This window comes from Diceros bicornis, chromosome 1, assembly GCF_020826845.1.
Source record: "Diceros bicornis minor isolate mBicDic1 chromosome 1, mDicBic1.mat.cur, whole genome shotgun sequence".
NCBI lineage: Eukaryota > Metazoa > Chordata > Mammalia > Perissodactyla > Rhinocerotidae > Diceros > Diceros bicornis.
This window is the reverse complement of record NC_080740.1, coordinates 51,523,305-51,584,252: the sequence shown is the minus strand read 5'-3', so window position 1 is coordinate 51,584,252 and position 60,948 is coordinate 51,523,305. Positions and strand designations below refer to the sequence as shown.

At 46.8% G+C, this 60,948-nt stretch overlaps 1 protein-coding gene across 11 annotated transcripts; it reads left to right on the top strand.

Annotated features, from left to right (window-relative positions):
* The first annotated feature begins 17,918 nt into the window (after window positions 1-17,918).
* Window positions 17,919-51,304, top strand: P4HA2 (prolyl 4-hydroxylase subunit alpha 2). 11 transcript variants are annotated; one of them, XM_058540091.1, is made up of 16 exons: window positions 17,967-18,265; window positions 25,099-25,187; window positions 26,407-26,506; window positions 27,181-27,277; window positions 27,674-27,825; window positions 30,642-30,779; window positions 34,340-34,579; window positions 36,126-36,319; window positions 37,109-37,285; window positions 40,865-40,935; window positions 41,199-41,298; window positions 45,252-45,305; window positions 45,864-45,929; window positions 47,719-47,787; window positions 48,188-48,284; window positions 50,053-51,304. In XM_058540091.1, exons 3-16 carry the CDS (start codon window positions 26,425-26,427, stop codon window positions 50,121-50,123), a joined length of 1,608 nt encoding a protein of 535 aa, XP_058396074.1. In that variant the 5' UTR covers window positions 17,967-18,265; window positions 25,099-25,187; window positions 26,407-26,424; the 3' UTR covers window positions 50,124-51,304. The 11 variants fall into 11 exon arrangements, with proteins under 11 accessions (XP_058396108.1, XP_058396074.1, XP_058396053.1 ...); XM_058540070.1 differs by having other exon boundaries at window positions 17,968-18,265; window positions 26,389-26,506; XM_058540152.1 differs by lacking the exon at window positions 25,099-25,187 and adding an exon at window positions 45,755-45,814 and having other exon boundaries at window positions 18,167-18,265; window positions 26,389-26,506.
* Window positions 51,305-60,948: the final 9,644 nt, after the last annotated feature.

The following is a 60,948-nucleotide window of genomic DNA, read 5'->3' as shown; positions in this document are numbered from 1 at the left end:
TGCTGGCAATAGTATTTTGGGACATTTACATTTTCTAGGTTATGTTTTTCTACAGTGTTTTAATTTTATATAAATAAATTTGTATTGTATTCATAACTAGAAAAATGAAGATAATAAAATGGAAAATAAAGTCAGGAAGAGAAGGATAAATACAGCTTCTTATATAATGTAAGAACCTTACAATAACATACTTCCATTTACCCCTCCCTTCCTTTGTGCTGGTGTTGTCATGCATTTACTTCTAGAAATGTCATAAACTCCAAAACAATAGTCATTATTTTTGCTTTAAACAGTCAGTTGTCTTTTAAGTAATTTAAGAAACACGAGGGGCCAGCCCGATGGTGCAGCGGTTAAGTGCTCGCGCTCCGCTGCGGTGGCCCTGGGCTCTGTAGGTTCGGATCTCACCGACGTACCGCTTGTCAAGCCATGCTGTGGAGGCATCCCATATAAAGTGGAGGAAGATGGGCACGGATGTTAACCCAGGGCCAATCTTCCTCGGCAAAAAGAGGAAGGTTGGCATCGGATGTTACCTCAGGACTGATCCTCCTCACACACACAAAAAAAAAGAAACAAGAAAATATATTTTATATTTACTTATTATATTTACTGATAGTCTTTCTTCCTTTGTTTAGAGCCGAATTTCCATCAGGTATCATTTCCCTTCAGCCTTAAGAACTTCCTTTAACATTTCCTGTAGCACAGGTCCACTGGTGATGAATTCGCTCAGCTTTTTTTTATAATACCAAAATATTTTTGTTTCTCATTCCCTTCCTGAAAAGCAATTTCTCGGGGGGGGGGGCGGTGGCCCTGTGGCTTGGCGCTCCGCTACTGGTGGCCCCGGTTCGGATCCCGGGCGCACACTGACACACCACTTGTCCGGCCATGCTGAGGCGGCGTCCCACATACAGCAACTAGAAGGATGTGCAACTATGACATACAACTATCTGCTGGGGCTTTGGGGAGAAAAAGAGAAAAAGAAGAGGAGGACTGGCAATAGATGTTAGCTCAGGGCCAGTCTTCCTCAGCAAAAAGAGGAGGATTGGCATGGATGTTAGCTCAGGGCTGATCTTCCTCACAAAAAAAAAAAAAGTAATTTCTCTGGATATAGAATTCTAGGTTGATATTTTTTCTCATAGCATATTTAATATTTAATATATCATTCCATGTTTCCATGTTTTCTGGGTTACATTACTTCTGATGAGAGGTAAATGGTAATTCTTGTCATTGTTCCTCTTAATGTAACATATTTGTGTTCTTTCCTTGTTTTTAAGATGTTCTCTTTGGTTTTAAAATATTTGATTATGATGTGCCTGGATGTGGTTTCCTTTGTATTTATCCTACTTGGGGTTTTATAATCCTAGGCTTCTTGGGATGGTGAGTTAATAATTTTAAAAATCAAATTTAGAATTTCAGTCTATCTCTTTTTTTTGGTGAGGAAGATTAGCCCTGAGCTAACATCTGTTGCCAATCCTCCTCTTTTTGCTGCAGAAGATTGGCCCTGAGCTAACATCTGTGCCCATCCTCCTCTATTTTATGTGGGATGCCTGCCACAGCATGGCTTGACAAGCGGTGCACAGGTTCGTGCCCGGGATCCACACCTGCGAACCCCGGGCCGCTGAAGTGGAATGTGCAAACTTAACCACTACACCACTGGGACAGCTCCAGCCTCTATTTTTTTAAAAAAATTTTGCCTCAAGCTCTTTTTCTCCCTTCCTTCTCCCTTATGTATATTAGATTGCCTGATATTGTTTCAAGGTCACTTCACTGAGACTCTGTTCATTTTTTTTTTGTGTGAGGAAGATTGGCTCTGAGTTAACATCTGTTGCCAATCCTTCTCTTTTTGCTGAGGAAGATTGGCCCTGGGCTAACATTTGTGCCCATCCTTCTCTACTTTATATGTGGGATGCCTGCCACAGCATGGCTTGATAAGTGGTGTGTAGGTCTGTGCCCAGGATGCAAACCTGTGAACTCTGGGCCGCACATGAACTTAACCACTATGCCACCAGGTTGGCCCCAATTTGTTTTTTTTTCAGTTCTTTTTCTATGTTTCCATTTATTTATTTTATTGTTATTTTTTTTGTGTGTGAGGAAGATCAGTCCTGAGCTAACATCCGATGCCAATCCTCTTCTTTTTCGTTGAGGAAGACTGGCCCTGGGCTAACATCCGTGCCCATCTTCCTCCACTTTATATGGGACGCTGCTGCAGCACGGCTTAACAAGTCGTGCATCAGTGTGCGCCCGGGATCTGAACCGGTGAACCCCGGGCTGCCAAAGTGGAGCGTGCGCACTTAACTGCTGCACCACTGGGCCAGCCCCTCTATGTTTCCACTTAGATAGCTTCTATTGACTTGACTTAAAGTTCTTGAATTTTTTCTTCTGCAGTGTCCACTTTGCTGTTAGGTCCACCTACTAACATTTTCATTTGGTATATTATATTTTTCGGTTCTAGAATTCCCATTTAGTTCTTCTTTATAGTTCTCATTTCTTGGCTGAGATGGCTCATCTGTTCATTTATTATGTCCATCTTACCATTAAAATTCTTGAACATACTTATAATAGCTGTTTTAAAGTCCTCATCTGCTAATTCCAGTATCTGTGTCATCTCTGAATCTATTTCTACTCAGTACTTTTTCTCTTGGTTGTGGCTAATGTTTTCCTGCTTCTTCATATGTCTGGTAATATTTGATTGTATGTTAGGAATTGTGGATGGCACATTGTTGAGAGTTTGGATTATGCTGTCTCCTTTACAGAGTGTTGAGTTTGTTTCGTTAGGCAATAAATTTACTAGAGGCTTAATCTGATCCTGTTGAGGCTTGATTTTAGGCTTTGTTAGGGCAGATGTAAAGTAGAGCACACTATAGAGCTAGAGGAGCCCTATTCCTCAAGTATGAACTTTTTAGATTTTAATTAAATCTTCAGGGTGCTCAGCAAGGTCTTTCCACTTTGCCTAGCTAGGACAGGTCTCAGCACTGTGTGACCTCTGGAATCCTCATTTAGTTCACAAGCCTCATGGATTCTTGCCCTGCACATGTGCAGCTCAGACAAAACCTCAGGGGACCTCTGTGTAGATTTCTAGAGCTCCTTCTCCATGCAGCTCCCTGCTCTTTGATACTCTGCCCCACAAATTCAGCCACCTCAACATCCTCTATCTCTAATCTCTGTTTCCTCCACCCAGTGAGACCACTGCTCTGTTTGGGCTCCACTTCCCTCTGTCTTAGTTTGGAAAGTGCCCCAAGCAAAGAACTTTAGTGGTTATGGAATTCACTTTGTGTGTTTCCCTTCTATCAAGGATGAAGGCTATTGGATGTCCAATGCCTGTAATCAGTTGCTATAAATGTTTTACCATTGTTTACGGTGGGGAAGTAAGTGTATTACCAATTACTTAGTCATGGTTGGAATCCAATAAAAGTTTAAAAGAAGAAATGAAAGGAAAATAGGGAGCCTTAATTCAGGATGTGGATCTAATGCCATAGGCATCTAAGAATCTAAGCTTTAGCTGAAAACATCTGGGCCAGTGGGGCTCACCCCTCTCTAGTTCTTTTTAATATGGCATCAGAATTGGACTGAATAAAATATCCAGTTCTGTATCACAATAATCCTTCTGCCGAAAACAACTATAAAAATTGGATGAATATATAAAACAAATATTTGAGGGTATTGAAGAACAACCAATACAGGTAAGAATGAAAGAATTATGATCCTTGAGAAAAGTGAATATGTAATGAAAGCAAGAGAAAAGTAATATGTAGTGAGTTCCACATTTACCCTGGCTTTTTCCCTGGGGGCATTTCCCATGTTGTTCACGGGGGAATAAGAACCAAGCAGAAAGCAACAGTCTTGCCAGATTGAAGATACAGAGGTTGGAGTTCAGGGTTGCCAAAGAAGCTGGAACTTGGAGGGAGGATGGATTATAGAAAGGAGGAAACTAAGAAAGAACCCAATGATTTCATACAAATTCCTCTGAATTTATTGGCCTAGTTCTAAACGGCAGCTTGGAGGCTAAAGAACTGAGCAGAAATTTTATCAGCTACAAAGCGCTGGGGACACAAATTGGAATTCAAGTCCTGTTGAGGTGGAGAGACCTTGGTAAACACCCAGGTTTTCAGCTGAGTCCCAAAAGAGTCACACCTTAGGAGAGAAGGCCACATCCTAGGAATAAGAGTTGTGTCCTAGGACAAAAAAAGTGAACTACACTAGCCAAAACACAGTACAAAACCAAGCCTTTACAGGAGTAAGAGGATCTATCAGTATCCTGCTTGGCAGAAGTCAACCTAATCCTCTTTTTCTAGATGAATATATGACCCAGAGCCTTTCCAATTTTCATATTTTCATCAAAACAAATTTCATCCGATATAAAATTATGAGACATGCTAAAAAAATAGGACCAAATGACTGAAAATCAAGAGAAAAAGCAAACAATGGAAATAGACCCACAGGTGTTTCAGAAATGAGGGACTTCAAATAATTATGATTAAAGTATTCAAGAAAACAGAGGAAAAGGCTGAAACAGGTTAAAAGTTGGAGAACTTAAAAATAAATTGCAATATATAAAAAAGAATCAAATGGACATATAGAGCTGAGAAAAATATAATATCTGAAATTAAGAACTCATAGTATAGGTTTAATAGTACATTGGACGTAACAGAAGATAAGATAAGTGAACCATAAAATATCCAAACTGAAGCACACAGATGAAAACAAAAGAAAAGAAAAAACAGAGGAGAGAATATGACACATGTGGGACATTGTCAAACATACTAATGTATGTATAATTGGCATCCCAGAAAGAGATGATGCAAAGAAACAGGGCAATATTAGAAGAGGTAATAGCGAAGAATTTTCCAAAACCAATAAAAGATATCAACTCACAGATTCAAAAGGCTAAATGAAAATAAAATAAAATGAATCCCAAGTAGGATAAATACAAAGAGAACCACATGTAGGCACATCATAGTCAAACTTTTGAAAAACAAAGAAAAAAGCTTAAAAGTATTTAGAGGAGGATAAATAGGCATATTACCTTCTATGGAATCAGCATAAGACTGTCAATGCTCTTTTCAGCAGAAATGATGGAATTTGTGGACAGTGGAATGACATCTTTAAATTGTAGAAAGAAAAAACCTATCAACATAGAATTCTTTACCCAGTGAAAATATCCTTCAAAATGAAGACAAAATAAAGACATTTCTGACAAACCAAGGCTGAATTTGTCACCAGCAGAACTTCACTATAAGAAATACTAGGGGCCGGCCCCATGGCGTAGTGGTTAAGTGCGCACGCTCCGCTGCTGGCGGCTGGGGTTCGGATCCCAGACGTGCACCGAGACACCACTTGTCAGGCCATGCTGTGGCGGTGTCCCATATAAAGCGGAGGAAGATAGGCACAGATGTTAGCCCAGGGCCAGTCTTCCTCAGCAAAAAGAGGAGGATTCGCATGGATATTAGCTCAGGGCTGATCTTCCTCACACACACACAAAAAAGAAATACTAAAGGAAAATAATCCCATATAGAAACATGGAATTACAGGAAGGAATGAATAACATCAGAAAGGGTAACTATGTGGGTAAAATAAATGAATATTGACTGTATAAAATGACAATGTATCGTTTTACAATAATACATTGAGGAGTTTATGACATGTAGAATTAAAATATATGATGACAATAGCACAAAAGGTAGAAGAGGGTTAAATGGAGTAAATCTGTGGAAAGTTTCTTGCATTGTTCAGGCAATTATGAAAGTTCTAATTTAACATAGACTGTAGTAAATGAAGTTTACATATTGAGATCTCTAGGGAAACTTCTAAATGAATTGAAAAGAATGCATGAATAAAAAAGTTAATAGAGGGTAAAATGACAGAACAAACTCATGGATATCCAGTCCCCTTAAAACAAAGGCACCACTACATTTCAGTGAGGTAAGGATGGTCTTTCTAATAAATAGTTCTGGGTCAATCGGGTATCCATTTTAACTTTGATTCCTCATTACACCACACACAAAAATTAATTCAAGATGGATCATAACCCTAACTATGAAAGCTAAAACAATCAAAATTCTAAAAGAAACCATGTGAGCATATTTTTATGACCTTTGAATAGGCAAAGATTTCTTAAATGGGACATAGAAAGCACTAACCAAAAAACAAAAGATTGATAAATCAGATTTACAAAAATCTAGAACTGTTGTTCATCAAAAGACACTATTGAGGGAATGAAAAATCTAATTACAAACTGAGAGGGAATAATTGCAATATATATATCCAACAAAGGACTCATATCCAGAATATATGTAGAGTCCTACAAATCAGTAAGAAAAATGCAGAAAACCCAATGTAAATTGGACAAAGACTTGAACAGACATGTCATAAGAAATAACCAATAAACATATGAAAAGGTGCTCAATATAATTAGTCACTGAGGAAATATTATTTAAAATTACAATGAGCTATCTCTACACACCCACCAGAATGACTAAAACTGAAAGGGCTAACAATACCGAATATTGGTAAAGATGTGGAAAAACTGGAACTGTCATACATTGCTGCTGGGAGTGTAATTTTGTGCAACCATCTAGAAAAATGGTTGGAAGTAATTACTATAGCTAAATATAAGTCACATCCTGTGACTTAGCAATTCCACTCCTGGATTTATACTCTACATAAATGAGTGTTTATTTCCACTAAAAGACACGTGCAAATATAGATAAGGCAGTTTTCTTTAAAATAACTCAAAACTGGGAATAACCTAAATGTCCACCAACAATAGGATGGATAAATTGTGGTATATTCAAACCGTGGAATACTACACAGCAATAAAATAGAATGATGTACTATCACAAACAGCAAGATGGATGGCTATCACCACCACCATGCTGACTGTAAGACGCAGGTACAAAAGTATATGCTGTATAATTCCACTTTTACAAAGTTCAAAATCTGACAAAAATAAAGATGATGAAAGAAGACGATAAAAGATGAAAGAAGAAAGAATAGTGGTCAATTTGGGGAGGGTTTATTGACTATGATGGGGCACAAGGGAGCCTTCTGGTATTGTGGAAATAGTCTATATCTTGATCTAGGTGGTAGTTGCATGAATTTATATGTATGCAAAACACATTGAGCAATATGTTAGGATATGTATAGTTTACTGTATGCTAATTATATCTTAAGAAGTAAATTTTTAAACAAAAGTTTAAAATGGCACTGGTTCCTCATGCCATTCCACCCCTGCTAGTGGGAGTCTGTGAAGCTCAAGCAGGAGATACGGGCTTTCTAGCGGGTGGAATGAGGTCTTGCTTGGCCACCACAGGCCTCCATGTGAATTAGTCATCCCTTCACTCCAGACTTTGCCACTTCTGTCTCCCAGACCCCCAACCCTGCCCTGGCTGACTACTGGGGGAGGCCCACACCCCATCCCCCTCACCTGACCATTCAGCAAGTGAGATGTCCCTTCTGCAGAATCCCAGCCCCTGGGATTCACTGTCAGTTTCCTCACTTGTGTCCCTGCTCCCCCTTCTCTCCCTCAAAAAACCAAAACCCATAAGCTCCATGGGGGCAGGGCTTTTGTCAGACTCATCTCTGTATCTTTGTCCCTGGGCACCCAGGACTGGGCACAGAGTGGGTGTCAGCGAATGTTTATTGACTGAATATGGGCAAGTGAGAGTGTAGAGGGCTTCTAAGGCCTCAGGCTGAGTGATCTAGTGTGGAGGCCCTTCTAGAGCAGATGCGCACGGCTGCCTCTCAGCATGGCCAGGGCAGCTGGAAGACAGTACTGAGGCTAGATAGGTCACTGACCCAGGCCATCAAGTGTTGGCTGCAGGCAACTTCCTCAAAGTCCATTTCCTCCCTCTGGCCAATTTTTCTTGGTACTTCCCGTTGGTTGAATACAATCAGAAGTCACAGGGCAGGAAAACCTGTTGATGTCGTCCATACAGGTCAGCAGCCAGGAGAACAGAGCGGGGGGAATGGGGAGTGAGTGGAGGAGATCTGAAGGAGCAAGCAAAAAGCATCCAATACAGATGATGTCTGTCAAGTGTTAGGCTACACTTGGTACAAGGACAGTGCTCCATGCATCAGCTGCCCAATCACAGAAGCAGCTCAGAGCATCAGAGGAACCCAGATGAAAAATGCCCATTCCTGCTCCTCTGGCCCCTCTTCTCAAGGGGCTCACCTCAACAGGAGCCAGGACATCTAAGTATTTAACCAACTCCTAAAGTCCTGTCAATGCACTGCACTTCTCGAGCTTGTTTTTTCTTTAGGACTTCTGGCTTCTATGGCTTGAGGCTCGCTCAAGGCTACAAGTCAACTTAACAAGCTATGAAGTGTCCTGGTCACCCATGCCTGAGTAAAGGGTTTGGGACCCTCTCAACATCCTCCCTGTCCTCTCCACCACTAGAGGTGCCAGCATTGGAGTCATTCCCTGTGACCCGGAAAACATCTCTGTCCGTCCCAGTTGCTCATGCTTATGCAGCTCTAGGCAAAGGTCTCACCTAAACCTTGGCAGGTTGGAGGGGCAGGGCACGGTTTCAGGCCCTGAGAGGCTTTTTGAGCAAGACTGCGACTGTTCCTTTAACTGGTGTCCTGTGGCGGGCTCCATGCACCCTCTGCTGGCGATCCTCATTTTTGCCGACGCAGCTCTCTGGGCTGGACAGGAGCAGCAGGAGAATTCCTCCAAACCGTTCTGAGGCCCCATACGCCTTTGCCCAGGGACACAGATAGTTGCTGGTGTCCCAGGATGGAGTGCAGAGAAAATCCCTGGTCTTGATGAGGGCAGAGGGTCAGCCTGGCCTAGAGCTATTGAGTGACTGTTGGGTAAGAGAGCACTCCAAGATGGCTGACGCACGATAGCAACTGATGGCCCAGCCACTGTGGGAAAGCCATCTCTCCACCTTCACCACCTGGATTATTCACTCTTTAGCCAGGGAGACGCCCTGTTCAAGCTATCCTTGTTCCTCTTGGGGCTCCTATTCCTGCGGATGGTGGTGGTGGACATCTTCCTGATTCTAAGCCTCAACTGGCTGGTTCAGGGTCAGTCAGGGATAAAGTCAGATTCTGGTTCAAAGTCAACATCAGGTTCTGAGTCAGAGACAAGGTTAAGGGCAGAGCCAGAGTACAGACCACAGAACCTCCTCCTCCTCATGTAAGAAGCCAAGTCTCACAAGCTTATGCATGCACTCGCATCCCTGTGTGCATGTATGTGTGTGTGTCTGTGTGTCGAGTGGCTAAGGACCCTCCCACCAAAGGCTATGGCCAAGCCGTTCTGTCTTTCAGGCACTAGAGGCACAGGGATCATCAAGTTCCTCACAGGTTCATGCAAATGTAGAAAACTACAACAAAGAAAATATAAATACTAAACGCTAGCAAATGTAACATTATATCAGGGAAACTAGTCAAGTGCAACTCAGGCATGTTCTTACTGGGCAAGTATAAAATGTACTTATGTGGGATGTAGGTGTATTGGAATATGTTTGATGTGGTGTGAGGTAGTCAGGGCCTCCAGAAGAATGAGTGCCCTGGCCTCCCCTGGTGGGTCAGAGTCCTGGGCAGAGTCCCACAGGGGCAGAGGACAGGGCTTACTAGCAAGTTTGGATGATGGTGTCTACTCAAGAGACTGGAGGAGAGTCAGAACCAAAAACCAGAGCTGATACAGGGAGTATCGTTCAGGGCAGGGGAGAGCCCACAGGAGGGGTTCGGGTCCTTGAGGCAGGTAGAAGCAGGCCTCAGCCACATGGGTGACTCAGGCTCCTGTGATTACGTGGAGGTAGATGTATAAAATCATATGGTGATTTTGTACAAATTCGCAAAGGATGCCGCTTTTCCATCTTACTTTATTTCCACCCACTGGAAAGTTGTTGTAATGAATATGCAAATCTGCAATGTCTGTGATGTGAATGGAACCCCAGGCTTGTGCAATACAGAATTTGCACAACTTGATTGGGCTAGGGCTACTTACTGATGGGTTGACTGACACCCATCTTACTCCAAAAAGGACATAAGGTGCCTTACAATCATGTGTCATTATCACAAGATGAACTGCATTCATTTAAAAATAGGAGGGGGAAATGAGGCACAGGGAGAGGAAGGGTGGTGTTAGTGAGTTAGTGCTGAAACCATCATTAAATGGGTGGTTACCTTACAGCGGAAGGAGTTTTGTGATTGAGGAAACCAGACGCTATAATTAGGATTCCACATCCCAAAGGATGCTGATGTGTTCTCTGGGGGTAACCAACTCGCCCCCCATTCTTGCGTTGTCTGAGGGCTGCCACTGATTTCCTTTAGCAATGCCGCCCTGGGGCAACAGGCTGAGGGAGCCAAGGGTGAAAAGATCCATTCTGGATGAGAAAAGTAGGGCCTCATCCTGAAGAGGGAGCTCAGAATGGGGAGCAGAGCATTCAACAAATATTTTTTGAATAAATGAATGAATAAGTAAACATAGCCCTTTCTATTTTACCTCTTTATTAATTCTTAAATTTATCCACTTCTTTCTATATGCATTGCCATTCCCCAGTTCAGGTCACCATCAGCTGTCATCTAGACTCTGCACCAGCCCCATCCCCAGTCACCTCCAGGCTCTGCTCCCCACTACCCACCCCCCACCCCCACCCCCAGTAGAAAGACACGGTCCTTTACCTAAATCCCAAATCGGATCCTGCTCCTCCCTGGCCTTCACTCAGTGGTGGCTGCTCCCTACTTTCAGTATCATACCCAAACCCTTTTTTGTGGCCCATGAGGTCTCAGGTGATCTGCTCCCAGGACCTCTGCAGCCTCACCTCTCATTTCTCCCCTACCCTCTGCTCTACTGGCTTCCTGACATTTTGACAAGGCCTGAAAAAAAATACTAAAACCACCGAACTTTCAACCTTTTAAACAGTAGCTAAGTCAGACGTCCAATAGCTATCCCCAACCCTCACCTCATCCTCACCCATCCCTAATCCCCATCCAGCCCCAATTTGGGCTCAAGATTGGGGGATGGGGGGCTTCTGTGTTGTAATAATTTTAAGAAGTGTAGTTTGCACTGTATATATCAAAATATCAAGATTTGTAAGCACCACACCTAGCTAACTCCTTGCCCTCTGGCTATTTGCACCAGTCTGGAAGCTTCTTGCCCAGGATGGAAGGGGGCAGGGTGCAGTGAGGAGGGAAGCCAAAGTCTAAGCCTGCTGTCTCTACAATCAGGGCCTGCCCTGGACCTGCTGGGTAATTACAGCTCCTGAAGGCCCTGGGTTGCCTATCTCCACCCTGTAATGACAGCCTAGCTTGTGCTGGCTCTGCTGTCTTGGGTTGCAGAGTTCCATGGGGGAGGCCGCTAGAGGGAACTTCTGCTGGAGGGAACTTGTAGCTGTTCTATGGGGCGAGCCTCATCTTTTGCATGCACTGAATGGATTCAGGGATTTTGGGGGGTCACTCTCTGCGGATCCACTTGGCCCTGTCTAGATTTGGCCCTGTCTAGATTTGGCCCTGCAGCCTCCTGGGGATTCTGCCAGATTCTCTTTCCCTTCCCCAGGGTTCTGCACCAGACTGTAAGACCAGACTACCTGGGAGACCCTATTTCTGAAGCAATAGGGCCACCACTAGATGGCCCCACTCAAGCTGCACCTCTTGCCTTCTGTCACTGGCCCTGAGTCAATGCGCTGGTCAACCGGGACACACTTAGTCTATCCTCAGTTCCTAAAGGAAGGAACCTGGAGAGGAGAGTTGGTCCCAGAGTCCAGTGGACCACTTTATGCTGAATGTGCTGACGGGTACAGATGTGTGTTAACATATACGATGCCCTTGGTGCAGTATTGGTTGATCTCAGGGGCCCCACTCTGGGGAATTCCATGGAGCCACCAGGTGCTCTGGCCAGGCCTCCAGCTGCTGCAGTGGTTGCCAGGGCCTGCAAGAGTCATCAGCAGTTAGGAAGGCCTCAGCGCCAAGCAGTGTAGCCCGCCCCTCCCCTTCCCCAGGGCAGGGATTACAGGGGAGCGGGGGATGGCAGGGGCAGGGCAGGCTGAGGTGGCCTCTGTTTAGAGGGAAGGGCTGCACTCCACCTACCTTTCCATTTATCCAGTTATCTGTCCACCCAGCACAGATATTTTTGCCATTCCTTCTGGAGAGACATCGGATCCTTCCCTTGGGATGCAAGTGGTGAGCAGACAAATCTAGCCTGCTTTGAGGAGCCATAGGCCAGGGATGTCACTTGGGAACAGCATGGAGGTGGGGCCTCATTTGACAATGTGCCTGGCCATGCTGGAGTCAAAGGTGGCAGTCATTACCTGATCTTGAGCCTGAGGAGGGTGTCTAAGACTGGGACTGGGCAGGCAGCACCTCCTATCAGAAGCATTCACCAGCTGGAAAGGGCTGGGCCTTTCCTTTCCTGGACAAATTTGCTGTGTGGGCCTCTGTTTACCTGCTAGTTTTCCCCACTAGACAGAGCCACTTGGATGTTCATGGTCCCTGAATCCCCAGCCAGGGCCTCAACTGGTGCCCAGCAAATGTTTGTGGAGTGAATGCATGAATGAACTCAATAGTGACATTACCAGAAGGCAGGTGTGGTTTTGTTTACACAATGGATTTGGGGAAAAAGAGTGTGATACGGCTGTTCAAGATGGCTGTTGATTCATTAAGTGACACACAATGGGTGTGCTTAATGAGGTCTTCTGGAGGCCATGATAGTGGAGGGCTGTCCATTCATTCACTCATTCATTCGTTTATTCTTGCATTTTTGTGCCCCACTCTCTGTCCAGGTCCTGGGTACCAGGCCCTATGCTAAAGCTGATGAACAGGACAGAGGCAGCCCCCATCCTTGAGAAGGCAAAGTGATGAAGAAAGTAGACATGAATGATATCAGGTAGCATGCATGACATTCATCCATGAGGAAACATGGGGTCTATGCAGGGACCTTTCTCAGGCTGAGCCCAGAGCAGGCTTTTGGAGGGAACAACCTTTTGGCAGAGGAGTGTTTTAGGCTGGAAGAATGACATAGTCAAAGGCCAGGGAACTGAAAAATGCCTGGGGTGCTAGAGCATCAATTTTGATGCTGAACATGATAAGAGAGGCCATCAGGGCTGGATAAAGGGGATTGGTAGTATTGGTGAGATCTGTGTCTATCCTTGGGACAGGGACAAGTTTGAGGGGTTCTATATATGGAAATCACATGATCAGAATCATTGTTAAAATAGCACTCTGCCTGTGGAGTGGAGTAAGGATAGAGAGAGCTGAGTGGAAGTTGTGGGCAAGGATGGATTGTCCAGGTGAGAGATGGTGGTGTCCTGAATTTGGGCTGTGAGTGTAGGAATGGAGAGCAGTAAATGGATTGAGAGATCCACCAAGTAAGATACACAATGGGGGAATGTGGTGGGGAAGCAAATGGAAATAACTGAGAGATGTTGATTTCACTTCTTGAGATATGGGAAATGCTGGAGCAGAAGCAGTTTGGGTGGTGTGGGGTAGGGTATGGGGAGATAATGAGTTCAACTATCAAGTGGCCACAAAGAAAAGGCTATGTAGGTCTGCAGTGGGTCTGGGCTGGAGATTCAGAACAGAGAGTCATGGATTTACATGGGCCCAGTAGCTCCTGGAGTGCATGAAGGAATGTCAGGTATAGTGGGTTGAATGGTGGCCCCTAAAAAGAAACATCCATGTTCTAATACCTGGACTCTGTGAATGTGACCTTATTTGGAAAAAAAGACTTTGCAGATATAATTGAGTTAAAGATCATGAGATGAGTCATCTTGATTACCCTGGTGGGCTCTAAATCCAATGACAAGAATCTTTATAAGAGACAGAAGAGGAGAAGATGCAGACCCTGAGGAATGAGTGGGGTCCAGGACTCTGAGGCTCTGTGGAAGCCTTAGTCAGACCTTTGGCTACTGCTGTGTGGAGCAAGACATTAGGGAGACACCCATCCCTTCATGTAGTCAGCAGATATTTATTAAACCCAGTTCTGTGGTAGGTGCTGAAGATATGATGATGGACAAAAACACACATAGTTTATGTACTCCTGGAGTTCCCAAGCCAGTGGGGGGACAGACATTAATCAAACAATCATTCAACTACAGGCATGTGTCACTTAATGACAAGGATACATTCTGAGAAGGCGATTTTGTCACTGTGCAAACATCATAGAGTGTATTTACACAAATCTAGATGGTTTAACCTACTACACACCTAGGCTATATGGTGCTAATCTCATGGAACCACTGTCATATATGCGGTCCATCATTGACCAAAACATTGTTATGCAGCGCATGACTGTATATCAACTGTGGCATGTGTTACAAAGCACGTAGGTCATAAGAGGCTGTTATGGTAGGTTTTGACCTGGTCAGGGAAGTGAGGAAAATCCTTCTGAGGGGATCTGAAGGATTTAATTGGGAGGAGAGAAAATTTTCTAGACAGAAAGGACAGCATGTGCAAAGGCCTAGGAGTGGGGCGGGGAGGGAGAATGGCCAGTGAGAGGGACTAGAGGAAGATTAGTGTGGCTGGAGAAGTGAGCAGGGGCCAAACCATGTGGGGCATTACAGACTATTTTTAGGATTTTTCCTAAGAACAATGCACTTTACTAAGCTGAGAGCGATGGGTTCAGATCTGCATTTTTGAGGAGATCCCTGTGGCTGCAGCGTGGAGGAGAGATGGGAGGGAACAAGAACAGAGGAGGGCAGCCAGCGGGGAAACTGTTGTAATCATTCAAGTGCAAGAGGATGGAGAGAAACAGATGGATTAGAGATATTTAGGTAGTAGAATTAAACGGACGTGGGACATGGAAGGATAGGGTCTGAGGGTGAGGCTGAGGGAGGTATGGTTCCCAGACTTCTGGTTAGATAACTGATGGGGGGTGGCTCCTTCAATGAAGCTGGGAGTAAGGGAGGTGTGGAGGTAGGCAGCAGAGGGAGCATGAACTCAGTGTTGGACATGTTGTGATTGAGGTGCTTGCGGACACTCAAGCGGAGATGTAGACTCAGCAGTCAGTTATGTGAGTCTGGAGCCCAGAGTCAGGGCAGAGTAGAGAGAGAAATTTGTGAGTCATCTGTGTATAGGTAGAAATTATAGAAAGAGAAGAGGAAAGTAGAGCGCCTAGGCCTGCTTTGAGGAAATCCCTACCTTTACTGAGTTACATGGAGAGGGAGAGAGGAGGATGTGCCGCAGGGGCCTGGGCAGAGGTGGCCAGAGAGAATGGTGGAAACCAAGAGAAATGAGTGTTCCAGCGAGGCAGTGGTCACACGATGCTGGGGTGTCAACTGTTGCTGGGGCCTTCGGCAGACGAGGACTGAAGAGTGGCTGTTAAAGTGAGGCTTGGAGGTTATGGAGAGTTTATTGAGATCTAGTTTGGTGTTGTGAGGGGGCCAGAAGGCCCACTGCAGGGGCCTGAGTGGTGGGAGGGAGATGAGGACAAGGAGACAGACGCTTCTTTCAGGGAATTTTGCTGTGGTTGAGCAGGAGAGATACACTGCAGTTGTTGGTGGGGTTGAAGGAGGTTTTGTTTCCATAGTAGAGGCTGGAACATATTTATATAGTAGTCCCCCCTTCGCAAGGGGATACCTTCCAAGACCCCCAGTGGATGTCTGAAATCTCGGATACTACTGAACCCCATATATACTACATATATGCTTTTTTCCTATACGTATATACATATGATAAAGTTTAATTTATAAATTAGGCACAGTAGAAATTAACAACAATAACTAATAATAAAATAGAACAATTATAACAATATACTGTAATTAAAGTTACCATAGATCTTAGCAATCTCAGCATACATTCTTTTTTTTTCTTTCCTTATTAAGTGAAAACTTTCACCTTCTCACTTAAAGGAAGCACTTTATGGCTTCTCTTTGGCATATGCAAATTGCCAGCATCACTACTCTTAAGTTTTGAGGCCATTATTAAGTAAAATAAGGGTTACTTGAACACAAGCACTATGATACTTCTACAGTCCATCTGATAACTGAGATGGCTACTAAGTGACTAATGGGTTGTACTAATGGGCAGGTAGCCGATAGAGTGTGGATACACTAGACAAAGGGATGATATACTTCCGTGGTGGAATGGAGCCGGACAGCGAGAAATTTCATTCATGCTACTCAGAATGGCGTACAATTTAAAACTTATGAATTGTTTTATTTCTGGAATTTTCCATTTAATATTTTCGGACCGTGGTTGACCGCAAGTAACAGAAATCTCAGAAAGCAAAACCTCGGATAAGGGAGACTACTGTAGTTCAAGGGAAGGATCCAGTTGAGAAAGGGAGGTTGAACATTCAGGAAAGAGAAAGGATGATCCACAGGTCAAGCTCTTGAGAAGGGAGAGAGGATGGGAGGATCTGGGCAGAGGGAGGCTCCTGTGGCATAGCAGGATGTAGCAGATGCAGGAAGGTTTCTGTTTGGTGTTAGTAGAGTTTTGGTTGGTTGCTGACACAGGCCGGAACAGTGGCTCGTTTCTATTTTATGTGTGTTGTATTTCTGTGTTTGTGCTCGTGCCTTCCGCAGGTCTGGGCTGCCAGCCTGGACAGTGTGCCATAGGGAATATCCCCACACCGCTTGGGCGGAGGCTGGGCACCTCCCACTCTGGGCTAGCTCTCTGATGAGATTCTCAGACGTGTTTCCCCTCATTCATGACTAGGAAGGTTCACAGAACAGAGCAGGCGTGGGAACCTGATCTGCGGCCAGTGCCTCCTCTAGCTCAGGCTGAGGTCTGCTGCATCCTCCCAGACTGGACTGGCTGAATGAGTTGTCCACTGTTTTTGGCCTGTGTTGTAGAGAAGGGTTTGGGCAAAGCAAGCCTTGGCCCCAATGTGCCACCCACCTCCAACACGCCCCCCCCCCCCCCGCCAGGCGTTGATAGGCTCCCTTCTCATCAATCTACCACCCACACATACATCACCAGGCCGAGTGCCTGACCCAGGAGCCAGGGACAGTCTGAATCCCTTTGGGATCTTGGCCCTGGGGGTGGAGCCCAGGTCCCTAGTCTTCTTCAGGGCCTTCTCCACTGGTCTGATACCCTGAATCCTGGCCAGGGTGACCCCAGTCCGCTGTAACCTGATGGTAGTGATGGTGGGGAGGAGGCAGTTGGAGCCTGTGTACCCAGCAGGACCACCTAGGAAATGCGCATAGACTGAGGCCGGGGGAGCCCGCCAGCATTCGGGGACGCTCCCCCCGACAGCACTGGCGCCAGGATCTGGTCGTGGGCCCCTCTCCAGCCGCTCAGGACTAGGAGGAGGGCGGGTCGAGTCCCACAGGTGGGATCCAGGCGAGGGGAGGCGCGCGGCGTACGTGCGGGGAGCGGCGGGCGGCATGAAGGGCGCGGGCAGCCGGCTCCCTCCCGGCCTGAGGCCGGCTCCCGGCTCCCGGCTCCCGCGCGGTCGGGCGGCCCGGCCCCTCCCAGGGGTCGCTGGCGGTGGCGACCCCGGGCCGAAGCTCTTCGGGCGCTGAGCCACGGGCCGGGCCGCGCCGGCCCGGGGGCGGGAGGTGGGGACGTGGCGGCGACTCAAGCGGGCGGAGCCGGGCCGCGGCGGGAGGCGGAGCTGCCGAGGGAGGCGGTGCCAAGCAGGCCGGGCGCCGCCGCGGGAGGTTCTGGAAACGCCGGGAGCGGCGCGTGTCCAGGTGAGCGCCCGCCTGCTCGGCCGCCGGGTCCGCCGCGGGGCTCGGGCGCAGGCGGGGGGCGCGGAGTCGTGCGTTCAGCCCGCGCGGGGCCGGGGGTTTGGGAACCGGGGGTCGCGCCGCCCGCTGCCCGCAGCGCAGTCCGGGCCGCAGCCTCGAGCTCTCCGCCCTGTTTCTACACCCGTCTGGGTTCCTGTCCCGTCGCCTGCGTCCCCTCCCCGAGCTCAGGGTGGTGAGGTCAGCGGCGCCCTTCCTGCCGGTCCCCTCGGCGGCCGCCCGGGCGGGGAACTTGGCCGCCCTGCCGTGTCGGGCTCCCGGGAAGGACGGCCTGGCCCCGAGGGCTGCCAGAGGTTGGAGGCGGAGGCCGGGGGCAACGGCCAGGCCCTGAGGGGCCGCTTAATGTTAGTGAGGTCCACCTTTCTCTCTCCAAAGGGCCTGGCGTCTGTGGCCTTGGCCCAGCAGGGTACAGCTTGGTGCCCATCAAGACGGGCTGTTGGGTGAGAAAGTTTTTTCCCTCCAGACATCCCTTTCAAACCGCGGTTATTTTTCCTCAGCAGCTGCCGAGACCTGTGGTAACTAGTTAACTAATTCAACAAACGGACCCGTCTGTGTGTCAGAAACTGCAAGGAATTGCTAGCCCAGTGGGGCAGACGGACTGGAAGACCGGGAAAGTCCAGGCCCAGGGCAGTGTGGTGAGTGATGTGCTGGGAGGGAGCCCTGGGCTGTGGATACTTGGTAGAGGACAGCATGCTTCAGGCCAGAGAGTTTTCTGGAGAAGGTAACCCATGTGCTGGGAGGGAGCCCTGGGCTGTGGATACTTGGTAGAGGACAGCATGCTTCAGGCCAGAGAGTTTTCTGGAGAAGGTAACCCATGAGCTGAAGTGGTCAGATGAAGGCTGGATAAAGGGTAACCCAGACAGAGGCACAGCCTGTGTGAATGAGAGCAGACCTGGGCACTCTAGTGGAAGCCAGGTGATGGGGGAAGGGACACTTCAGGGGTAGTTGCTAGTGGACCTGTCCACAAGAGCTTCAGTTGAGAGGACGATGCCTGGTACTGTGCCCTGCACGTGGAGGGTGCTCAGTGAACCCTTGCAGCATGAGTGTGGATCAGGGTACTTCCTACTTCCAGACAGCGTAGGTGGGCCCCTGGCCTCGGTATTCTAATCTGACACCTTTAAGATGGTGTAGAAGAACATTAGAGGCCCTTCCAAGACTGAGACTAGTCTTAAGAGTCTTCCACTGAAGAGTGCTTCTAGATGTAAACCACCTGAGGCCTGACAGCCTCAGCCCTCTTGCAGGAGATCCTGGCTCTGAGAGCAAGGGGTGGGGGACATCACTTTGTAGTTTAGGGCATTCTCAAATGTCCCAGATTTTGTAGAGATCCACTGTCCACCTGAGAGTTTATAGAATGTTTTTGCAGGCTGCTGCCTCTTCTCAGCCTGTATCACATCTGGGACAACAGGTTCCATGATTTAGTTCTCTGTTAAATAAACCAAGATTTCGTTTGGCTTGTGCTTAAACTGCCCCTGAAGTGTCTGGGGTACAGTCTCTCACTGCAGTTCTGGGCCTCGGGGCCCAGCCTCTCTGTTCACGTCTCCTCATGTGTTTGGGCTTTGAATCCTTTTCTTCTAGGGCCTTCTTTTTCTCTGACAGCCAAGGAAGCCACGTAGCAAGGATGGAGTGAGTTGGCTGGGGGCCTCTTCCCAGAGATGCTGTCATACTGGGCCACTCTAGTTCTCTTGAGCTCTCAGCAGGCAGACATGGTGATGACTAGGCACTGTCTGTGGCTTGTGATAGGCCCTTCTACCCTGTCGCAGGCTCTGAAATGGGGTGCCTGGGGGAGTGCTTACTTTGCCACTGGTTTAGCTTGGTGAGAGCTGATCTCCCTTCATTCCTTGAGTACCTCCTGTGTGCCTGGCTTCTGCTTAGAGTGTGCTTGGGGCTGGAATGAGGAAGGAGGGAGGGGAGGAGGCAGCAGTGGCACTGTCCTTTCCCTTGGGTAGCTCATAATCTCTCTGAGATTGCTGCTTCATCTTGGCAGCCAGCCATGAGCCAGGGGAGGAGCTCAGAGTGTGAGTGCTTATCAGAAGGAGAGACTGTGTGGGTGCCGCCCTGAGGAATGAGTGGGGTGAAGGAATCTGGGATCTACTCGTTTCCTGAGAGAGCCTCCCTTTTTGACTCTGCCCTCCCACATCCTTGGGAGGGTCTGAGGCTGCATGCAAGACTTTGGCCGATTTATGGCCATGCTGGCTGATAGTGTGCATTGGGCTGGTGGGTGTGTCCCTGGCTCCTGGGATCTGTCAAGAGTTTAATTTTGTGCAGATGGAGGTTGGCAGGAAATGTGATGCAGGCACGTGCAAGCCCGGACAGAATGCTAGAGCTTGAGTCAAACTTTGAAAAAGTTGTTTAAATCTAGCAGTTTGGACTTTTGAAGTGCCCCAGGGTGGGACATCAGCCTGTCCTAGAGCAGAGAGGGCTGGTGGCTCCTGTGGTCTCTGGGTTTTGTCCTGGGGATATGGAATGGGGGATATAGTTTTTATTCTCAGAAGGAGCAAAGGTGAATGAAAAGTCTGGACTAGACTTCTTGGAGCCCTAGGAGAGAGTTTTTGTTCAAGTGATGTCATTGTACAGCAGAGGATTAAGTGTTTAGGTAGTGAGTTCTCCAGCTCAAGGAGGATCTGTCTGAGCCTGGTCACAGACCAGCATCTGCTCTAGACCTTTCAGGAAGTACTTGCTAGAATGTAGCCTGCTCTGTACCTGGCACTCCTGAGGGCCAGAGTGTGGCCCAGATCCTGAGGCCTGGTACATGTAGGAACTTGGAACAAGCAGGTCAGAGGCATAGAAATCCTAGAGTATTGGTCCAGTCCCCTGCCTTTTGCCAGAGAACTTTCCTTCGTTGGTGAACTTTAGAGCCAGTGATTGACCAGTTCCGGGGTTATTCCGTGATGGTCAGCATGCTGCATTATGCATGACTCCACTCTCTCCTGAATTAATGTTTCATCTCTTTGGGCACTCCTGGAATGTGGAGATTGCCCAGTTTATGCCTCGCTTTCATCTTCACTGTCTCCTAAACTGGACCTTCTTCCTCTCTAGGGATTAGCTGGGCAGCTGGCCACTTCCGATCTACTGATCTTCCTTCAGTACTCTTGGGTGCTGATGACTGGTATAAGTTGTGCGTGGCACTGGGCTGCCCACTGATGTCTGTCATCTCATTCAATCCTCACAACAGCCCTATGGGATGTAGGTCCTAATATTATCACCATTATATAGACGGGAAAACGGAGGCTCAGAGAGGCTTGTGACCTGTGTGAGGTCACAAAGCCAGGAAGTGATGGTGGAGCTGAGATTTAACTCTGGGGCTGTCTGACCCCAGGGCGGCTGTGCTTGCCTGCTGGACTGTATTGCCTTGCCCTGAGCTGGGCTGGTTGGCCATTTGTGAGTGCTGTGATGTCTGGGGCAGGAGTGACTGCTCACCTGAACTCGAGGCACCATGTTCCTGTCTTCTGGGTCCATGTAGCTGTCCACCTTCTGGTGCCCTCCAGTCATGGATGTCATGAAGTTGCTTTGTGAACCACCATGAAGTCCTTGACCTAGGCAGGCCTGCTCTGCTGGGGCGAAATGTGGCTCCTCCTTTTGGGAGGCCCTTGTGCTGTAAGACAACAGATGTTACTGAGTAGGACTGAATGGCAGCAATATGTAGTGGCAAGTATATTGGAGGTTTGAGTCTTGGCTCTGCCATTGATTTGCTGTAGCATGACAGGTGTGCAGGAAACCCTCTCTCAGCCTCAGTTATCTATCTTATATATTTATATATGAAATGGGGATGATTATCTAGTTTACAAGGTTTTGGTGAGGATTAGATGGTAGAAATGAAAGATTTTTGGAAACATAAATAGTGGTTATCTTAGCCTAGTTCCCAGAAAACAGAGCTTGAGGCAGAGCTTAAGTGCTTAATGCTTCATTGAAGGTGCAGTTGCAGGGCAGCAAGGGTAAGGGAAAAGAAAAGTGAAGTAGAGAAGGATGGGAAGCAAATAAAAGGTGGTGCATTAGCAAGCTGGCCAGTCTGCATAGAGATGCACTAGTTGTTCAGCCATACAGGACATCTCTGGGTGAGCTCTACAGAAACTCCGTGCCACAGAACAGTTTCTCAGTGGAGATCTGGAGAGGGAATTTGCTGACCTCCTTGTCTTCTGTCCTTCATTGGTCAGAGTTGTCTCCTGAGGAGTTAACTGCCCCTCACTCCTCTGTTGCACTACCAGCGTGCTCCAGAAGCCACTGGGGAGGGCAGTGTGGCACTTACAGGAGTCTGGAAGTAGTGGTAGTAGCCAGAGATTTGGGGTCTGCACAGTCTCCTCCACTGGGTCTGAGGCAGAGGAAGTGGTCCAGGGCCCAGGAGACAGGTGAGGCCAAGAGAGTATGAGGCAGTGTACATCAGATGCATCCAATATGGTGGTGTGTGGATTTTGTCCTCGCGTGTAGTTCTGTCTTACGAATTAGTTTCACCTAGACTGCCAAGTCTCTACCAAGACCATGAGTGAAAACCCAGCTTGGGTTTTGCGTGTCGATGTTTACAGCCTTCTCTGCTACTTCATTGCCTAGTTACTGAAGTGGGAGACTTTGTGGTTTTGATGGTATCTAAGTGGGAAGTACAAATCCACATCTGTATCTATCCTTAGATAGATACAGATGAACATCTAGGCTTCGTTAGGTTCTCAGTGAAGGAGAATATTTTTCATGTGAGGTAGTCGTTGAAGATATGAAACCTGGAGTCATGAGATGGTGCTGGAGAGGGTGGTAGGGCCAGGTCACGCAGAGTCAAAAAGGCCCTTAGGACTAAGGAGTTTGGACTTTATCCTGAGGGCAGTGGAGAGCCTTTGGAGGGTTGTTAGGGAGAGAGAGACCAAATGAGGGGCTACAGGAAGCCATGCTGGCCACTTTGTAGAGCAGAGGGAGGGAGGTGAGATGAGATGAGAGACAGGGCAGGCGTGGGCCAGGATGGCTGCAGGAGGGAATTAGGGGTGGCTTAGACCAGGATGATGACTGAGGCATGACATCAGGTAAGGAGAATAGTGTGCCTCCCATCCTTCCTTGGGGTTCCAGTGACAGCAGCTTGTGGGCCTGAGTGGACATCCATGTGCTTAGGTGGCAGGCCCTCCTGGAGCCTCGCACACTTCCTCCTGGGTTGAGGGCACAGGTCCTCTTGGCTCTGCCATACTGGAGTTGGCCACACCACTGAGATACAGGGCTGCTGCGGGGAGCCCTGTTCAGGCAGGTTCTGCCCCTTCACAGAAGGCAGGCAGCCTCTTGTAACTGCCAAGCAAGACGTGTTTGTTCTCAGCAAACCCATGTTCTGTCTCGAGGCTGTTAAATGTGTTGTTAAAACTCAAGCTGTTGCATTTGGGTTGCAGCTGGGAGCTTGGCAGAGGTTCCTGCCTGATGAGGTAGGGGAGAAGCTAAGGACGCTGCTGGTTTGCAGCTGGAAACATCTTTTCATGGCCATTTGGCCAGGTTATAAATGTCCTTTCCAAAGAGCAGGCTTGTTGCGGCCTCAGATTGTATGTCTTGGAATTGCCCTGTGCTTAGAAACAGTGCCGGTCACCTGGTGGGTGAATCACTGTCACTGGGGTGTTGGCAGGCTTTGGAGCACCTCCCTGTAGGGATCCAAACTCTTGGCTGCCAGGGCTGCTTTGGAGTCCATTTGAGAGGGCCTGCTTTGTTTTCTTTTCTTTTTAAGCATATTATAAAATATATTTAAATTTCCCATAGAGCTCCTTGTAGAAAGATTAGGAAATACATATATACGTAAAGAGAAAAAATTATTTTGCCAAGATATAATCAGATGCATGACTCTCTTCTTGTATACATACATGTATATATATGCATATACATATAAATTTTTCCTTGTAAAAATGAAGTCATGGAGTACATATCGTTTGGGAGCCTCCTCTTCTCACTTAATAGTATGCTTTGATCTTTTTTCCGTGTTCCTATGCATACAGTATCCATTCTTATACAGTCCATAACAATCCATTGTATGGAAGAAATGTAAAATCTTCTGTTGTTGTAGTTTCCTAACTTGAACAAGTGTGTGATGAAGTATTATTTATTGGCTGCCTGACGTGGGCCAGACATTGTTCTAAACTCAGGATGTTGCTCAGATAACACTCAGTATTGGTTTTCTGCTCAGGCTTGGTGCCTCTTTCTTTTTTGTAAAAGGAGGTTCGACATTTCCCATTTCCAGGCCTATTCAGCATAGATTTCTGAGGGTTCCTGAGAGGACTTTCAGCAGCAACGGACACTTTGCGGGGCAGGTTTACATACTGCCCCCTACTCTGTCCTAAGCAAGCTCTGGGTATAGGTGTGAGATGAGGTGGGGTCGGGGGGTGGAGCACATAGATGGTTGGCTTTTCCTGCACTGTGGGACACAGTCCCTCTTGGATGCTGCCTCCTTCTAACCTGACCTTGATTAGATGACCTTTTTTACAAAGCCTTTAGTGTTCAGGGGCCCAGGATCAGGAGAAATGGGGTGGGGCTCCAGGGCACCCCTGCCTGTGGTGGCTGTGTTGATTGTGGCAGTCTGGGGGCTGCTCAGGGGTGCCTAGCTCTCTGGACCAGCAGAGTCATCATCCCCTTCCTCCATCAGAGCAGGAATTTTCAGGCTCTTGGTAAGCCATTTCCCAGAACCTCTTCTGTGATTCTTTGGGGCTCTGCCTCCAGGCTGGGATTCATGGATGGGCTCCATCTAAGCCAGATAGCACATTCCAGAGAAATGACAGCTGGTATTCATGTAATGAAGGAACCTGCCTGCTTTTTCCTGAGTGTTGTAAGGCATGAACTATGGACAGTATCACCAAAAGGAATAGAAAGGCTTCTCGCTCCCTTGAATTTGTTACCTGATAAAGAGGTATGCCATTATAGCTGGCAACACACGAGGGGAGAAGCGCTGGGGCCCCCGTTTCCAACCATGTCTGGTCTGGTCTCCTGCCTGGGCCCTGCTCTCCCACCACCCAGGTCTGACGGGCAGTTGGCTTGTCCCTCACTGTCCACAGATACAGCCTCCTGGCCCTGGGTTTTTACTGCCCCACCCTACACACATACAGAAGGTGCTCTCTCTGCAAGAGTCAAGCCTCTTGAGATACAAGGAACAGACACCACCCCCTGTGAAAGAGGCTTGTGTAAGCAAGAAGAGAGGCCTTCTGGAATCCTGGGGTAGAGATGCAGTATGGTGAGGCCTGGGAGCAGACCTGTGGCTGGAACAAGGAGGACCTGGGCTCTCCGTCTCAGGGCTAGCCTGGGCCTGCTCACCTTCTCTGAGACTTGCTTTCCCGTGCTGCCCTAACTCCATAATGGATCCCTTAGACCAATATTACCCTGCAGCATGTTCTGGGCTGAAAGATCTTGTCTTGTGTGTCTCTGGGCCCCCAACACCCAGGGCACTGAGGGATGTGCTGCTGGCTGTGCACACATTTGCCAGGGACTTGAAAAAATGGGGCCATTTACTTATTCTCTTCTCTTCCTGATATAGGAACTTGTATGGGGGTGGGAGTTGTGGTTGGGCTTCTCTGAGCCTAACCTGCAACCACAGTGGATTGGAATTTCTTCTGAAAGGATGAGGTGAGGAATGGGGGGTGTGACTGTGTCTAATCGACCATGACAGGCAAAAATGGATGAATTGGCATTAGTCAGCTCAGACTTAGAATTGTCAGAGAAGGTCTACATTTGCAGGGGGAAGCATTTGTATTTCCTTTATTTTCCTTGTTTTCTCTTAGTAAATTTCCAGTGGGGCCTGGCTGATGTAGAGCAGGAGGCGGAAGGACTGGCAGAGCGGGGCTCAGATGGCTGCTGGTTCTCCAGCATGCTCTGGGCTGCATGGCTGAGCTGGGAGATCATGTCTGAAGCTTCTGTTGTGTGCTTAGGTCCACTGCCAGTGGGGCTTGCCCCAGGTTATGCCTGCTGCCTTCAGAGCAGGGTCTGACTATTTCTAGGCTGACGAGAAGACAGCAGCTGGCCTCTTACCCATGTCAGCAACCCACCTCAGCCTGAGATTTTGGCCCTGAGTGGCTGATTTATTTTTGTATCCTGAGTGCCTAGCTCAGTGCCTGGCATATGTGGGTCTTTAGTAAATATTTGTGAATGGTGACTCGCCAGTGAGGACAGTGTCTGCCGTGGAGCCTCACAACAGGAAGAACAGTGTCTGCTCAGAGTGCCTGCTCCCCAGACTGCTCTTGCTGTGGCCAGGTACAGACTGGCAGGGGGCAGTTTTATTCCTCTTCTGGCCAACCATTTGCTGTACACTTCTTTTTGGCTGTGGGTCCCCTGGAGCATATTATACCAACTTCTTTCTCTTGTTGTCTCTCCTGTACCGTCAGCTTTCTTGTGGGAAGGGGCTTCATGTTACATCTGGGTCCCCAGCAGCTGGCACTGTCCTGGCATATGTGTTGGAAGGAAAGACAGAAACAGACAAGCAGTCTATGAAATGAGAAGGAATGGACCAGAATCTTGGACTGACAGACTGGTAGAACCAGAGGTGACTTCCCACATGCAATTCAGCCTTCCCATGTTGCTGGTGGTTACCAGGAGTTGAGAGAGCAGAGTCTCTGCCAAGAGCATGTGGCCTCCTAGAGCAGGGGCCAGAATTGAGCACACATCAGTGGTTCCACTCCGTGTGCTCTTTCCACTGGTGATCGTGAATGTCCTTCTTATCTTCTGTGTGCTAGGTGAGGATTTTGGCATGTTTGAATGTGTGTATATATGTGCACATGTGTATGTGTCTCCTCACCTAAGTTACTTTTTTTCACTGTTGATCCAATGACAGTCACTGAATACCTTGCAGACACTGCCCTCTGTGACCATGAAACTCCGGGTGTCCACGTTGCTGATGGCCTGGTTTGGTGTCCTGGGCTGTGTGCAGGCCGAATTCTTTACCTCTATTGGTATGTGCCAACAGGGTTATCGTCTCCCTAAGCAATCTTTGGCTCAAGTGCCAGGGGATGTCACTGCCCAAGGCCTATTCTCATTCAGGGTGGGATGGCCTCACACACTGGTTTTGCCCAGTTCTGGAGAGTGGGGCTTGCAGAGTTGCTGGTTCCCCCGCTGAGGCCCTGGTGACGTGGATGTCCTAGGAGCCAGTTGTCTCAACTGGGACCCCTCCCTGGGAAGTTCAGGCTGCTCTTTTCTGACTGTCTTTTTCATGGATCAGAGAGTGGTTCTGAACAGAGCACTCTGTGGCCAGTGGATCCAGCTGCTCTTCTTCTGACAAAGTCACAGAGCTTGTTTCCATATGATGAAGCCTCCAGGATGTCCATGCCCCAGTGGCATGACCTAACTGGGTGACAGCGGGAGAATGAGATTTGGGGCTTCTTCCTTAAGGTGCCCGCACTGCACTTATCTCCGTGTCCCCTTGGAGCCTCTGCCTCTCTCTTCCTGAAGCTGGGGGCCAGGACCATGTGAGTGTCTATGCCCCCTTTAACTCCAAGTCCCCACAATCCCAAGAGAGTTGGTATGCCCTTGGCCCAGGGGACTTGCCTCTGTGCTGGTGTTCTGTGCCCCGAGGAAGGGGGCTGGACATCCCTCATTCATTTCTCACTGGCCCTTCTCTCCCTTGCAGGGCACATGACGGACCTGATTTATGCAGAGAAGGACCTGGTACAGTCTCTGAAGGAGTACATCCTTGTGGAGGAAGCCAAGCTCTCCAAGATTAAGAGGTGTCTGACATCTTGAGTCCCCACCACCCACCCTGAGTCAGTCCTCCTGCCCCCCCAGGAACTCATCCAGGGTACCCATAACAGGAAGCCTTGAAGAGGGCAATGTGGGGCTAGCCTCCAGGTTGCTTCATGCCGGTTGTCCAGAGTGGCTAAGTACATGGGCTCAGGACCCACTGCTTTTTCCTTTCTATTTAAGAGACTTTTTGAATATGTTAGAGTTCCCAGCTCTTATCTAGATTAAGGGCCTGGAAGTATCTGTGGGGAGTTACTGTATTCATTTTTGATTTCTTTATTGCCTCGTGATGAAAAGAGTCCTGAATCTCACCAAGGAAATTACCACAGGTCAAGACCCTTGTGGGTGGGCATGTTAGTCTTCCTTTTCCTCTGGTTCAACAGCTGGGCCAACAAAATGGAAGCCCTGACCAGCATGTCAGCTGCTGACCCCGAGGGCTACCTGGCCCACCCTGTGAATGCCTACAAACTGGTGAAGCGGCTGAACACAGACTGGCCTGCACTGGAGGACCTTGTCCTGCAGGACTCAGCCGCAGGTGAGGGCTGGTGAGCAGGTGCTTGAATGAACCCATATGTTTGTGTGCTCACACCTGGGGAGTGTGTCTGAGCCTCTCCTGGGTCTGGGTGTTGGTGGGCATGTGCAGTGTGAACATGGACCCTGCCATCTCGTGGCTCTCTCCCTTCTCTGGGGACCTGGCAATCGGCTCTCCTTGTTTTTAATAGGTAGCAATAATCAACTCTTGCCTTTTCCTAGTGTTTTCACTTCCCTTTTTATGGTAGTGAGTTTTTTCTAATTATACTTTAGTAAGGTTTTATAAAAAAGTTGGAAAACAAAAATAATCACATAAGAAAATTGCAGTTCTTAATCCAGTTGCCTAGTGATAAGCACTATTAAAATAAAAAAGTCTTTCCACACATGCATATACATTAAAAAAAAAAAAGGAAGGTCTGGCCCCGTGGCCTAGTGGTTAAGTTCAGAGTGCTCTGCTTTGGTGGCCTGAGCTTGCAGGTTTGGATCCTAGGTGCAGACCTACACCACTCATAAGCCATGCTGTGGCAGCAACCCACATATAAAGTAGAGGAAGATTGGCATGGATGTTAGCTCAGGGCTAATCTTCCTCACCAAAAAAAAAAAAAAAGAAAAAAAAAAGGAACCATACATATATACCAGGGGATGCAAACTCACTTGCTTTGAGGAACCAAATGAATTAACAAAATTGAGTTAAATGGGCTGGGTGATGGGCCCAGTGCAAGCTGCGGAGCATGGGCCTCAGCTAAATTCATTCCCATTCATATCTTTTAGAAATAAAACATATCTGTTGGCAGATTTGTGTCATAGCATATACTGTTTTCCTAAATTTTCCAGCTTCTCCATATGTGCGTTAAATGTTCTCCTGGAACATGATTTTAATGGCTGGGCAGTAATATGTTATACTGATGTAGTGTAAAACTGGTCAAGTCAGTGGACATGAGTTATTTCCAAATTATCAGCAGTCTTGCATATACGTCTTGGTGCCCATCTCTGATTATTTTCTTAGGATGAATTCCTGGAAGTGGTATTTGCAGGTCAACGAATGAACTTTTTTAAAGCTTTAACTGTGCTTGGTGCTTTTACTATGGTAGTACTTTCTATGCTCTAACATTTTCCTCCCAACAGGAGATGGTGGAGCAGGCCTGCTCCACCTGACTTCCAGCCCTGGGTTCAGCCCCCTGGACTCACCGCCTCTTCTCCCTGGGTTTAGAGTGCTAATTAACTTCAGACTAGTCTCTCTGGCTGAGGCGTTTCAGCCCATGTGGCCAGACTGGGGCTGCGCTTGGCTGGGGGCAGGGTGGCCTCTGGGGAGGAATTGGTGAGCTCAGCTGAGCTGGACATATGCCTGGTGAGCTCACTGCCTCCAGAAGCCTTTCCCAGACCACTGTCTCCCAGCCTGGGCCTGTAGTTCAGAACTGGCTGTTTTGCCTGCGCTGCAGGAGAATAAGCCTGCCCAGATGACCTCCCACTCTCCAATCTTGTTCTCCACACCCCACCCCCACTGTCAACATCTGGTTCCTTTGGAAAACCTTATAATTATCTGGAGGGAAACAGGACAGGCCCAGAGAGCAATAGGTTATTTTCGCCTCTGACTCGCAGAGTCCTTGCCTCTGAAATGAGGGGGACACGCCGACAGTGTGGCTTTTTCTAAGGGCATGTTTTCTTTTTCCTGGATTCTATACTCCTAGAGTCCCTCACCATGCAGCCATGAGGAAGACAGGGTTGCAGCCTCTTGGTCCCTGGGTCCCCAGGCATGGCTAGAAGTAGGTTTTTGAGCCTGAGGGGTCATGAAAGTAGGTGGCCATGGGTACTGCTGCTCTGGGGAAGAGACCAGGGAAGAAATGGCCTTGGAATTCCCCTCCTATTTCTTAGATCACAGGCAGAATTGAAGCCTCTGAATCAGCATGGGAGGGCCTGGCACCCACCTGGAGTCCTGAGATTGTAGGAGGTGGTTATCTTGCTTTACAGCTAGGGCTTGGAGTCCCAGAACTGTCTCCTTGGGTACTTCTGTGATTAGGGGCTCTCCCAGGCTCCAGGCTGTGGTCTTGAGCACAATTGGGGAGCTCATGCCCTGAGCTCATAGCAGGTCTAAGTGGTGGGAGTAACAGAGAGCAGAGCAAGGCCTGGTGTGATCTCTCAGGAGACCACGCTGGGCTTGTGCAGCCCCACCTCAATGCTTGGCCTGGCCAGATGGTCTTCCAGTTCATAATCCATAGGTGGGGACAACGCCAAATGCCTCCAGGACTGTTGTCATCACCTTTCTTTATGATAAGAGCCAGTGGTCAGTAATGAATGGCCAGCTGGGCTCCCTGAGTTGACCACCTCTGTCTCTTGGGCTCCTCAACCTGAGATGTGGGCTAGAAGTTTGTGTTTACCTGGCAAGCCCAATAATCCTGGATCAAGGTTTTCCAAGTGGTTCATTTTCTACTCAGAGGTCAGCATGTCCTTCTTGAGTCCTCTCCTGTGTCCCTCTCAGTTACCCTCTGTGACTTCTGTCCCTTCTGTCTCCACAAGGTCTGACTGAGTGCTTTGGAGCCAAAACTCCCAGACTCCCACATGTTAACCAGTGTGGGGCCGTTTCTGTTCAGTTCCAAATGAGCAGCACAGGCAGTCAGTACAGTGAGGAGTAAGAAAGGAGACGTCTCCATGGACTGGAGCCATAAAGGAGAGCTTCCTGGAGGAAGGGGAAACAGCCTTTGAGGGAAGGGGCAGGGAGATTGAACTAGCCAGAGACTCTCCAGTGGGTGCCTCTCTCTGGTCCCAGGTGGAAGTCTGCCCCTGGATCAAGGGTAACCTCTTGTTCTCACTCTCGTTTGGAAGGTTTTATTGCCAACCTCTCAGTGCAGCGCCAGTTCTTCCCCACTGATGAGGATGAAACAGGAGCTGCCAAGGCCCTGATGAGGCTTCAGGACACATACAAGCTGGACCCAGATACAATTTCCAAAGGGGAACTTCCAGGTAACTCACCACCCCAGGCTTTGCCTGTCCAGCATGTGTGTCTGCTACTGTGTCTGGACAGGGTTGGAGCCCCCACTGACTCGTGGTCTCTACCCTCCAGTGCAGCATTACCTCTGGCGGTGATCTCTCTGGGTTTCCAGTTGGTGCTAGTCCCCCATTCCCATGACAGCCGCCTCCCCTCAGCTCCTGCCCTGCTGTTTTAGCCCAGGCCCTCTCCTCTCGCATCTCAAAGAAAGCTGAGGCTGCTGCTCAGAAGCCCCTTGGCCTCTGCCCCCAGAGCACCACTCAGATCTGTGTCCAGACCTGCTTCCATCCCCTACCCTCCGATTTCTTCTTGCCCAAGGCTGATCTCTGGACTCAGTGCCCCATGTCCTGTGTGCCCTCAGTTACAGTTTCTGCCCCTGTTCATTCTGTCTCCACCTTTCTGGGCTCTTGCCCCTGAGCTCACACATATGCTCCATTCTTGCTCATCTTACCCCTTCCTCAGGATCCAAGGCCCTTTTGATCTCTTCTCCCTCCTGGATAGAGTCATCTACACTCTTTCTCCACTTCCTTGGTTCCCATGTCCTCCTGAACACACAAAGTCTGGCCTCTTTCCCTACCATCCACCAATCTTGCCCCTGCAAGGTCACCGGTGGCCACTTGGCTGGTAAAGCCAGTGGACAGGTTTCAGGCATAATGTTCTTTAACTTTTCACTGGCATTTGGCACATTGGTTGCCCCATTCTTCCTGATACTCTCCCCTCCTTTGAATTCTAGGACACTGATCTCGGCTGCTTCTCTTTCGGCACCTCTCTCATTTTTTTTCACAGCCGCTTTCCAGTGACTGTCTCAGTGTGTTTTTAAGAAGATACATTAGGTTTGGGGGCTCTTGGAGGCCAATAAACCCAGGGATTCAGTTAGACCCCATTAGACGTTGGATGCCACCTCACACCCTTGGAACCCTGGAGGAGGCATAAGCAGAGGGAATCACGGTGTATGGGAGAAAGAGGCACTCAGTTGATGGCTGGTCAGGACCTGGAGCCCTGGTACTGAGGAATCTGGTGAGCCAGCAGGAAGACTTCTCCTTATTCCTGCCTCAGTTAGGTCTTGGACCAAGCCAGGCCATGAGTCCAGAGAGAGAAGGCAGCTCAGGGCACCTGCAAGATCTGTTCACCCTGTAGCTGTGAGAATTGGTGGGAAGAGGGAGCCACACCCAGGCATTGACCTTTTATATTCGGTTAACAGACTCATGCATGTCCTGGAGAGGCCATGAGGGCTGGAAGGGAGTTATTTCATCAGGATTCCACCCCATCTCATGTTCTCCCTAAGCACCTTCTCCAGGTGAGCTCAGCCATTTCCGTTAGTTGAGGTATAGCCTGTACATGGATAACATCCAGATCTGTGTTTCCTGTCAAGGCTTGTCTCCTGAGCTTCCAACCAGTGTAGGCAGATACCTGTGGGACATCTCTACTTGGATGTTCCCTGGGCTCCTCAAAATTCTCATGTCCCAAACTGAAATCCTCATCCCCTTTTCAACTGTCTACCCTCCTCTCTCACCCCTTATCTCAGCAAAAAGCACCTCTATCCACTGGCTGCCCAAGGTAGAGTCCTAAGGCTGTGGTTCTACCTCCCTAATGTCTTCTGTACTTGGAGGCCTTGACTTTAGCCTTGTGGTCATCTCTTTCTCAACTGGATTATTGAAATAGCATTCTGATTTATAGTCTACCTCCAGCTCACTCCTTAAAATCATCCTCCATGTGGTCTTAAGCATGTACCTATTTACATGAGTTCCTGATTCACAATGCTTAACTTTCAGGGCTAAACCCAATTTTCTCTTATGTGTGGTCTTTAAGGTCCTGCGTGGGGCCGACTCCCCAGCCTCCTTGCCCATTGTACTAAGCTTCCCCACCGCTCAGCTCCTTTGTTCATCCGATGCCCTCTACAGGAACACCTTTACCCACATCAGCTTGGTTTCAGGTCTGATTGCCCTTCATCACTCAGCTCAGCTGGCACTCTCCAGGGAGTGTTCTCCAGGAGGTAGACTTTTGATTTGGCTTCTGGGGAGGATGCTGAGTGTCTGGGAGCCATTCTTGACCTTCTTGGCATCTTTGAGACATACTGATAGTAGATACTGATTATTAGCATCCTGGGGATCATAGGAGACATCTTCATACATCATCTCGTTGAATTCTTGGCACAAGTCCTCTAAAATTGATGGTATTATCTCTATTTAGAGGTGAGGGGACTAAGACTCAGAGAGGCTAAGTAACTTGTCCATAGCGAGGCCTGCACAGACCCAGCTTTGTCCAGCTCACTCAGCTGTGTTATACTGCCTGCATCAGTGCAGGTTCCTGGGCCTACAGAGCTGGCGGCAATCTGTGGAGGCCCATGGAGAGTGGACAGGGTCTCAAGGAACCTTCTAATCTCTGGCCTGCCTACTAACTCCATCTTATGTTTACTCTCCCCAACTTCCTGTCCCACATTGTCTGTTCCTGAGGCATCAGGGCGAGCAGACCCTGGTCTCTGAGGCAGCCAACCCATTGCAGCAGGGGTTTCATTCTGGACAGAGCCCCATCTTGGACATAAGGCAGAAAGAGACCACTCTGAGGCAGCTCTTCTGTGTCACCCATGCCTAGAATGCTGTTAATGGGGTTGTAGGGAGACTCCCTTGCTTTCTAGGGAGGGTCACAGCCTCTTTTGGCTCTCCATGGGACCTGCTTTCTCATTGTTCTCTGAGGAACACACTCATGGTCCCTCCTACCTTGCTCCCACTCTAAACCCTGCATCTCCCCATCATCTCACACTACATCCTACATCACATTTCTTTCTTCTTCTTGACCTGACACTATCTTCATGGTTCCTTTGCAGCGCTGAGCCCACAGCTGATGACTTATCGTCACAGGACCTGCTGAATTGATGCTCACCAAGGTCCCCGCCACCTAATGGCCAAAGTCGGCACTGCAGTCTTGGCTCTTGGGCTCCCTTGGCATCTGTCACATCACTTGTGCTCTGTTTCTTCGACCTCTTAGGTCCTTCTCAGTGTTATGCACTCCCTGTCCTTTCTGTGTAGGTGGTCTCTGGGGTTGTGGCCTCAGCCACTTTCTCTAGGCTTTCCTTATACTCTTCCTGGAAGAGATTATCCTCCTCCATGGCTTTAGCTGCCACCTAAGTTCTGTTTTTTATATTCAGCTAGTTTTTCTACCCTCCAGACTCATATGGCCTAGTGCCTAGCTGACATCTCCTGTGTGGCTCACAAGACCTTCATACTCTACTGAGTACTACTTCTTGGTGGACTTCATGAGCTCCTCTGTAAAAAAGGCCTCTTCCCACTTGGGAAAAGGGAAGTCTGAGGCTAGGAGATTGGCTTTGAACCCCATCCCAAATCAGGGCCAGCCTGGCTCACTATACCAATGGCCCTTTGAGTTGTGTGGTCTGAAGCCCTGGTGGAACTTTGCTGGAATGATGTCACCCCTTTTCTACTTTGACCCCTTCTAGTGGCCCAGGCTTCCTTGATGTGGTGATCTCTCTCCCTAACCCACAGGCTCTTTGGAGCCTGACTATTTGCCTCTCCTCCTGCAGGAACCAAGTACCAGGCAGTGCTGAGTGTGGATGACTGCTTTGGGATGGGCCGCTCAGCCTACAATGACGGGGACTATTACCACACAGTACTGTGGATGGAGCAGGTGCTGAAGCAGCTCGATGCTGGGGAGGAGGCCACCACAGCCAAGACCCAGGTGTTGGACTACCTGAGCTATGCCGTCTTCCAGTTGGGCGACCTGCACCGCGCCCTGGAGCTTACCCGCCGCCTACTGTCCCTTGGTAAGGAGGTTCTAGGGGAAGGTCACATGTGGATGGGGAGCTGGCAGGAGAACTAGTCACTCTGCTGGCCACTGCCTGGCTGCTCTCTTGGGACTGAGCCACTCTGATCTGTCACCTGGCTTACTGCTTTCAGGCCCAGTCCAGCTGCCAACTAGCTCCTTACCGACCTCATTTCTGGCCTTAGCCCTTGCCCAGTCACTGGTAGATACACTCAGGCCTGTGGCATCTGTGGCCTTACAGACTTCTTTTTTTGTTGGTGAGGAAGATTGGCCCTGAGCTAACATCTGTTGCTGGTCTTCCTCTTTTTGCTTGAGGAAGATGGTCCCTGAGCCAACATCTGTGCCAATCTTCCTCTACTTTGTATGTGAGATGCCGCCACATCATGGCTTGTTGAGCGGTGTGTAGGTCCATGCCCAGGATCCAAACCTGCGAACCCCAGGCTGCTGAAGTGGAGTGCTCAAACTCAACCATTACACCACTGGGCTGGCCCCATGCTTCCTTTTTCAGTAGGAATCCAGTGCTGCAGTGCATCTGCTGCTATGCAAGGGGGAGCCTTCACTGTGTCAGGAGCAGCTCGAGAGGCAGGCTGTACTTTGGGTTTGCTACAGTAATAGTGACCTGACCCATTACAGTGATAGTGACCTGACCCATTAGTTAGAGGCCCGAGGTCTAACTGGGAGGACTTGCCATGGCATTGGTATTTTCGGGGTCTCGTGTCGGACTGAAGGAGATCAAAAACACTGTGTCTTTAAAACCCATCTGTTCTACCTCTTACTGACATATGGGAATATCATAGTCTGGAATTTCACAGAACCAGTGAAGACTTTCTTATGCTGCTGCTTTTCATGGGTCTTGAGGCTGATGCCAGCTGGCATATGAGTGTCCTGCAAGACTGATGTGGGAAGAGAGCTTTGTAGATTCTGTTGTGTTAGTAAGAGCCTTGGACAGGGAGTCAAGACATCTGGATTCCCTGTTCTGTATACCTTAACCTAAATCTCTTAACATCCTTGGGCTTCAGTTTCCTCATCTGAGGAGTGGCACAGTAACCCTGTCACACTTGCTCCTTCATATTGTGAGGCCCACAAGATGAGGCTGTGGCAGTGTTACATGGCTGTTCTTTTTGCTAGTTATTTCAGCCTGCCTTCCAGTTGTGGCCAGCATGTAATGTGGTCACCAGTAATGGATATACTCCAGAGGACGGATGTAACTGGCACAAAGCCAAGTCGGGAAGAGGAGGCAGGACTCTGGACTGCTTCTCTGCGCCTACATCCTTGAGGCCTCCAGGGAGGCCTGAGAGGACAGCCGCCTCAGTGGCTGGCTAAACATCCACTCTTTTGTTGCTTCTCTCTCATCCCTGACCAGAGTTGGGAGAACCTCTGTTGACTTTTCTGCTTTGACCAGCGAACCCTGGGTAGGTGCTGTGGAAGGCAGAATGATGCGTGCAAGTGAGCTGCTGGGAGAGAAAACCACTTACAGGATAATTTCTCTAAATGACCTAACAGATGTTTGTGGTTTCCTTTTGCTTCTTGTTCTTTGCTTTTTCTAGACCCGAGCCATGAACGAGCTGGAGGGAATCTGCGGTACTTTGAACGGTTGTTGGAGGAAGAAAGAGAAAAACCATCATCAAATCAGACAGAAGCTGGGCTAGCAACCCAGGAAGGCATCTATGAGAGGCCTGTGGACTACCTGCCCGAAAGGGAGGTGTACGAGAGCCTCTGTCGTGGGGAGGGTGTCAAACTGGTGAGACATGTGGGTGGGTCAGGGGCCCAGGCTGTAGACTTAGACTTTGGCTCAGGACAGCAGATTTGGGGATGATGGTCCTCTGTTTGTAGGTCGTTTTCTCAGCATCTTCCCCAGTCTTTGTAGCATCTCCTGAAGCTGATGTGTGGGTGTTCTCTGAGGTGTAGCAGGAGATTGTCTCTCCTGATGCCCTAGGTAGAGTTTCATCCTGTAAGTTATACTGAGCTCCTTTCTGACCCCAATGTGCCCAGCTTCTGCTTCACTCACTGTTGTGAAGAAAACTATGGTGTGGATGTGCCTCAGGCTCCAAGGGAAGTCATGATCTCTGTAGTAAAGACACGGCAGTTGCTAGAGCTTGGTATTGGGTATCACTGGCCTTTGAAAGTCCTGGGATCCCAGTGCTTCCTCAAGGAGGCTGAGCTGTGAGGCAGTCTCTTGGCCTTTTCCATGCTCATATCTGCTTGGCTTCCATTGGCTCATCCATCTGGAAAGGCTTCTCCCTTGCCCTAGCCCTTCTGACCTACTCACATCTCTGTGGAAGGGGTCAGGGATTACCCTCTGCCACAGGACTTGTGGACATGAGGTATTCTTGGGAGAGAAGAAACATTGCATGATTTGTGGGGTACCATTTCATGCCAATCAAGCTGAGGGACTTGTATTTTCTTCTGTGGGGGGCAGGAGGGAACAGCTGCTGGACATGGGTGGGGAGAGCAGTGTCTGCAGCCAGCCAGCCTAGGACTGAGAGTGAGGAGTCACTCAGCTCAGGGCCTGTTGTTCTGTGCTTTTCAGACACCGAAGAGGCAGAAGAGGCTTTTCTGTAGGTATCACCATGGCAACAGAACACCACAGCTGCTCATTGCCCCCTTCAAAGAGGAGGATGAGTGGGACAGTCCGCACATCGTCAGGTACTACGATGTCATGTCTGATGAGGAGATTGAGAGGATCAAGGAGATCGCGAAACCCAAAGTAGGTATCTCTGCAGTTTCTTCTCGGGTCACTCATCGCTGGTATCATGGGGCAGTTTATTTGCTTATCCAGCTGGACTTTGCTGATGTCTAGCACGAGTCTACTGTCAGGGTACTGAGGTACTGCAGATTCAGTTTGACCTTGTGGGTTCATGGTCCGATGGGGAAGAAAATTGAGGGAACCAATGTGGACAGCCAAGTGCTATGATAGAAGGACACACTGGGAGCAGGGCAGGTCCACAGTGAGAAGTGTCAGCTCACCTGGTTGGCAGGCTGGTGTGTGAACGATTTTTTAGGAAGTATGCCGTAGGGTGCTGCAAAGCTGGGTCCTGTGGAACTCCTGATTAGGATTGCAAAGAAAGTGATTGACTTGGAGGAGAACGAACATCCTTACAACCTTGAGTCTTTTCATCCTCGAGCACTCCAGGTCTCTCCATTTATTCATATCTTTAAAAATTTTCTTTATATAAGCCCTGCACATTTCTTGTTAAGTTTTTTCCTAGGTAGTTTTTTTGGTATTGTAACTTCACTTTGTTTCTTTATATCTTTATTTGTTTCTTTGTTTCTTTATCATTATATTTTTGCTGGTTACATTATTATATTAGTTTACTATTAAATGCTAAGCTGTTGATTGTAAAAATATATTTCATAGTAATAGCTAATATATTTCATAGTAGTAGCTAATAGTTACTGAGTTCTTAAGTGTGACAGGCCCTGTTCTACGTGATTGACATATATTACCTATTACATCTATTAAGCAGGCTGTCATTACCTTCATTTTACCCACGAGGAGACTTGTGCAGATCACAGCTAGTTGTTGAACTCACTTATTCCTCTTTTGGTTTTTAGCTGATTCTCTTGGGTTGTCCAGATAGTATTATCACCTGCAAATAAGGAAAATTTTGTTTTCTCCTTCCTAATAGTTATAGTTCCTTTGTTTTTATTGTCTTGTTGAACTGCCCAGAACTTCTAGAGCATTGTTACAATAAGCATTGTCTTATTCCTGCGTTTCCTGGAAATTCCTCTGGTATTTCTCTGCTAAGTATGCGGTTAGTTGTTAGTTTTGTATATGTGTCATCATGTTATAAAATTATTCTTCTATTTCTTAGTTCATAACAGATTTGCTCCCATTTGACATCTTTCGAAGAGAACTACTTGTGCCGTGTCCCCACCATTCTCCTATCACTGGTGATTAGGAGGGAGGATTTAGCTGGATCCTCTATTACTGTGCTTCTAATAGAATTGTAGTGACCAGGAGACCCAGTAGGTTTCTATCCTGGCCCCTGGACCTCATCTTGGAACGACCTTGGCTTGAAGTACTAGGACATCTAGGGCTCAGAGTCAGTTGTTGATATTGATGTGGCTGAGGGAGGGTCTAGCTAGTGTGTGTGGAGAATGGGGTCCAGGATCTCCCCCTGTCTACTCCCTGTATCAGCTCCAAAGTCCTCCAGGGAAGAAAACTGCTTTCCTGGTTGCCAGGCGAGAGAAGCACTGTTGTACCAGAACCTCCTGAGAGATTCCTCACTTATCCTTTAGACCAAAGCACTGAAACATTTCTCTGTGCGTGTGTGTTCATGTTGGGTGTGTGCGTGCACATGTGTATGGCAGGGGCGGTGGGTGAGGGGAGTGTTGGGAAAACTTGTCTTTGAACAGAAGCCATGTGAAGAGCCAAACATATTGGCTATTACAAGCTGACCTCTCCTTTCCGGAGCTTGTGAGGGACAGATGCTATTCTGTCTTTGAAGTAGGGCCAATGAGCTTAACTTGGCCTGTGGGGAATGCCCGGCAGCTGCCTATGGATCCCTGGCCTGCTTTCAAAATAGCCCTGTCTGTCGCCTAGAGCAGAGCACAGTTGCCCAGAGCCTCCTTGTTGCCATCAGGCCAGCACCGAGGCTCAGATGTTTGGATGAGGTCGAGCTGTGGCTGCAGTTGTCATCAGGGAGGAAGTGTAGATAGAGCTCAGGGAAGCCCTCTGTCCTGGGTGCACTACCATCTTACCTGAACATGCTGCAGCAGCACAGTGTCCAGGTTGGTTCATCTCCCCTCCTGACCAGACTTCTGGTCCATCTCCTCCTCTCCATCCCTTCTGCTGCCTGCTGCCCAGGCCACCATCACCTCTTGCCCTGACCCCTGCCTTGACCTCCTCATTGGCCTCCTTGTTTTCACTCTGGCCCTTCCTGAGTCAGCTTTCCATGAGATGTCCACAGTGATGCTTCTTACGTTCAGATTGTGAGTGTCTCTGCCCTGTTTGTAAAGCCTTCCCTGTTTCTCGTTGGCTACAAGGTTGCATCCAGGCCTAGCCCCTACTTGCCTTGTCAGCCTATTCTCATCTCTTATCTCTAAATTCTAATCCATAGTCATGGTGCCATACCCATTTTCATCCCTGGGCTTCTGCATTGCTGTTTCTTCCCTGTTTCTGTAATGTTCCCCCACTTGGCTAACTCCTACTTACCCTTCAAGTCTCAGTTGGTGGTTCCCTCTTGTAGGAAACCATTCTTGACGCTATAGACGGAGCTCCCACAGACATTAAGCTTACCCCACTCCCAGCTTGTACTGTGCTATGCTGCAATTGCCCAGCTATTTTTCTGCCTTCCCCACTTGACTGAGTTGTATGAGAGCAGGGGCCATGTCTCTGTCACCCAGCATAGTGCCAGACGCATAGTAGGCAATCATTAGGTATTTATTGAAATTAAGGGGAAGTACAGTTGGAGTGGGGGTATCTGGGTCTATGGTCCCACCCACGTGAAGTCATTAAGACAGTCCACAGCTGAAGCACTGGGGGCTAGCTCTGGGAAGCAGGTCCTTCCTAGGAGTATCACTGTGCCTTTCTGTGGAGACTGTGGGGAGATGAGGTAGGTGAGGAGTGTGTGTGTGTGTGTGTGTGTGTGTGTGTGTGTGTGTGTGTGTGTGAGCATGTATGAGGAGGTGGGTGACTTCAAAGGGAACAGTTCACTTATTTCAACTTGTCGAGTCCTTTCATGATTGTATCATCTGCCCTTGCGAGGCCTCTAAGGGAGTTAAAACTGTGCCTCCTGTGTTTGCTCCTTGCAGCAGTGGGAGCCCAGTGTGAGCTGGTGCAGCAGGAGGGTGTTTGGGTAGGTTTCTTGGCAGAGGAGGCTGCTGAGGTTCAGAAGAATGGTGGACTTGACCAAGTTGAGAGGAGCATGCAAGGTTGAGGCTCAGAGATGGTGACACAGTCTGAATGTGGTGGGAGCAGCCAAGCACAGGTTGTGCTCAGGCAGGGGTGGTGCCTGGGCCTGGTGAGAAAGGGGGCTGTTCAGACAGATGGGTGGATGGATAAAGCAGACTTCATAGGCATAATTCTGCAAACAGCATGGACCTGGGTGGGAGCAGGGGCAGGCAGTGACTGAGCAGGGCAGTGGCCAGGGTCTGAGAGCAAGCAGGAAAGTGGAGGCCTCAGACTACTGCCCTTGCTTGCAGGATCATGGTGCCTTGGCTAGGGCCACTTTCTGCAAAGCATCTTTCCCCACTGGCCTGGCTGGCAGATCTGGTCTCAGTCTCTCCAGGAAAACACTCAAGGCAAAGAAGGATAAGTTTGCCCTCTCTTATTGCCTTTCAGCTTGCACGAGCCACTGTTCGTGATCCCAAGACAGGCGTCCTCACTGTCGCCAGCTACAGGGTTTCCAAAAGGTTAGCAAAAGTGGTGGTGGTAGTGGTGGTGTTGGTGGTGGGGGTGGGGGTAGGGTGGTGGCTCAAGTCCCAACTCTAGGACTTCCCAGTCCCTACCCAAGGGAGGATGGCTTGGTTAATCCTGTCTCCTGGCACCTCACCCACTTGGAGAACTCACCCTGTGCTGCCTGTTAGTGCTGGCCCTGACTCTGGGGAGAGGGTGCAGGACCTCATCTAAGCCTGCTATCCCCACCTTCCATTCTCTCCCTTTTCTTTCGTCCCAGCTCCTGGCTGGAGGAGGATGATGACCCTGTTGTGGCTCGAGTGAATCGTCGGATGCAGCACATCACAGGTCTAACAGTGAAGACTGCAGAATTGTTGCAGGTATGACTGGTCCCTGGGAGCCTGAGGTTGGGAGTGGGTATTTCTGGCTAGATGGTCTCCCAAGGTGCCCAAGGCCAGGCCTAGGGAGTCTTGCCCAATAAACTGTATGACTGCACAGTGCTATGAATATGGAGTGACCTCACATTGGGAAACCAGAATTAAGCATGCCTGCCATCATTTAACAGCATTCAACAAATATCGATTGAGTATCTTCTGTGTGCCCAAGTATTATGCTAGGAGCACTAGGGATCAGTGGTGGGTGTAGCAGGCCCATTCATGTCTTCTTGACTCCAAAAGCTGATATGCTAACTTGTTCTAGGGACACCTCTAAGAGACTTATAAATATCTTCAGCGGTCGTGGGTCTGAGTCATAGTCAAATGCACTTGGAGATAAAGTGTTCTGTGATACATTGGTAGGAGAAGTGAGAGGTCTGGACCAGTTGGCTGGTGAAGGTGGAATATTCTTTTCGAAGTACCCCTTATGGGACGCTGGCTTCCTGCCTTTATTTGAAAGGTGATTGTGAAGACACATGGCAGCACCATGCTGAAAAGTCTTGGGTAAAGCTCCTAATAATATGTCCTCTGGTTTTTTGAGTTCAAATCAGCACTGGCTATGCTCCCTTCTGAACATCAGAACTTCTGGGTTCTCTTGTAAAGTGATGACCTGAGACACTGCCAGAGAAGTTTCACTGGCATTTTTCTAGAGTCCCTCGGATCTGTCTGTCTGGCCATAGTTTCTGTGTATTTAAGAATCACACCCTTCACCATTAGGCTTGGCATTTGCGTCTGATCAACCCAAGACCTTATTAGAATATTGTACTGAAGATCATTTGGAAAAGAGTCTGTGAACTTTGCCTGGACACACCCAAGCAAATCATCACTCTTTTTTTTTCCACAGCTGTGTCAGTAATCATAAAACCACTTTTGAAGGTCATCTTTATGGATTTGTGTGAAGTCCACCAGAGTTTTTAAAAACATGCTGATTACCTTACAAATAGTCGTATGAAATTTTATATAATCTTTTCAGTTCAGCTAAACTTAGTGTTCTTTAATTTTTAAGCAAGTTCTGCAGATAAGCACATTGATAGAAGACTTCTGCCATATCTCCCACTTCCTTCTTATTGTGAGAATATCACCATTTCAAGAGGAATAGGGGCTCTCGATGCACTAGGTGCATCCCTGTTGGCATTGTTGTGATTCATATCTTCCTGGAGCAGGTTTTTCCTTGTTGTTAAGACATCTGCCACTGCTTCCTGCACATCAGAGCCAGTGTTAGGACTCTTGTGGCCCTGATCGAGGATGACAGGCTGCTTGATTGGCTGATTCCATACCCTGGACCAGGGGGCTGAGAAGAGTGGATAGGACCTATGCCCCTGTTGCTCTCCTGGCTGGCTTCCCGGCCTCACCCTCTGCACCCTATCTCACATGCAACCCCAGAAGACAGTAGCTTCCTGCTTAGACTGGCTTCTCTGCCACAACCCTGGCTTCATCTTATCGTGCCTCTCATCATATTGTTGCCCAATTGATGATGGGGATCTGAATGCCAGAACTCTCAGTGGAGGGGCTCTTATAGTCAGTGGTCTTTTGGAATACCAAGACCACAACTGCCAGGGGGCTGAGACACCATTTTTGTTTGCTTTCTTCCTCTAGGAAGTGTCTTGGCACTTCCTTTGCCAATCAGCAGTGTTGAAAGCTTTGATCCAACATGGTCTGGGAGACAGAAGCCTGGGTTTCAGCATCTGTCTTTAAGTGCTCATTCCACATGGACTGCTTACAGTGTGATAGATGCCCAGGCACCAGCAACAGCCTTCACCCCAGGGTCCCTATGGGAACGTTACAGGCTTCTGGAAAGGAACTACTTCTTCTGCTACGTGTTGATACTCTTTTGGCTGTAGTTTATATGTTTGCTATAGATTATTTAGAGGAAAAAGGGCAATTGAGGCTTTCTTGTGAATTGGATGAGGGCCTATCTGATAGAGGAAGAGATGCTACACTGCCAGAATTTTCTAAGATTGCAGACACTTCTGACTTGATGACTCAGCCTCACCAGAAATGTAATTTCTAACCATTTTTTTTTGCCTTCACTATGACTCAAGCATCATAAATACCCATGTCTTTCAAATGACTGACTCTTCTACTTTTGTAACAACAAATCTGAAGATTCAAATGAATACCTCCTCACAGGAATCAATTTTGATGTACAGTTGCTTGTTAAAAGTGTGAGTCTGGGGCCTGGAGTTTGCTGAGATGGTGAATCTGCTGCACATCCAGAAGTTCCCATGACACTTGCACTATTTGGACACTATTTAAGTGTAGGTACAGTAGCTTCAGTACCATGATCAAATGTGATTCCCAAACTGTTGAAAGAGGAGCCAGCTATAGCAATGCAGCATCTTTCACTACCTGAGATCTGAAAGTTTAAGCACTACATCTTGACAATGGGAGTGTTGGAAAACACAGTCATACTCTGCACCTCCAGCAATAAGCAGTGATTGAATTTTCCTAAGTGCATTGGCACACTAATCACAGTCATGTTTAAAATTTTCTTCAAGTTCTTGACTAGAGTGGATCCAGAGAAAATGTGTTTGTAATATCACTTCATCAACTCCTCTAGCACTTCCCTCCTTAGTTAGATGTACCTCCAGCCTTAGGGCCACCTGCTGGACCAGGCCTCCTTGCACTGTTGTTGGGATTTTCCAGGTATTTTTGATGTGGGAATCTTGAAGGCTGAAGCAGTGTTTGACAGCATATTTTTATCCACTGATTCTTCATATCAGATTTTTTATTTTTGTGGACACTGAAAATCATGCTGCCCAAATTCTGCACTTCATCACATTTGATAAATGTTGTTTTTTCCTCCAACAGGAGGATTTCCTCTCTTATAAAATCTGCTTTCTCTCCTTCATGTCTATAGGTCTTCATTATTGCCAATTTTGCAGCCTCTCTCAGCTGACTGTTGGAATCACCAAAAAGGATATACAAAAAACACCCAACTTTCTGAGGACTGATAGCTGAGCCTCAAAGGTTTTTAGGTTTTCAGTCAGACGCAGTAGCCAGGTGTTCCCAGATGGACATTGGTGGTACCTCTCGATCCATCAGCTTCCATATCAGATTCTGCACTTTATCTTGAACTTCGTCTCTCATTCTATCTACTGAAACTAAAATAATCATTGTGATTTAGGACTTACATTGTGCTGATAAACTGTTCACAAAGGCATTTGCAGTTTCTAATCCAATTAATGATGCCTGGTAGTTGCGGAAGCTGAGGCGCCCACTGGGGGTGCCAAGGTAGAATAGCAGTTCTTGGCTGCCCTGCAGCCAGCCATCTGTGTCCTGCTACTTCAGTTGGATGCAGAAGTCCTCCATACAGTGGACCACTGTGGGATGTGGTGGAATATGTTTGTCCTGCTCAGCCTGATCAGGAACAGCTCCTGGGGCATGGTGACAGAGGTGGCAGGAGCAGTGCCAGGCACTGAGTAGCTCCCAGACTAGCCTTTGAGAAAAAAAAAATCCCAATCTAGCCTTTGAGAAAAAAAAAAATCCCAATCTTGAGTTTGTCGTTGGCGTTCCTCTGGGTTACCTTTTCATTATCTCCCAAACAAACAGGGCCCAGGCCAGGGCCTGCCTCCAGAAGGGTTCCCTCTGCTGTCATCTGAGTGTCCCTGAAGGGCTGGAGCTTCTCCACAGTGGCCATCTGCAGGTTGCCCATCTTGCTCTGTTTGGGAAACCACATTTGTGCTACAGCCTTATCCTTGGACACAGCTATAGACATGTTTGCAGCATTTGCTCTGCCCACACTGGCAGGGCATAGCTGCCCTCCACCTCAGAGAAGCTGCTCTTGGGTGTTCAGGTTGTTCTGGTTGTTACCTAGGGAGACGGTATCTCTGGGAATATGGGCTGCTTCAGGGCTGTTAATGCTGCTGACATAGTCCAACATTGTTGTTTCCCACCAGGTTGCTAATTATGGAATGGGAGGACAGTACGAGCCACACTTTGACTTCTCTAGGGTAAGGCCTGAGTCACGGGTGCTTTCAAAGGGCCTGCTCTAGCTGGTTTGAGAAGGCTAGAGCTTCTAGGAGCACTTCAGCCTGCATATCAGGCCCCCTGCCTCACCAGGGCCAACTTTGTTACTGGAGAAGCCCAAATCTGGAACCATGGGCCCTGTGGAGCCCAGTGCAGCCTGGCTGTTTCCCCTGTGATGTGGGGAGTTTTCCCCCTGCCCCACCCCTGTCATTCTTTGCCCTCACTCTAAAGCAAAGGACCTCACTAGGTCTTTGTGAAAGCTGTTCTTGTCCCCCTTGCCCTGGCCAGGGTTTCCTTTGCAGTCTTGGTCCATGGTCTGGGCTGATGTATGGAACATGCACTTAGTACCTTCCTCTGACCCTTTTGGCCCCAGTCCTGTGGGTGGTGGGTAAAGTCACTTGCAAACTTGGGTGAAAGTTGTTGTTTGTTGCAGCGACCTTTTGACAGCGGCCTCAAAACGGAGGGGAATAGGTTAGCGACGTTTCTTAACTATGTAAGTATTGGGTCCAGGCCCACCTGTTCACTCTCACTTAATTTTATAGAGCCATGAGCAAGATGCTTTCAAGCGTTTAGGGACGGGGAATCGTGTGGCCACATTCTTAAACTACGTGAGTATGATGTGTGCAGCATATGGGCCTTAAGGGGAGCCTGGGTCCAGAGTGCTGTCTTATATTCACTCCTGTCAGGGCTGATAGCACCAGCTATTGCTCAGTGGCTGGGCCCTTCTGGCCCTCAGCACCCTTCTTGGCTGGAGTAGAGAGTTGGCCTTTGCTTCCATCTGCGTGCTCCCTTCCACCCCCATGACTTTCACATCCCTGGCTCCTTTTTGATGGGCCTGGTGCTAGTGTGGACTTTTGAGATGGTGCCCTGGTGGGTTCCCTCCTTGGCAGCAGAGTGAGGAGGTAGCCATGAGGTGCTCTTAGATGAAAGCTGCCTTTGTTTCCCCAGAGCTCGGTGGCCTGCCTCTCACTTGCTGCCTGTGCTACAGCCACAGGCTGTTGAGTTTACCTCTCACATGGGGAACAGTTTCCTCTCCCTTCTGCTTAGAGAGCCAGCTCTAAAGAGGCATAGGAGCTGTCAAATAACAGAGACAGAAGCCCGTGTCCATTTTTTCCTTTGGTGTCTCATTTGTGTTTTATTATGTGGTTGTTATGTGTTGGGGACTGCCATGAACATGCTGGTGAGCAGGACGTGTGGTCTTTCTCGTGAGGCTTACGGTCTAATATGAGAGACTTTAAACATAGGAGAGGTAATTATTTAGTTACCATGGTGACAAGTGCTTTGAAGAAGTAGCTCAGGGTTGGGGTTCAGAAAAGGCCTCCCCCTGGGAAGTAACATGTTACTTGAGACTTGAAGGTTGAGTGGAAATTATTTGGTGGAACATGATTTCTGTCAGAGGAGAGAATGTGCCAGAGACCTGGAAGAGGGAAGGAGCTTGAGATACTGGAAAAATAGAAAAAGGCTGATGTGGCTCAGAGTCAGTGCATGAGTCGAGAGTGGCTAGAAGGAGAGGCTGGTGAGACTGACAGGCCTTTGGGTGCTAGGAAAGAGCCTGGATTTGATCCCCAGGGCTGTGGGAAGCCATCAAGGGTTTTCATCTTATTCATTTGCCCTATATCTGTGGAGTGCTCTTCAGTCTGTCTAGTATGTGTCCTGTGGAAATATTTTTTAGCTCCACATTTTATTACATTATAGGCAAAAAACTTGAATTAAGAGAGCCACATGAGAAAGAAGTGGTGCTTTGGGCATGAATTGAGGCATGCTCTATATGGGCATGAGTGCAGCCTCGCTACCAGGGAACTTGTGTTCCATTTAGTTTGAGGTCTCACCGTGGGAGAAAGCAGTTTCTCTGGAGACACAGTGCCCTATCAGCCCACCCAGCTGGCCCTGGGGAAGGTGGCTATTCTGGAAAAGTGAGGGTCTGACTAGAACAGCAAGTGACTAGAAACAGAGCCCACGGTGGGGGCCACAGATGGTGTTGGAAGCAGCAGGGAGCTTCTGGTCAGGGCAGCTCACAGTGCACAGTGGCTTAGGCAAGGCCCAGGCTGAATTGGAATACGAGGGGTGGGGGTCAGTCAGGCATTTTCCGAGTACAGACTCAAGACTGTTCCTATCTGAAGACAGCCAGGATGTGGGTCTCCTGCAGGCCTACAGCTCTCGAGCACCCACGGTACGGAGACTGTCCTGATGCGCTACATAGATTAAGCAGGGTTTAGGGAGGGGCAGGGCATGGGAAGAGCCTTTCATGACTGAAGGGCTGGCTGTGGAGCAGAACCTCCAAGCAGTGCCGTTCTTGCTCAGAGGAGAGTGATGCGCATATCTTGCCATGTCCTTTTTGGCTCAGTTGCTCTGAGAGCCTTGAGTAGAAGGGCCAAGCTCTATGCCTTGTATTCCCAGATGAGTGATGTAGAAGCTGGCGGTGCCACTGTCTTTCCTGATCTGGGGGCTGCAATTTGGCCTAAGAAGGTAAGTTCTGGTTCTTGTGGGTGAGAGGTTGAAGCAAGGCTCAGACCTTGTCCACGTTCCCCAGTCCCATTCCCTGACCTGCTTGACCATCACTATGAGGGGCCTTTGTCCCTTCCTGCCTTATCTTTGACCTTGTGGCCTCAGCTTCCCCCTGGGGAGATGGGATGGGGAGGGAAGTCCCTTCAGAGGCAGCTGGGTTTCCAAACATCCACCCCACCGTGAAGGATAGGTGCTTTCTGGTAACTTCTCTATCACTGGAGTCCCAGAGCCTGTCCACAAGAGAGTCCTACATGTGGGAAAGTGAGGGTGTTTCTGCTCAGGGAGGGCTCTGTGGTGCTTACGGTCAGATTTTCAAGCCTAGTCTAAGGATGTTGTCTTATAGGTCATCTCTTTTCCCTAGGGCACAGCCGTATTCTGGTACAACCTACTGCGGAGTGGGGAAGGTGACTACCGAACGAGACACGCTGCCTGTCCCGTGCTTGTGGGCTGCAAGTGGGGTGAGTGGCCTAAGGTGTGGTGTTGGCTTCTGTGGTCGGCCTTAGATTCTGAGCTGGGAGACAACTGCTGCCAAATTCTCACAAAGCCAAGAGTGTCTTCCTTTTTGAGGTTTTTTGTTTTTCAGCTGTCCACTCAGCTGGTTATGTGTCAAGACAGCTAGTTGGGAACACTCTCAGAGATGCGCAGAGAACTGAGGCAGCCCTAAGGAAGATCTCTCAGAGATGACCAGAGAGAGGCAGCCCCAAGGAAGAATAGCTACACAAGCATCATAGTTCCACGATGGCTCCCCAGAGGAGTGGACTCTGGCAAGGGTTCTGCGGGAGCAGTGGGGGAGAACTGGAATCAGAGAGGGGAAGGGGTGTTCCAGGCAAGCAAGGCCCACATGGAACAAGGCACAGGCTAAAACCAGCATCACAGGTGTGGGGACTGGCTGCCTTTGTCACTTGGATAAAGGGAGGCCTGTGGCACAGGGGCCAAGAGATGAGGCTCGAGGCTGGGACCAAACCACAGAGGCCGAAGCTTGAGCTTTGTTCTGGAAGCAGCTGTGGTGAGCCATGGAGAGGCTTGAGTCAGGATGTGACAGGAAGTGATTGCAACCCTCCTGGGGATAAATAGTGATAGGTTCGCAGAAAATTAAGCAAATGAAAAATAAAATGAGACAATTGCTGACCTCAGGGAAAAGAACAAGTTGTATAAGAAATGTCTGTATACTCTACTAGGTGGCTTAGGTGTGAGCAACATTTATGTGACATAGTAATGTAAGGACTGAATATAAAACTTGTGATTTAACTCTATTGGGAAGATAGAAAGGCATAAATATGTGTTTTAGGAGTAGTATAAAAGAATTCCAAAATCAAAAGTCAAGAAATAGCACTACAAGCATGTTATTTAGAAATAGGAGGTTGACTGTCAGAAGAAACAACTAAAGGAGTTGAAAGTCCTCTGGAAGTGGGGATTGGCAGTGGGAAGGGATAGGTAGGAGATTGCTGTTTATCATTATAAGCTTTGCAGACAATTTGATTTTTTCAACTAGGTACATGTATTACTTTAAATTAAATTATATTTAAAAAGCTTTATGACTTCAGCAGTTCATTAGAATAAATTTGTTTTATCATTGTGAAAGTCTATTTTTGAGGAATAAAATCATGGTTCATGTGCATTTGAGACATAGCTTTAGGTGACAAACAGTGCTAGCACCAGCTCTGACGCTCTGCTACCCACAGCACACAAATTGGATCTGCAGGCCATAGCTCCTGAGGTTGACGTCCAGGCTCTCCACAATTTGACAGGCTTCCTCATCCTTATCTCCTGCCTCTCAGTTCCCACCTGTCACATCAAGCTACTTGGCGTCCTTGACACACACCAGGGTGGTTCATGCCTTGAAGTCTTTTTCAACCTGTTCCCATTTCCTGGACCCCCTTGGTATAGGAACCATCATGGTCTGTCCATTTTCCTTCCTGCATAACTGCTATTCAGCTTCATGTCCCAGCCCTGGGGTCACTTCTTCCCCCACATGGTTAGATGCCTTTTGGCTCTGTTTCCATGGCAACCTACACACATGTATCTTGTGTCATTGGCAGACTTTTGTACAATTGTCTGTTTATATATGTCTTCCACACCAGCTCATGAGCAACTTGAGGCCTGAGACCATGTCTTACTCATGTCTGATTCCCAGGGCCCAGTGCAAGAGTCATCATGAAGTCGTCATTAATTTTGGCTGCTGAATTAACCAACAGGATTGTAACATAACTTTCTATCTGTTCACAGTCTCCAATAAGTGGTTCCATGAACGAGGACAGGAGTTCTTGAGGCCGTGTGGATCAACAGAAGTTGACTGACATCCTTTTCTGCCCGTCCTCTTCCTGGCTCCACATCCCATGTTGTCTTCAAATTCAATGTGACAGACACCTTTGTATGTTCCAGCCTGTCAGGCGGGTCTTTGGAGGAGTGAATGTTTGTCTGGAGCAGAGAGAGTGGACTGAGGAGGGTCCTGGGTGACCTGGGCCCCAGCCTCTCTGGTCAGCCTGAGCCATCTCTGGCCGCAAGGGTAGGGTCCAAGCGGCTGCAGCAGAGTCAGGCTGTCTAGCACCTAGCAAGGTGCCTTTGTACCTCAGATGCTTTAAGTGTGAGATATTTCAGTGAACTAAAGTTTTGATACCTTGTTTACATGTTTGTTTTATGGCATTTCTATTAATGTGGCTTTAACCAAAAAATAAAATGTCCCTGCCAGAAGCCTTAAAGAGCCTTATTTGGAGTATTTTTTAAGATGGAGGAGCTTTTACCAAGTTCTCCATTTCCTGTGCATCCTCTCTGTGCAGGCAGAATATAGGTTATGAATACCTTAGTGGCAAAACTCTGACCTTGGGTTCTAGATCTGATTTCAACACTTAACATCTCTCCAAGCTTCAGTGTCCTTTCTGGAAAGTGCAAGAGTCCTTCCTTGCCTCCTAGAGAACATAGAAATCATGTATGTTCGTCATTGTGGTGCTGTTATAATTTGAAATTTCTTATTTTTGAATTTGAGATATACATACAGAATTGTTAATGATACATAGTTGTACAGTTTAAAGAATATGAAGGTGAGCATGAGCACCCATGTCACCACTACCCAGGTTAGAGAAGAGATCATTTTCAAATCTGCAGCTCAGGAGCCCCTCGTGAGCCCCTGCTGGGTCCTTTCTCCTGCCCTGCCCCCAGCACCTTGGTGGTAACCATTGTCTAATGGTAACCATTGTCTAGTGATTTGTGGCAGTCATTCCTTTGCTTTGCTTTATATTTTACTGTCTGTGTCTACATCCTTAAATAATAGTTATTTTGTTTTCCTTGATTTTGAACTTTTTGTAAATGGAATCAAAGTATTTTTTTGTGGGGGGTGTTTGGCTTCTTTCATTCAACAGTTGTTTTTAAGATTCATCCATGTTGTGTAGCTGTAGTTTGTTTTAATTTGTATAGTTCTTTCAGTTTTGTTAATGTATATTGTAGGGCAATACTATAATATAGCCAATATACTATTGATAGACATTTGAGTTGGTTTCAGTCTTTGTGTATTATGAATAATGCTGCCATTTGCATTTTTATATGTGATTCCTGGTGCACATAAACACATTTCTGTAGAATATATATCTAGAAGTAGAAATGCAGAGTCTTAGTAGGTGAGTCTTCAGTTTTACCATATACATAATGTACTCCAGAGTGGTTATGCACATTCTGACCAGGATTAAGGGAGAGTTCTTGTTATCCCAACCTTCTCTAATATCTGGTATTGTCATACTTTTGCATTTTAGCTAGCTTGTTACATGTATAGTAGTATCTATTTTAACATGATTATTAATGATATTGAACACCTTTTTGTATGTTTATTAGTCTTTAGCTTTCTTTAAGTGTCTATTTAAGTCTTTTTCTTACTGATTCATAAGAATTTTTAATATATTATGGATGCAAGCTTTTTGTTGGTTATGTTTTACAAATATCTTTTTTCTAGTTTTTCACTTCTTTTGATGAACAGCAGTTAATTTTTATGTCAAATTTATCAAGCTTTTCCTTTTTGATCTGTGCTTTTTATGTCTTAAGAAATTCTTCTATACCTCAAGATCATGAAGATGTTTCTATATTCTTTTCTAAAAGCATTATAGTCTTGTCTTTTACATTTATGTCTATAATATGCCCGGGTTTTATTTTTGTATATGGTATGAGGTGCAAGGGTCTACCTAAAAAAATTCTTTCTGCATATTTTATTAGGATAGGATAGCCTTATGCTAAAGTAATAACCCCTAAATCTCAGTGGCTTACTATATAAAACTCTCTCATGAAAAAAAATCACTGGGTCTAGGGCAACTGCTACTTATCTACTGCCATCTATCGCCCTCTAGTGCCTTCCATTGGCAGAACCTAACAGGAAGCCAGCTGGTAGGGGAATCTGGAAAATACAGTATAGTTTACAGATTCGCAACTCCAGTATAACGGCAGAGTATAGCAGGATGAGCTTAGAGCTGAGAAACAACAGAACAATTACTGGCATGCTAGGTGGTTTTTTTTTTCCCTCCATTTGCTTTTGGGCTTCTCGAATATGTACAATAGTATCTTTAATCAGTTTTGGAAAATTATTAAATCACTTTCAGTGTTTTCTGTGTACTTTTTGGAATGTAAATTAGAAGATATACTATTCTTATCTCTAAAGCTTTCATATTTTTTATATCCTGTATTTTTGGGTAATTTTTACAACTACTAGTTTACTAACTCTCTCTCCTATTAAACACATCTAGGAGTTTTTAAGTATTTTAAAGATGTAATTCCATTATTTTCTGGCTTATACCATTTCTGTTGAAAATTCAGCTATCTTGTCTTTTTGTTGCTCCTTTGAAACTGTCTTCCCCCCACCCCCTCCCTGCTGTCTGCTTTCTAGGATTTTTCTTTGTTTTGGTTTTCTGTAGTTTTACTATGATGTACCTCATGTGGGTTTCTTTTTATTTTCCAGCTTGGAGTTTACAGAGCTTCTTGAATTTGTGGGTTGATGTCTTTGATCAGTTTTGGAAATTTCTCAGACATTATTCAAGTATTGTTTCTGCCCCATTTTCTGTCTCTCCTCTCTTTTTGGGACTCTGATAATCTGGATGTTAGAACTTTTCACTGTGTTTCATGTCTCCCACTCTTTTCTGTCTCTCTCATCCTTTTTCCCTCCTTGCACTTCAGACTATTTTCTATTGATCTGTCTTCCAGTTCACTTATCTCTCCTGCTGCTAAAACCCATCTCCTGAGTTCTTAATTTCAGTTCTTCTATTTTTCAGTCCTAGAAGATCGTTATTTTTAATAGATTCTAATTCTCTGGGGGAATTGATCTTTTGTTTTCTCCACGTTTTTCTTGAACTAATGAATCAGTTTTTTAGAAGTTCTTGTCTGATAACTCCATGATTTAGATTTTCTGTTTTTTTTCCCTTGGTTTCTGGTCATTTGGTCCACTGTTGGTATGCCTGATAATTTTTGACTGAATGCTGGAGCACTGTAGCAGAGGCTCTGGATAGGGTAACTTCTTACACAAGTAGTTCATCCTTTCCTCTACCAGGCAGAATGGGGATTGATCACCTTAATCCAATCAGGGCCTGAGGCGACTTAATTAAGGCTGGGTTGCAGTTTTCTTCAGATTCTACCTCTTATCCTCACTTTCTCCCCTACAGGATATAGTCCTCCAGGGGTTTTCCAATTGAGAGCCTAGAGCGTTCACTGGCTCTGTCCCTACTGGCAGTTCCGCAGCTCTAATCCTTGTATCCATGGTATCTAGACATGGCCCTGAAAGTTCCTTTTTCTTTTCGGAGGTTTTCTGCCTAGCTTCTTAACTTTCCATTCTATACACCTTCAGAATTCAGAAAATGTCCTAATGGGTAAACAGGCTGAGTGGTTGACTAAGCTCTCCACTCCTCCTTCCTATTCAATATTCTAACAAACTGCAGTCTAATTTTTGTTTCTCAATGCCCCTTGAGACTGCCTAGAGCTCTACTGGTTTCTCTGCCTCTTAGCAGTTACCCATTGTTGGAGTCCTTTATCTGGGTCCTGTCTCTTACCCCATGCCTAGAATCAGTAAATGATCTAAGGATAAAAGAGGCTCTAGACCTGAGGCTCACCAGCCTGAGATTCATCTTTCCCCAGGATCTTGATGCTCAAGCCCCTTTTGCTTCAGTAGTCCTTTGATGCCTTCAAACAGATTTTTAAGAGATTTTATCCAGCTTTAATGGTTATTTTTGACATGAAAGTTGCTACTCCATCTTAGCCGGGAGTGGAAGTGTCTTTTTCATTTGAGTTTTTAAAATTCATTTTCATGTGAAATAAGAGACAGATACAGAAAACCTTGTCTTTGGTATTTTCCTTTGTTATCTGGTATAACAAGATGTACCACATTCATCTTGAACGTTTCCTGCATTAAGCATGGTATTAACCATTGAGGAATCTGTTAGGTGCTGGTGGCTGCCTGTTAATCCCAGTGTAGTCTTCGAAACAAACACAAGATAACCTCAGAGACAGGACACTGTTTACAGTAGTCTTTATTAACCTACTTCGCTTAGCATTAACATGTTCACTATGGCATCAAAGAGTTGAGCATTTCAGTGTGCACTTGATAGTGTGCTAGGGATGTTATAGTCTGTCATTTCAAACTCACAACTCTTTAGGTAATGAAAAAGCTGAAGGTCAAAAAGGTTAGGTCAAATGTACCTGAGGTCACATGAGGTCTCATTACTGGTTAGTGAAAGGCCTAGGAATCAAACCCTGATTTGGCAGCTTCCCAAAGACTTTGCTTGAAAAAAGTTAATTTATTTTCATCCATTCAACAGTTATTAAAGATCTGATGTGGAAGCAAAGATAAAATACTACCTTTACCTTTAATTCAGAGTAATGGAAGAGACTCATAAACAGATGTATGAAATATGAGAGGTCTGATAATAGAGAACCTAGTGCTTGAAAAGCACAGAGAGTGAGGGTCTAATTTAACCAGGGAAGTTGGCATTATAGTAGGCAACGTTAGATCTAGCTCTTGAAACGTAAGTAGAAATTTGCTTTCTCTGCTATCCCAGTTTAAAATACATGCACACGGCTTAAAAAATAAGGAACAGAATTGCTTACCATGAATAATTTTTCCCCACCCTACTGCTCTCCACCCCTAGTCCGCCTTCCTAGAGGAACCTCTTTCAATTATCTTTGTTTTTAATTTTTCTGACTATAAATCATATACTTAGAAAGTGCTATCTCTTGATTTTTCCACTTTAGTAATTTGAGAGATGATCATCTACCTATACTCACTATCCTCCATTACACTTCTCCCTCCCTTTGCCATTTTTTGATAGTTATATTATTTATAGTCCTATCTTGGTTGCCTGGTAACATAAATCTCCTTTTTGTTCTGTAAGCTTAAGGTAGCCTCTCTGACATTCTAGTATGTGAGATGAAAATCTATATTAGTGTTTGACCAAACAACTGGTCACCATAGTCTAGCCAAGCTGACATATAAAATTAACTATCATGTGCCTTTTTACCTCCCAACTTCTGTCAATTATACTTTGGACACTGTTTTAGAATCCAGGATTCTAAAAGTTGAAAAACCAAATACTGTGTTTCTTAATGTTGATGTAGCTATCATAAAAAGGAATCTGTGCCTTATTTGTCTAATAAAATTCAAAACAAATTTACAATGTGTATTAGTTTTCTAGGGCTGTCATAACAAAAGATCAGAGACTGAATAGCTTAAACAACAAGTTTATTTTCTCACAGTTCTGAAGGCTAGAAGTCCAAGATCAATGTGTTGAGAAGTTTGGTTTCTTCTGCCTTTCTCCTTGCTTGTAGATGGCAGCTTTCTTGCCATGTCCTCACATGGTCACCCTACGGTCTCTGTGTTGTGTATGTCCTAATCTCCTCTTATAAGGACACCAGTCATATTGAATTAGGGCCCAGCCATATGACCTCATTTTACCTTAATTACCTCTTTAAGGCCCTATCTCCAAATACAGTCGCATTCCAAGGTACTGGGGGTTAGGACTTCAGCATACGAATTTGGGGGGAACATATAATGCTACTAGGAAATTGTTACATCTGAAACACTATTGGGAATAAAAGAAGCAAAATACTTTTCCTTACTCTTTGTATACCAGATACAGCCCATCATCATGAACAAATGTGTCAGATTATTAAGTATATTTGCATTAACAATATCATAATAGAAGAAAGTTTTATTGATTTTATTGAAAGGGATATGGGCTATCTTATGAAATTCTTAATAAATTGGAAAAAGATGATACAAAAAAATCTGAGGCTAGGGTTATGAGACTGGAACAAATACAGCAGGTGTGTATACAACGGTGTACAAGCCATTATCTTCCCCCAAAATGATTATGCCAAGTTTGTGCCTGTGTGGCTCATATTCTTAATGTGCAAAAATGCTGCTTTTAATGAATTCAAATATAACCTTTTTAGTATTGTACAAAAAATATACATATATTTTGTGAATTCAGTGAGCAGATAGAAATATTATGCCTGTTCTAAAAACTACATTAAAACACACACATGAATCCTGAGAGGCATCAAGATCAAATGCAATCAAGGTACTGCACAGCTATTAAAGATCTGTCAAATACTAAAAGATGTAGCATCAAATGACCAAGTACAGTATGCTGAACTATAAAACATCTTGGTGCAAAGAGATTACAAATTTTTATGCAACTTATCCATATGGGATGATATTTTGAACTAACAGAAAAAGGTTTATGACAAAAAAAACTGACTATATACAAAGCAGCATGCTTAATAGAAGGCCTCTCCCTCTGCTCATAACAAATGAGAGAAGTAACTGAAATTATGTTTGATTAATGTAAAATTTTAGCAAGAGATATAATTCCTAAATTTGGAAATGAAAATAAATTGGAAATGTACCAATCACTGGATGAATGTATTATTTATTATAGGAAAAGTGTTTATCAAATAGAAATTGAGATTATAGATATCCTAGAAATGGAGACAGGAAAAAATCAAATGAAGTGTCTTCAGATATTTTGAATTTTTACCTGGAGAAAAGTTATTTTCTATGAATACATCTGATTTACAAAAAGCAGCTTTTTAAATTGATGATTTAAATCCTGTGGAAATTTGATCTGAAGTAGCTTTAAGCAGCATACAATATGAATAATTTGTAATATAAAATCAGCATTGTATCTGGATCCTTTAAAACTGATTCACAAATTTTTCTTACTGCAATCTTACCCAAATTTGGAAGTGGTCTAGGTAATGTTTTTAAAACAATACCAGTCACAGTGGCATCCTACAAAAGAAGTTTCAGTAAACAGAAGTTCATTAAAAATTACATAAGATGGCACTTGGTCAAGAGAAGTAGATTTAGAAAATTTTATTGACGAGTTTTCTTCCATTAAAGCCAGAAAAATAAAATTTATAGTAATTTTTGCTTTCGGTATAAATGAAATATTTATACTTACAAATAAACGTGTATGAGGGGCACACGTTTCCTTCTGCTTCAGGCTCCGATATGGCTTGGCACAGCACTGTTCTTAAGTTTCCAAACTTGGCATCTAAACTCGAACCTTACGGTTGCCAGATTTAGCAAATAAAAATACAAGACACCCAGTTAAACTTTAATTTCAGATAAACAACGAATAATTTTTTTGCATAAGATCTACTAAAAAATTATTTGTTGCTTAGCAGAACTGCAAATTTAACTGGGCATCCTGCATATTATCTGGCAACCCTACACATAATTATCTTACCTGGTTGAGAAAGCTACCTGCTTCTTGGACCAATTTTACTGTTCCACGGAACGCCGCCGTCACTCCGGCCGGGGTCAGGAGCGGTGACGGGGGCTCACAGGCGAGCAGTCACGCGGCTTCCGTCTCGGGCAGACCGCCCCGTGGGCACATCCAATCCTTACCAGGTCTGGGAGACCCTTACGGAAGGCGGGCGGCTGGGGATGGCGGAAGGGAGCACCTTCCGGCTCCCACCACTCCCCACGCTGCCTCCGCTGCAGCCACACTCGTCTCCTCAAGACCTCTGTGCCTGTCCCTCTGCCTGGAATGTTCTTCCCCCCCGGCAGTCACCGTTTCTGCCCTCATTCCCTTCAGACTGATCAAATACCACCTTCGCAGACAGGCCCTTCAAGACTACCATCAGTGGTCTGCGTCCTCATTCCCCTCAGCCGTACCTGCTTTGTTTTTCTTTATAGCACTTACCCCGTTAGGTTACATACTTGTGCATTAGTTTATGGTCTGTATCCCCCAATTGGAACAGAAACTCCTTTAGGAAGGAGTTTTGTTCTTCTACGCCTCCATCCTCAACGCCTGAAATGGCGTCTGGCTCGCTATGCGCCGCTTCTTGCTCAACAGTCACTGAATTGACGCCTTCAGGCGGGAGCTCAGTACCCGGATGGAGAACTCGTGGGAGGGGCGGAGCCAGAGGGTTCAGGAAAGGCTTTGAGTCTGTGGCGCGTGTTCCCCGAGGGGAAGTGGTGAGAGTGGCTGGGGCTCAGGCCGCACGGGTGTGGCTGGCCGAGGCTGTCGCTGTAGCCGCTCGGCCTTCGAGCTTCTGGCCGACCCCTCCAATCGGGACTGTCCAGTGGGTGCAGCGCCTCGGGACCAGCTTGGCAAGGCTGCGTGGGGCCTCTGGGTCTCTGTGCCTGGGAGTGGGGCGCTCACGGGCAGGTGGAGGAGGGGATGTGCCCGGTGAAGTCTTGGACATCATTTCCAAGGCCGAGGCTACCTTGAAAAGGCTTATTTAACTTTTGTCAAGATTCTCTATTTTTCTAAACTTGGGGAAAATAGATTTTTTTTGCAAAGCATTTAGGGGTTAAGAGAAGTAAGTGGTAGAAAAAGGCCACGGGTATTTGGCAAACCCAAAGTTTTGTATTTTAAAGGAACTTTTCAGTGTCTTTCTGGAAGTGCTTTTATAATGTGGAGAATCAGCAAGGCCCCCAGGAAGTCTTTTTTACTCTCTTCTCTGAAAAGTCAGTTTCTTTCCCTTACATCACGAATTTGCAGCCAGCAAAACCTCACTGAAGTAATAACCAAAACTCGTCTTGTTCCTCATGGGCTCACTGCTGTCACCTTGTCTGTCTTCTTGATTTCATAGGCAAGCTGCTTAAAATTATATGCTGTAGGGGCCCGCCCGGTGGCACAAGCAGTTGAGTGCGCGCCCTCCGATGTGGCAGCCCGCGGTTCCCGTTTGGAACCCCGGGTGCGCACTGATGCACTGCTTGGCAAGCCATGCTGTGGCGGCGTCCCATTTAAAGGGGAGGAAGATGGGCAGGGATGTTAGCCCAAGGCCAGTCTTCCTCACCGAAAAGAGGAGGATTGGCAGATGTTAGCAGAGGGCTGATCTCCTCACACACACACACACACAAAATTATATGCTGTATTTACTGTCCTCCCACCCCCCATCCTTCATTTTTTGACACAGTAAGTCTACCCCAACTAATTCCCTGAAATTGGTCTGGTAAAGTGTTCAGGGTCCTCCTAGCGGCCAAACTCAATAAACACTTTTGAGTTTTTTTTTCCTTCAGGGAACCTCCTCATAATTCTTGGCTTTCCTTTCTTTGCCAGCCTCCCTTTCTGGCTCATCTTCGTTGTCCCACCTTTTTCCTGTATATGTTCCCTAGTCTATTTCCTGTTTCCTTTTCACAGTACTATACTGCAGGAGGAAGGATCTTATCCACTCCCACTGCTTTAACAACCGTGTATGTGCTTATGATTTATTAAACTTTTTGCCCTCAAATCTTTCTCTTGAATTCTATTCTAGACTCTTATATCCAACTTCCTAGTGGACATATTTACTTGGACTTCACCCATAAGTCTAGAATGGATGTCACAAATTATTCGATGAATGATCATAAATAGGGCCTGAGGTAGAAAAAAAAATACAGTTAGAGTGACTGTTAACTTTTGGGGTGATAACACTCTTGAGAATCTTATGAAAATCAAGGACTTTCCTCCTAAAAAGTTACACACTAATTATTGCCTATAGTTTCAGAGCTTCCCAGACCTGCTGTAGTTCAAGAACTCAGATCTTGGGTTATAACCTCCTGAAATGATGATAAAATGAAAAAGTGTTTTTTCATAGATATCAGATTTAGAACCTTGCGATGAGAATACATTTTATTCCAGCCTCCATGGACTATTAACTCAAATTAATCCATCAGAGTTATTTATGGAAACTTGGTCTTTAGAAGTAGCATCAAGAATGAAAAGTCTGGAGCCCAAGGAACAGAGTTTCTGATTAACTGAGTGAATGGTGTTTTTCACAGTCCAAATGGGCTCTTCCTTAGCCTGGTGTGAGACCAGAGTCACTCCAGACACTTCAGAAAGTGCTTGCTAGTGAGAGTGTAGCCTGCTTCTCTCCTGAGGACCAGAGTACAGCTGAGGTTCTGAGGCCTAGTGCCTTGTAGGAGCCCTGAGTGAGCAGGCAAGAATGATAAAGGCATGAGATTTCAGGGTTTTGTGTGTGGTTTTTTTTTTTTTTTTTTTTTTTTTGCTGAGGAAGATTCGCCCTGAGCTAACATCTGTCACCAATCTTCCTCTTTTTGCTTGAGGAATATTCACCCTGAGCTAACATCTGTTGCCAGTCTTCCTCTATTTTGTATGTGGGCTGCTGGCACAGCATGGCTGCTCACCAGTGGTTTAGGTCCTCCCCGGGAACCAAACCTGGGCCTGAGTGCACAGAACCTAACCACCAGGCCACTGGGCTGGCCCCTCAGGGATTTTCTTCTAGCAGAACCTTGCTCCTCAGATGATTTGTAGGGCCAGTGATTTCTCAGAGTGATTCCCTTGATGGTCAGTGAGTGCTACTTTGAGATTGATCCTGATCTCTCCTGAATTAACTCTATTTCATCTCTTTTGTTCCTGTGCCAACAGGCTACTTTTTAAAAATTTTTTTTATAAAGATGAGATCTAAGGAGACATTAGCCACTCTTTCTTTAAACCCTCCTCTTGGGTTCCATGATCCAACTCTCTTCTGGTTTTTCTTCTATCTCTCTGACTACAACTTGTTAACTGTGTCCCCCGACCCTCCTTTCTCAATCCTCAGTTATGACTTAGAGGTTCTTTGTAGCCATTTTGTTTTCCCTGAAGGCTCATGATTTCCAAATAGTACCTATGTTTTGATTACTCTTGAGTCTTTAATTCTAGCTTT

Coding starts and splice junctions, on each gene's coding strand:
- P4HA2 (XM_058540152.1), top strand. CDS start 26,425: ATGAAACTCCGGGTGTCCACGTTGCTGATGGCCTGGTTTGGTGTCCTG. Junction 27,826..30,641: donor CCTGCAGGACTCAGCCGCAG/GTGAGGGCTGGT, acceptor CTCGTTTGGAAG/GTTTTATTGCCAACCTCTCA. Junction 45,306..45,754: donor CACACTTTGACTTCTCTAGG/GTAAGGCCTGAG, acceptor TGTTTGTTGCAG/CGACCTTTTGACAGCGGCCT.